Raw genomic sequence first — 72,089 nt, forward strand, 5'->3', positions numbered from 1 at the left:
CCTCTGGAGCTTGATGTCCAGTAGCCAAGAAGCCAATCCATCCTGCACGCAGGTGAGTTGACTCCTTCTCCCCTCAGTCCCTCGCTGCAGTGATCCTGTTGCCAGCAGGAATCACTGTAACATAAAAAAACCTAGCTAAACTTTCTCTAAGCAGCTCTTTAGGAGAGCCACCTAGATTGCACCCTTCTCGGCCGGGCACAAAAATCTAACTGGAGTCTGGAGGAGGGTCATAGGGGGAGGAGCCAGTGCACACCACCTGATCGGAAAAGCTTTACTTTTTGTGCCCTGTCTCCTGCGGAGCCGCTATTCCCCATGGTCCTTTCAGGAACCCCAGCATCCACTAGGACGATAGAGAAATAAACGGTTTAATACAGTTATATATGGTATGTATGCAGCGATATATACGTTGTAATACACAGTGATATGTGTTATTTGGTGTAAATCTTTTTTTCGTTCATATACAGGTCTGGACATGTCACGATGTAATATACAGTAATATATGGTGTGCAGCTATATAAAAGGTTTAATACACAGTAATATGTTGTATGCATGCAGTGATATATACACGTTGTAATACACAGCAATATGTGGTCTGTATGCAGCGATATACACTGTTTAATACACAGTAACATATGGCATGTATGCAGCGATATATACGGTGTAATATACAATAATCTATGTTATGCAGCGGTATAAACGGTTTAATACACAGTTATATATGGTATGTATACAGCGATATATACGTTGTAATACACAGTAATACGTGTTATTTTGTGTAAATCTTTTTTTCGTTAATATACAGGTCTGGACATGTCACAATGTAATATACAGTAATATATGGTGCGCAGCTATATAAACGGTTTAATACACAGTAATATGTGGTATGTATGCAGCGATATACACGTTGTAATACACAGTAATATGTGGTATGTATACAGTGCTATACACGCTGTAATACACAGTAATATATGTTCTGTATGCAGCGATATACACTGTTTAATACACAGTTATATATGGTATGTATGCAGCGATATATACGTTGTAATACACAGTAATATGTGGTATTTGGTGTAAATCTTTTTTCGTTAATATACAGGTCTGGACATGTCACAATGTAATATACAGTAATATATGGTGTGCAGCTATATAAATGGTTTAATACACAGTAATATGTGGTATGCCATTTTACATCCAACAACACGTCAATTACAAATTGTATTCTCATAGCACTCTTGATAGACCTTAATTAATGAACCGAACAAGTCTGGTCATGTCTGCTTGCAATCAAAGTTCAACGATCGGTCATAATAAAGTAAAAAAAAAATTTAAGTGCTATTTCTTAATTAATGACCCAGACGTATCTGTTTGCGTTGTCTGTAAAAATACACAAATCATAATAAAGATACACTATACTATAGAACACTCTTAATTAAAACAAACGGACTGTTTGTTTGCGTGGAGCACCAAGATCTATCTTATCTGTAATAATGATAACTGTTCTCAATGTCAAATTTTTATTAAAGCAAAAATGTTTTGTCTGTGTGTACTGATCAATAATATATTACTTCTCTGTAATTAAAACAAATTACACGTCTATGTGTACTGGTCATTAGTTAACCAATCTGTAACAACGTAAACATCGTAAGGAACAACTAGATCTCTATGTCAACTACTAATTGAAACAAATTACACGTCTATGTGTACTGGTCATTAGTTTACTAATCGGTCACAAACACCATAGCTTAAAATACACATATAGTGAACTCTTAATGCACACATCCGTCTGTGTGCCCGGCCATTAATAGTTCATCTATCTGTAACAAATCTCAAGGATCGAGTTCAACTATCGGTCACAGAAGGTGAACTAAAGCTATAAGGTTTATACAATTTTATAGATAGCACTCTGAAACCTATAAACAGCAGTCGTAGCGCATACGCTTATTTTATAAATCAAGCGGATATATTATTTACTGGTGCAACTAAGAGTTAATACGCAGTAGGCTTTTCAATGGTTAAACGACGCTTATATCTCATTCTGTAAGCTTATTTAATATAAAACAACATCAGAAGGGGAGGAAAAGTGGGAGTGTCGGAGGTGTGACTAGGGGCGTGTTTAGAGGCGTGGTCTGCATAATTAGAGGCGTGTCGACCTGTCAGATTGAGTTTGACGGAAAGTGGTGCTCTCTCTACTAACCCCAATGGGACAAGTCCCGCAGAAAATGCATAGACACTCACTGGCTCACGCAGGGGGGGTTTCTGAGTACCCAGAACCCCCCCTGACAAGCTGATTTTCCTGCCCGTAGGTCCCGATTGAAGCCCCGCCCCTTGCGGCATAATGCCGTGAGTTGTGGGTCTACGGTGATGAGGAGGGCTGAGTTGAAACGAATCTTTAAAAATCGTGTCATTTTTGGCCCCGTCCCCTCACAGATCCGCGAATCACGGGATTGTGAGTGGGCAGATCCAAATAAGATAGTGTGCCTGGTCCCAGTTCTTATCAGCTCATGTGCTGCATCTGCCTGCAGTAAAGCAAAAGTAAGTTTATATACTGTACGCTTACAGGATGGTGGCACACAAGGGACTTAGTAATGTATAAAAAAAATGAGTAGATGGATGCAGATCTTGCTGCGGAAGCAAGATCTGCATCCATCTCTGAATAACCCCCTATATACATACAGGATATGAAACACTGGAGTACAAGCATGGTGCAAGTAGTATTTTTTGTACAATAACAAGTTCTGTGAGTGCTGCTAGCCTGTTTCTGTATATAATTTTTTATATGGAGGGCTCCTGTGTATCATATTACTGTATGGAGTTCCACAATATATATATAGTATACTGTATGTATATATGGGTTGGGGCTGATATGCTGGTGTTTGGGATGCCGGCGGTCAGAATACCGACCGCGGCATCCCGATGGTTAGAATCCCGACAGGGGTAGAGTATGTTAACCTCCCCCCTTATCCAGAGCCGGATTAACAATGGGGCGGGTGGAGCTGCAGCTCCAGGCCGTCCATCAAAATAGGCCCACTGTTTCTCCTATACTGCTGCAGCCAGGAAAATGTTTTTTTTTTTCATGCTATAGCAGCCTGGCAGTGTCCGTGTGAAGCCCCGCCCCCTCCTGCATGCAGTGACCTGATCCCTACCCTCCCGCGGCCGCCAGGGGATCAAATACCGGCATCTGTAATGGCTGCAGTCAGTGTCTTGGCGCCGCATAAGGTACCAGCCTATCACCAGTCAGCGTCCAGGAGCTGCAGCCGCCCTTGTTTGATGCAAGTGTATCGTGTCAGTGAGCGGAGCTGCTGTACACGAAGGCCGGGTCCTCGGTGAGTGACTGATCCTTTAGAGGGGTGTCAGCTCAGTCCAGGCTGCTGCTTCTGAGCGGCACAGAGTTGATCCTGCTTTCTGATCATTCACACTGGTATGCAGGCATTGAAAAGATAAAAAAATATATGTATGTGTATAATTATGTGTTTGTGGGTTTATATGTAGTATATATATATATATATATATATATATATATATATATATATATACTGTATAAAATCTGTATTTATATAAGTGTTCATTTTACTCTGAAATTGGGATTGAGTACTTATATAGAGCAAGATGTACTAATGGGTAATTGCGACCAAAAGCCCATTTTCGGGCTTTGGACACATTTCCCATACATACGCTGGGGGTTCAGTGTGGAGGATAATGCCAGCAAAAGCTGGCAGTACCTCGCATCTGTGCTGTAGAGTGATCCAATCGGATCCCTCCTTGCATTCCCTGCAGCAGCCGCAGCCCTCTCCACATGTGTAGAGCGACTTTCGTGGCCGAAACCTGGAATTGCAGCTTCGTAAAAGACAGTTCTTATCGGGAAAGCTGTCCTTTGTGATACTAACTGCATATGTAAGTACTTATGCAATTAGTATCGATGTGGTAAGTGGCGGGATGTACCGCAAAGTCTTGCTACATATAAAATGAGTGGGTCTCGGGATATGCGCTCTGCATACAGCCAATCACCTGCCTGTGACTGCGGCTAATCTCTATCTCCCCGTGACACACTGCGGCTTAATTGGCACCACTGGCAACGCATGGCTGCCTGGACCTCAGTACCCTACAGAACACTTAAGGGCTGGATATATAAAACTGATGTGTATAGAAAATACTGTTTTTATTTTTATTTTTTCTATTTATTTTTTTGGTGGGGGGGGGGGGGGTCGGCGGGGAAGCAAACCATGTGAGTTTTATACACTGTTTGTGGGCCCTTTTTTTGTTTATTGCCAACTCCCTCAATAAAAACCAAAGCCCACCCTCCTCCCCCCAAAAAAAAGGTTTTCTGTGTATAGCCCCAGAAAATAATATACAGAAAGTCCTTTCAATTTCCTTTACACATTTTAGCACCATTAAAAAATATATATAACCGACAAATTGGGCCTGATTCTGAGTTGGACTCAGGCACGTCCATGTGTATGACTTCATGTTAATATTGGTATGAGCTCTTCCCTGGTGTACAGCTATGTGTCTGAATATGCAAGTCCACTTTGAGCTTCTATAGACATTATAAAACCACTTGGTATGTCTTACAACGCAGTGGCCCTCATTCCGAGTTGATCGCTCGCTAGCTGCTTTTAGCAGCAGTGCAAACGCTAGGCCGCCGCCCTCTGGGAGTGTATATAAGCTTAGCAGAAGTGCGAATGAAAGGTTAGCAGAACAGTGTTGAAATTTTTTCAAGCAGTTTCAGAGTGGCTGCAGACCTACTCCTTCCTTGCGATGACTTCAGTCTGTATAGTTCCTGCTTTGACGTCACAAACACGCCCTGCGTTCGGCCAGCCACTCCCCCGTTTCCCCAGGCACGCCTGCGTTTTATCCTGACACGCCTGCATTTTTTAGCACACTCCCGGAAAATGGTCAGTTACCACCCAGAAACACCCACCTCCTGTCAATCACTCACCGATCAACAGAGCGACGGAAAAGAGTCGCTAGACCTTGTGTAAAACTGCATAGTTTTGTGTGAAAGTACGTCGTGCGTGCGCTCTGCGGCCCGTACGCATGCGCAGTTTTGCCATTTTTTAACCTGATTGCTGCGCTGCGAAAATCGGCAGCGAGTGATCAACTCGGAATGAGGGCCAGTCATCAAAACCTGCACCAGCCCATGCTAGGTGCAGAATCTCTGGCAGACTATGGCCTCCAATATTAGTAATGAAGCATCTAAGTAATTTCCCAAACACTTCAGCAACACTCATAACATGTGCATAAGGAATTGCTTATCCATGATTGTATTAGAGATAAGCAATTCGGTTTTGACTCGGTTTCTCTCCAGAATCAGATCTGAAAACGAAGCAAAACATAATATTTCCAAAGATAAAAAAAAATCTGGAAATCCAAAATGTCCATGAAATATGATATTTTGACTAGTTTTCAGATCCGAATATGACATGAAAAATTATGTCACAATAGAACCTCTCATCTCTTGTATATATAAACGTTGCTATAAGGATGGGATGATGACCCATTTATTTAACTGATTAGTCCTAGTGCTGTTAATGCTGCTTGCTGACTTAAGAGTATATTCAATTGAAGTCGGATCCATTCTGACATTCATTTGTCGAAATGGATCCGACCTGGGCTATTCAATGCAATCTCAATTCGACTTTTTAAAAAGTCGAATTGAGATGTGGGAGCAGAGACGGGGGAGAGCCGCAGGCAGACAGGGTAGAGCAGCGCTACAGCAGCGTAGCCGGAGGATGTGTCACAGCCACCGCTCATGACAGCGTCCACCCGGCTCCAGCGTCCACCCGGCTCCAGCAAGCGAGACCTCGCTTGCTGGAGCCGGGTGAACGCTTCTGTGAGCGGCGGCTGTGACACATCCTCCGGCTACGCTGCCGCTGCTGTAGCGCTGCTCTACCCTGTCTGCCTGCGGCTCTCCCCCGTCTCTGCTCCCACATCACAGCCACCGCTCACGGCAGCGTCCATCCGGCTCCAGCAAGCGAAGTCTCGCTTGCTGGAGCCGGGTGGACGCTGCTGTGAGCGGTGGCTGTGATACATCCTTCGGCACTGCTGTCCCCCGTCTGCCCGCAGCTCTCCCCTGTCTCTGCTCCTGCATCTCAATTTGTCTTTTTTTTTTAAGTCGAATTGAGATGGTCGAAAAGGGGGCCGAAACCTGTTCGACACAAGCACGCGGATCGGCAACTATTCTGCCGATCCACGTGCTTTTCGACAAGACGAATTCCTAGTATTAAAAATAATGAGTGCAGGGTGTGCAATGTGGCCCCTCCTGGACACCCTCAAAAAATCAACCACATCCACCACATCACTAGTCACACCCCCACATCGTTTTTACCCTGCGGCAAAAAATAGGCCCTTTTTAAATTTCAGCTCCAGGCCCATGTGGACCTTAATCTGGCACTGCCCTTAACCCTGCCTTCCCACAGCCTAAATCTAACCCTCCCCCTTCCCCCCTGCAGCATAACACTAACCCTCCCCAGTGGTGCCTGGCTAAACCTAACCCCGCAGCCTAACCCTAACCCTCCTCCCACAGTCTAAACCTAACCCCCCCCCCCTCTCCCTATATATGGAAACCCCCCCTCAACAAGTCCTGCATTTGCCCCTGACACTTGCTGATGCTGGGTCTAATGGGGGGAGCCACGTGACATGCTTCATGGACCAACGGGAGATGTCACTAATGACCCGCAGAAGTGCGTATATCATGGGGACACACTAGACAATGGTGGTCATTCCGAGTTGTTCGCTAGCTGCTTTCGTTCGCTGTGCAGCGATGAGGAAAAAAAAGGCACTTCTGCGCATGTGTATGCGGCGCAATGCGCACGCGCGACGTACTATTACAACGGCCGATGTAGTTTCACACAAGGTCTAGCGAAGCTTTTCAGTCGCACTGCTGGCCGCAGAGTGATTGACAAGAAGTGGGTGTTTCTGGGTGTCAACTGACCGTTTTCAGGGAGTGTTCAAAAAAACGCAGGCATGGCTGGGCGAACGCAGGGCGTGTTTGTGACGTCAAAACAGGAACTGAACAGTCTGAAGTCATCGCAAGCGCTGAGTAGGTATTCAGCTACTCTAAAACTGCACAAAAAAAACTTTGCGGCTGCTCTGTGATCCTTTCGTTCGCACTTCTGCTAAGCTAACATACACTCCCAGTGGGAGGCGGCATAGCGTTTGCACGGCTGCTAAAAACAGCTAGTAAGCGAACAACATGGAATGACCACCAATGTACCCCAATCTGTGGGATTGGGGGACATATTGTCTAGTGCGTAGCCACTTTAACACTGCACACATGCATGGTCTCAGATATTATGGAGTCTTCTGAAACTCCTTTAATTTGCGGCAACTAAATTCAAAGGTACAGTGTGTTTTCGTAAGTGTTCCATGTAGAATTTTTGGATACAGAGCGGGGATAGTCATGTTGGAAACAAATTATTATTGTGCCTGCGACCAGGATGGTTAATTATCACAGCACTGCTGCAATTATTAATACATATGTCCCAAATTGCTGTAACATACAGTAAATTAAAATGCTGCTTATGTGTACTAATTAATAGGTGTTTTTTTTTTTTACTTTTTCATTTTATGGGCTAATTGCCTAAAAAAGGAACTGCACTAAATTTAGGGTCATACTAAATTTATGTAGTAAAAACATTACATTAAGAAAATAAAAAATACCTAACTAACCATTAGGATAGGCAAGTATTCTCATAGCATTCTTATAATCTGTATCTTCTAAATTGACAAAATAACACAGCTTTACAAAATGTTACTAGAAATATTTTACAGTAATAACAAACACAATGCATAGTCTGAGGAAACAATGTATTTCACATAACCAAAATCCCAATTACCCTGAAAGAAACGTAACAATTAAAAAAAAAAAAAAAAACACATAAAAAAAAAAAAATGCAGTTGGAGAATGCGGGCATCGATCCCGCTACCTCTCGCATGCTAAGCGAGCGCTCTACCATTTGAGCTAATTCCCCTCTCCTGCCTGTAACTGTTCAGCGATACTCTCTCCAGCACTCGCTGCGTGTCATCAGGATCCATAGGTAAATGATGCGTGGAACATGATACTACTATACTGTACTGTACTATATACATTGCGCGTGTTTATATATATATATATATATATATATATATATAGAGATATATATAGATATATATACACACACACTATATGATTCTATGCAGTGTATATATGTGTCACACTCGTGTCAGAGGGCAGTGGCCGAGCACAATCCCTGACTGATCCCGCCACAGAGAGGCGCGCCTGCCCTCACCAGCACCGCACGCATAGCGCCCGGGGGGAAGCAGAGCAGCAGACTCAGGACTGTCACTCAGCAGCTGTGCGCCGGCTCCGGGTGACGGAAGTGACGCCGGGCAGCCGGAGGCGCTGAGCGTGCTGACATCAGGCTGCTGCGTGGGCTCCGGTCCTGGGCGGCGGAGAAGATGGCGGTTAGCGCAGGTTGGTCATGAGGGCCGGCGGGCGGGGAGGGACGCGGCGGCTGTGATCCACATGAACCCCCTACATCACCCTGTGCGCTGCCGGCGAAACTGCCCACTCCCCGGCATCTCCTCTGCCCCCATCCTCGCCCCGGACACTCCGGGATCGGCCACCAGAGCCCCGTCATGTCCGCAGACCCCTCTGTATTCCCCCAGCACCCTCACTGCGTGCCCGGCTCTTCCCCAGGCCCCGCTATACCTCCCGTATGTGTGTCTGTGGGTGTGAGTGGTAACATCATGGGTGTCCTCCTGCAGCCTCCTGATGCCGGCCAGCCTGGCCAGACACATGTCCTGCTCCATACACTGTATGTGTGACCTTCTCCTGCAGCCCCCTCATGCCTGGCCATACATACACACATCCCAGTTACATTGTCTTGCTGCCCATCTCTTCATTGTGCATGATGTCCTGTTTCCTCCAGTAGCTGTATGCAGAGTAGACTATTGAGGCTTAGCTGTAGCCGACACATTTACATGCTGTAGAGATGAAGAGGGAGATTTATCAAATCTTGGAGCGATAAAGTGAGTATACAGTAAAAGGCGTGATACAGAGGTGCATGCAATGGCTTGCACCACTGCAGTTGTGTTTGCAGTGTAATGCTGGGTACACACTAATAGATATATCCGGAAATCAGTTGATATGCAGATATTTCTATGGACGGACCAGGCAGTGTGTTGAGAATACACACTGCCCAATCTGACTGGACTGACGTCATGAACTGGGCGGGCATTTACACACGCCGCCCAGCTCAGCCGTCTATCACCGCTAGCCGCTGCAGCTTGTGTATGGGTGGTCGGCTGACCTCCCGTACACACACAACGATAAGCCAGTATATCGTTAGATATATTGGCTATCGGCTCTGCTGCAGGGCCGACGCAATATCTCTGTGAACAACGGCGTTCACAGACATATCGGTCGTACACACTGGCCAACAAACCCGCAATATACAGTATATGTGCCATTCAATAGAACGGCTGATATATCGGTCAGTGTGTACGCACCATAAGTGAGAAAATATGCTAATGACTCAGTCGTTGTCCTGGCGGTGTCTCACACCACTTATGTGTAATAGTGGAAACTTCGGTCTCTCATCGGATCTCTGAGCAAGTCAGTGCAGTCTCAGGCTGTGCATCTCACCTAAAACGTCTGACCCTCTCCTGCTGCAAACAAAAAAACAGCAGAAATCGGTCATGACACACCTGCGTTTTTCTAGTGACACCTCTGGTAACTCTCCTAAACGCTGACTGTTACTCACTGCGTATGAAATCAACGTTGCGTGCTCCTCTGAATCAGGCCCAAAATGTTTGTCATTTTATTAGCACAGCTTTTCTCCAAGATTTGATAAATCGCCTCCTGATAGATACTTTACACCATCTTAGCCTTTATTCCTTGCATAGTAATGTTATACAGATGTGTCCTTGTAAATCTTTGCTGCAGTTACGCCAAACAGCCCCTCTTGGCATGCTAGGTCGTGTAAGAATCTTCTAGCATTGAATGTCTTTTTTTTTCTTCACGAAAATGCATCTTAGTTGCAATAGAATGTGACTGCTGAATCATTTTTGTTATATGACTCTTGTATATCTGTGTGCGACTGAGTCTCTGAATCTGTATACGAAGTGCTACAGTGTAGCAGCCACAGCATTTTTCCAATACAAGTTCTGTTCTGCTCCGTATACAGACTCAGTCACACTCAGATATACAAGTATCCTATATTAAATTAATCAGCACCTTCTCCTCGTGCGTGCCAGTCGCTTTGCATTGCGAATAACGCACATTTTTGTTACAAAAAGACGCTCAGCGTTAGCAGAGTTGCATGGGACCTGGTGACTCACTCCCGCCAGGCATCTCCCACTGTGTGGTGTTTTAAGGCTATATGTATGAGGACACATCTGTATATAATGTAAATGCATTTAATAGGCTGCTATGATTGTCACATACTTTATGTGGTTTCTAAAATGTTTTTGCTCTTCAAGTTTCATTTTGGTAAATTGTAGAGCCTCAACTATTTTTATGCCCATGTTGCACATTTATGCTTCATATATTCCCAGGATTTGCAATACACTTGATTAGATTTTAGCACATTTTTGCTACAATGATTGCTTTGCTGTCTGTAGCTTGTATTAAGAAGGGAGAGAAGAATGATGGTATAAATGTAACATTTTACTGTAAAATAAATAAAAAAAAATTGAAATATATAATGAGCATAGGGAAACAATCATGGGATTTGTAACAACTAAAGACTAAATAGTAAAAGTGTTCCTAGCTATCCACATTTATAGCTCACAGGCTCAGTAATACACCTATGCATTGAGAAATTGGTTTATTAGCACCACTTAGTTCACTAGAAGCATTTACAATCAGTAGTAGTTGCAATGAGAGATCCTTTTTATGTGTCCATACTTGCAGTGACTTTAAGTACAATAGTTATCAGTGTTAAACCCTCAGTGGTCAGTTCAAGTTTGCAGAAACATCAGTAAACTTGCATACATTGTGGCAGTGTGCGAGATTCAGTTTGAAATGGAGATGTTCACGCCTTGCGGTGAGGTCAGGCAACTTTACTACTATTAGTGACCTGGCGGAAGTACATAAAATAGTGGGGAAACCATCCTGGACTCCACAAAAAGTGGCAACTATGGGATTAATTCAGACCTGATCGCTACTCTGTGTTTTTGCACAGTGGGCGATCAAGTCTGAACTGCGCAAGCACAGGCGCCAGCGCATGCAAGAGATGCTATCGGCATCTCAGCCCAGCGATCACCTCTGCCTGACTGACATGCAGAGGCGTTTGGTGAGCGGGAGGGGGTGGGCCGGCGGTGTTGGTCCGCTGTTTTGGGGGCACGGTCCGGGCAACGCAGGAGTGGTTTGTGGCGGCTGCGTGACATCACACGCAGCCGCTGCGACCCGGAGAGCGACGGGGAGCTCCCTGCCAGCGTGCAGGAGCTGCGCTGGTAGGGAGTTACTCTTCAGGTACAAAAGCACCACCGCCGTGCGATGCTTTTGTACCTGTGCAGAGGAGGGGGGGACAGCCAGACATGCAGGGCGGACTAGCCCTGTGCTGGGCGTCATCCCGCATGACTGTGAAAGTGATCGTAGATGTGCTAAGTTTAGTACATCTACGATCAAGTCTGAATTACCGCCTATGATAAAAGGACCATATAGAAGGCTATTAGTGACAATAAGGAAAGTACTGGAGGGTCTGTTTTTGCATTTTTTTTAATTAATGGTGGAAAAGTGATTTTCAGCAAATTATAGCCTTTGCAGACATTTTTGTACCCCAAAATACTGTAAAGTGGTTTTTATACAGATTTCTAAAAAGGTTTGGGAAAAACCACATTCAGCCCTTTCCCACCAATTCCTCTACATACGTGTCCCACATCATGCAACCTATTATTGAGCTTTTTTGAGAAATTCACCTGAAAACTGATTTCTTTTTTGGCCAACTGATATTATTTAAACACCTTCAAGTGCATGGTCATTCATTGAGAGAGGTGTACCAGAGATTCTGCACATATTCCCTACCTTTTCACCTGCTCAGTCGGGTGTGCACCAAAAAATAAATTTGCTGGGAAATGTAATGCAATGTAATGGATTTGGAATTGAATTTCAAATCCAGTACACTGAGTAATTCACATAAAATGGCTTGCAGGACCCAACTCTTTCCTAATAGAATTGACCCCTAAGTATCAACAATCCTATATGTAGTCAAACAAAACAGCAAAGAGAATATATGCAACGGATATTAACGGTTAAATCCTTATTAGTGCAATAAAATACTCTTTAATCACAGATGGATGTATCTACAAGTACTCTTGTAAATACTTTTCTCTGACGTCCTAGTGGATGCTGGGTACTCCGTAAGGACCATGGGGAATAGACGGGCTCCGCAGGAGACTGGGCACTCTAAAGAAAGATTAGGTACTATATCTGGTGTGCACTGGCTCCTCCCTCTATGCCCCTCCTCCAGACCTCAGTTAGAATCTGTGCCCGGCTCGAGCTGGTTGCACACTAGGGGCTCTCCTGAGCTTCTAGTAAAGAATGTATTTGTTAGGTTTTTTATTTTCAGTGAGATCTGCTGGCAACAGACTCACTGCTACGAGGGACTTAGGGGAGAGAAGCGAACCAACCTGCTTGCAGCTAGCTTGGGCTTCTAGGCTACTGGACACCATTAGCTCCAGAGGGATCGAACACAGGCCCAGCCTCGGTCGTCCGGTCCCGGAGCCGCGCCGCCGTCCCCCTTGCAGAGCCAGAAGCAAGAAGAACATCCTGGAAATCGGCGGCTGAAGACTCCGGTCTTCATTAAGGTAGCGCACAGCACTGCAGCTGTGCGCCATTGCTCCCTATGCACACCACATACTCCGGTCACTGATGGGTGCAGGGCGCTGGGGGGGGCGCCCTGGGCTGCAATTAGAGTACCTTACTTGGCGAACAGTACATAATATAGTCTGATAAACTATATATGTGCAAAAATCCCCCGCCATAATAGAAATATAAGAGCGGGAGAAGTCAGCCGAGAAAGGGGCGGGGCTATCTCCCTCAGCACACTGGCGCCATTTCCTCTTCACAGCTCCGCTGGAAGACAGCTCCCCAGGCTCTCCCCTGCAGTTTCCAGGCTCAAAGGGTAAAAAAGAGAGGGGGGGCACTAAATTTAGGCGCAAAACTGTATTGTAAGGCAGCTATAGGGAAAAATCACTTTGTGTTAGTGTAAATCCCTGATTATATAGCGCTGTGGTGTGTGCTGGCATACTCTCTCTCTGTCTCCCCAAAGGACTTAGTGGGGTCCTGTCCTCAGTCAGGGCATTCCCTGTGTGTGTGCGGTGTGTCGGTACGGCTGTGTCGACATGTTTGATGAGGCGTATGTGGAGGCGGAGCAGGTGCCGATAAATGTGATGTCACCCCCTGCGGGGTCGACACCAGAGTGGATGGATATGTGGAAGGTTTTACACGACAGGGTCAGCTCCTTGCATAAAAGGTTCGATGACATAACAGCTGTGGGACAGCCGGCTTCTCAGCCAGTGCCTGCCCAGGCGTCTCAAAGGCCATCAGGGGCTCAAAAACGCCCGCTACCTCAGATGGCAGACACAGATGTCGACACAGAGTCTGACTCCAGTGTCGACGAGGACGAGACTAATGTACATTCCACTAGGGCCATCCGTTGCATGATTACGGCAATGAAAAATGTGTTGCACATTTCTGACATTAACCCAGGTACCACTAAAAAGGGTATTATGTTTGGGGAGAAAAAGCAACCAGTGGTTTTTCCCCCATCAGATGAGTTGAATGAAGTGTGTGAAGAAGCGTGGGCTTCCCCCGATAAGAAACTAGTGATTTCTAAAAAGTTACTGATGGCGTACCCTTTCCCGCCAGAGGACAGGTTACGTTGGGAGACATCCCCGAGGGTGGATAAGGTGCTCACACGCTTATCAAAAAAGGTGGCACTGCCGTTTCAGGATACGGCCGCCTTAAAGGAGCCTGCGGATAGAAAGCAGGAGGCTATCCTGAAGTCTGTACATACACACTCAGGTACTATACTGAGACCTGCAATTGCTTCAGCTTTGATGTGTAGTGCTGCAGCAGCTTGGTCCGATACCCTGTCAGAAAATATTGATACCCGCGACAGGGATACGATTATGCTAACCATAGAGCATATTGAAGACGTCGTCTTATATATGAGAGATGCACAGAGGGATATTTGCCGGCTGGCATCTAGAATTAATGCAATGTCCATTTCTGCCAGGAGAGTATTATGGACTCGGCAGTGGACAGGTGATGCGGATTCTAAAAGGCACATGGAAGTTTTGCCTTACAAAGGTGAGGAATTGTTTGGGGATGGTCTCTCGGACCTCGTTTCCACAGCAACAGCTGGGAAGTCGACATTTTTACCTCAGGTTCTCTCACAGCCTAAGAAAGCACCGTATTATCAGGTACAGTCCTTTCGGCCCCAGAAAGGCAAGCGGGTTAAAGGCGCGTCCTTTCTGCCCAGAGGCAGGGGTAGAGGGAAAAAGCTGCACCATACAGCCAGTTCCCAAGAACAAAAATCCTCCCCTGCTTCCACTAAATCCACCGCATGACGCTGGGGCTCCACTGGTGGAGCCAGGTGCGGTGGGGGCCCGTCTCCGGAACTTCAGCGACCGGTGGGTTCGCTCACAGGTGGATCCCTGGGTTCTACAAGTGGTATCTCAGGGTTACAAGCTGGAATTCGAGACGTCTCCCCCTCGCCGTTACCTCAAATCAGCCTTGCCAGCTACTCCCCAGGACAGGGAGGTAGTGCTGGCGGCAATTCACAAGCTGTACCTCCAGCAGGTGATAATAAAAGTTCCCCTCCTTCAACAGGGACGGGGTTACTATTCCACAATGTTTGTGGTACCGAAACCAGACGGTTCGGTGAGACCCATTCTAAATTTGAAATCCTTGAACACTTATATAAGGAAGTTCAAGTTCAAAATGGAATCGCTCAGGGCGGTTATTGCAAGCCTGGAAGAGGGGGATTACATGGTATCACTGGACATCAAGGATGCTTACCTACATGTCCCCATTTACCCACCTCACCAGGTGTACCTCCGTTTTGTGGTACAGGACTGCCATTACCAATTCCAGACGTTGCCGTTTGGTCTGTCCACGGCACCGAGGGTATTTACCAAAGTAATGGCCGAAATGATGATACTCCTTCGAAAGAAGGGAGTTATAATTATCCCGTACTTGGACGATCTCCTTATAAAGGCGAGGTCCAGGGAGCAGTTGTTGGTCGGAGTAGCACTATCTCAGGAAGTGCTACAACAGCACGGCTGGATTCTGAATATTCCAAAGTCGCAGCTGGTTCCTACGACGCGTCTGCTGTTCCTGGGTATGATTCTGGACACAGAACAGAAGAAGGTGTTTCTCCCAGAGGAGAAGGCCAAGGAGTTGTCATCTCTGGTCAGAGACCTCCTGAAACCAAAACAGGTGTCGGTGCATCTCTGCACGCGAGTCCTGGGAAAGATGGTAGCTTCTTATGAGGCAATTCCATTCGGCAGGTTCCATGCAAGCATCTTTCAGTGGGATCTGTTGGACAAGTGGTCCGGATCGCATCTTCAGATGCATCGGCTGATCACCCTGTCCCCGAGGGCCAGGGTGTCTCTGCTGTGGTGGCTGCAGAGTGCTCATCTTCTCGAGGGCCGCAGATTCGGTATACAGGATTGGGTCCTGGTGACCACGGATGCAAGCCTCCGAGGTTGGGGGGCAGTCACTCAGGGAAGAAACTTCCAAGGACAATGGTCAAGTCAGGAGGCTTCCCTACACATAAATATTCTGGAACTAAGGGCCATTTACAATGCCCTAAGTCAGGCAAAACCCCTGCTTCAAAACCAGCCGGTGCTGATTCAGTCAGACAACATCACGGCGGTCGCCCATGTAAACCGACAGGGCGGCACAAGAAGCAGGATGGCGATGGCAGAAGCCATAAGGATTCTCCAATGGGCGGAAAATCACGTGATAGCACTGTCAGCAGTGTTCATTCCGGGAGTGGACAACTGGGAAGCAGACTTCCTCAGCAGGCACGACCTCCACCCGGGAGAGTGGGGACTTCATCCAGAAGTCTTCCAGCTGATTGTAAATCGTTGGGAAAGGCCACAGGTGGACATGATGGCGTCCCGCCTCAACAAAAAGCTAAAAAGATATTGCGCCAGGTCAAGGGACCCTCAGGCGATGGCTGTGGACGCTCTTGTGACACCGTGGGTGTACCAGTCTGTTTGTGTTCCCTCCTCTTCCTCTCATACCAAAGGTATTGAGGATAATAAGAAAGAGAGGAGTAAGAACTATACTCATCGTTCCGGATTGGCCAAGAAGGACTTGGTACCCGGAACTACAAGAAATGATCTCAGAGGACCCTTGGCCTCTGCCTCTCAGACAGGACCTGCTACAGCAGGGGCCCTGTCTGTTCCAAGACTTACCGCGGCTGCGTTTGACGGCATGGCGGTTGAACGCCGGATCCTGATGGAGAAGGGCATTCCGGTTGAAGTCATTCCTACGCTGATAAAAGCTAGGAAAGATGTGACAGCAAAACATTATCACCGCATATGGTGAAAATATGTTGCTTGGTGTGAGGCTATGAAGGCCCCAACAGAAGAATTTCAGCTGGGTCGATTTCTGCACTTCCTACAGTCAGGAGTGACTATGGGCCTAAAATTGGGATCCATTAAAGTCCAGATTTCGGCCCTGTCTATTTTCTTTCAAAAAGAACTGGCTTCACTGCCTGAAGTTCAGACGTTTGTTAAGGGAGTGCTGCATATTCAGCCCCCTTTTGTGCCCCCAGTGGCACCTTGGGATCTCAACGTTGTGTTGGATTTCCTAAAATCACATTGGTTTGAGCCACTTCAGACCGTGGAGTTGAAATATCTCACGTGGAAAGTGGTCATGCTTTTGGCCTTGGCTTCGGCTAGGCGGGTGTCAGAATTGGCGGCTTTGTCCTGTAAAAGCCCCTATCTGATCTTCCATATGGACAGGGCAGAATTGAGGACTCGTCCCCAATTTCTCCCTAAGGTGGTATCAGCGTTTCATTTGAACCAACCTATTGTGGTGCCTGCGGCTACTCGGGACTTGGAGGCTTCCAAGTTGCTGGACGTAGTCCGGGCCCTGAAAATCTATGTTTCCAGGACGGCTAGGGTCAGAAAGACTGACTCGCTGTTTATCCTGCATGCACCCAACAAGCTGGGTGCTCCTGTTTCTAAGCAGACTATTGCTCGCTGGATCTGTTGCACAATTCAACTTGCACATTCTGCGGCTGGACTGCCGCATCCTAAATCAGTAAAAGCCCATTCCACGAGGAAGGTGGGCTCTTCTTGGGCGGCTGCCCGAGGGGTCTTGGCTTTACAACTTTGCCGAGCTGCTACCTGGTCGGGATCAAACACGTTTGCAAAATTCTACAAGTTTGATACCCTGGCTGAGGAGGACCTTGAGTTTGCTCATTCGGTGCTGCAGAGTCATCCGCACTCTCCCGCCCGTTTGGGAGCTTTGGTATAATCCCCATGGTCCTTACGGAGTACCCAGCATCCACTAGGACGTCAGAGAAAATAAGATTTTACTCACCGGTAAATCTATTTCTCGTAGTCCGTAGTGGATGCTGGGAGCCCGTCCCAAGTGCGGATTGTCTGCAATACTTGTATATAGTTATTGCTTAACTAAAGGGTTATTGTTATGAGCCATCTGTTCAGTGAGGCTCAGTTGTTATTCATACTGTTGACTGGGTATAGTTATCACGAGTTGTACGGTGTGATTGGTGTGGCTGGTATGAGTCTTACCCTGGATTCCAAATCCTTTCCTTGTAGTGTCCGCTCTTCCGGGCACAGTTTCCCTAACTGAGGTCTGGAGGAGGGGCATAGAGGGAGGAGCCAGTGCACACCAGATATAGTACCTAATCTTTCTTTAGAGTGCCCAGTCTCCTGCGGAGCCCGTCTATTCCACATGGTCCTTACGGAGTACCCAGCATCCACTACGGACTACGAGAAATAGATTTACCGGTGAGTAAAATCTTATTATTTACCTAAGTTATGGCTTTTGGATACATACAGTGCATCTGGATAGTATTCACAGCGCTTCACTTTTTCCACATTTTGTTATGTTACAGCCTTATTCCAAAATGGAACAAATTAATTTTTTCCCCTCAACTCTACACACAATACTCCATAATGACAGAGTGGAAAAAGTTTTTTTAAAGATTTTTGCAAATTTATTAAAAATAAAAAACTAAGAAATCACATGTACATAAGTATTCTCAGTCTTTGCCATGAAGCTCGGGCGCATCCTGTTTCCACTGATCATTCTTGAGATGTTCCTCCAGCCTTAATTGGAGTCCACCTGTGGTAAATTCAGTTGATTGGACATGATTTTGAAAGGCACACACCTGTCTATATAAGGTCCCACACTTGACAGTGCATGTCTGAGCACAAACCAAGCATGAAGTCAAAGGAATTGTCTGTAGACCTCCGAGACAGGATTGTCTCGAGGCACAAATCTGGGGAAGGGTACAGAAAAATGTCTGCTGCTTTGAAGGTCCCAATGAGCACAGTGGCCTCCATCATCCGTAAATGGGAAGAAGTTCGGAACCACCAGGACTCTTCCTAGAGGTGGCTGGCCGTCTAAACTGAGCAATCGGGAGAAGGGCTCTAGTCAGGGAGGTGACCAAGAACCTGATGGTCACTCTGTCAGAGCTACAGCATTCCTCTGTGGAGAGAGTAGAACCTTCCATAAGGACAACCATCTCTGCAGCAATCCACCAATCAGGCCTGTATGGTAGAGTGGCCAGACGGAAGTCAATCCTTAGTTAAAAGCACATGGCAGCCCGCCTGGAGTTTGCGAAAATGCAGCTGAAGGATTCTCAGACCATGAGAAACCAAATTCTATGGTCTGATGAGACAAAGATTGAACTCATTGGCGTGAATGCCAGTCGTCATGTTTGGAGGAAACCAGGCACCGCTCATCGCCAGGCCAATACCATCCCTACAGTGAAGCATGGTGGTGGCAGCATCATGATGTGGGGATGTTTTTCAGTGGCAGGAACTGGGAGACTAGTCAGTATAGAGGGAAAGATGAATGCAACAATGTACAGAGACATCCTGGATGAAAACCTGCTCCAGAGCGCTCTTGACCTCAGACTGGGGTGTCTGTTCATCTCCCAGCAGGACAATGACCCTAAGCACACAGCCAAGATATCAAAGGAGTGGCTTCAGGACAACTCTCTTAATGTCCTTGAGTGGCCCAGTCAGAGCCCAGACTTGAATCCGATTGAACATCTCTGGAGGTATCTGAAAAGGGCTGAGCACCGACGCTTCCCATCCAACCTGATGGAGCTTGAGAGGTGCTGCAAAGAGGAATGGGCGAAACTGCCCAAAGATAGGTGTGCCAAGCTTGTGGCATCATATTCAAAAAGACTTGAGGCTGTAATTGTTGCCAAAGTTGCATCAACAAAGTATTGAGCAAAGGCTTTGAATTCTTACGTACATGTAATTTCTTAGTTTTTTATTTTCAAATAAATTTGCAAAAATCTCAAAAACTTTTCACGTTGTCATGATGTATTGTGTGTAGAATTTGGAGGGAAATAATGAATTTATTTCCATTTTTGAATAATGCTGTAACATAACAAAATGTAGAAAAAGTGAAGCGCTGTGAATACTTTCCGGATGCACTGTATAACTGTTGCAGAAGAAAAGGTATGGAGTTGGATTATACCAATGTTAAAACTTCTGTTTGAACAGGAAAAAAATGAACGGAAAATATGGAACCACTTTGTCGCTTAAAGTGTCATTATTCTGTGGGTTGGGTATGTTATGACTGCAGCCGGGATGCCGGCAGTCAGAACACCGACCGTGGCATCCCGATGGTGAGAGTCCCAACAGGGGCTAGGTAAGTATACTTACCTTCCCCTAATGCCCCCCTAAACCTAATTCTCCCCGTTAGTGCCTAAACCTAACCCTCACTCCCCAGCAGCCTAACCCTAAATGTACCTGGGGTGCTTAAACCTAACCCCCCTCCCTTACCTGGAGCCTAACACTAAACCTCCCCCCGCAGCCTAAACCTAACCTTGCCTGCTCCGCAGCTTACCTGTCTGCAGCCCCGGCAAACGCTCGTTCGGGATCCCGGCGGTCAGGATTACGGCGCCAGGCTTGTTATCCTTGACGGGATTCCGGCGTTGGTATTTCGACCTCCGGGATCCTGATCAGATCCCGTATTCTTTATTACTTGATAATATATATAGGCAGGGTTAAGTATTTGTGTTAAATACACCCAGGGATAAGAATTGTTTAATATAAATTTTGACCCATCTTTGTTTCATTACCAGTTACAGTTCCTCGTAACTTTCAATTACTGGAAGAACTTGAAGAAGGGCAAAAAGGAGTTGGAGATGGTACCGTTAGTTGGGGCCTTGAAAATGATGAAGATATGACACTTGCTAGATGGACAGGAATGATAATTGGGCCTCCCCGAGTAAGTCGCCAGCTGTTTCTTTTCTAGATGTCCATTTTTTCTCCTTTATACACATACTTTAATATGCACAAAAAGGTCTATATGTTCTCTGAAAGTAATTATAGATGGTCATTTAGCACTCGTGAATAGTAACAATGTTCTCTAGACTATCTTTTGCAAAGCTGCATAATCCAGAGCATAGGAAGTCCTCTCTTTAGGAAATTCCTTTTCCAAACAAAATAGACCGTTAATAAACTCCCTAACCTCCTTAATTGATCTGCGGTTTCCCCTTTTGTCTGACACTTTTTTTTTGAGAAAAGCAGTGTTGAATATCAATATATGTGTTTAAACCATGTTATGTGTTATAACAGTAAAGATGCACATTTGTTTGCATAACAGATTTTAAATTTTTCAGACAAATTATGAAAATAGAATATACAGTTTGAAAATAGAATGTGGACCCAAATACCCAGAAGCCCCTCCCACGGTTAGATTTGAAACAAAAGTAAACATGAATGGGATAAATAGCTCCAATGGCATGGTAAGTAGGATTACATTATATTTTCATGTGTTATTATTGTGTTTTCATTAGGGTTTAGGGGTTTTCTTTTCTTTTTTTTTAAGAAGTTTATTTCTCTTACATCCTAGAGGATACTGGGGTTCCATTTAGTACCATGGGGTATAGACAGGTCCACTAGGAGCCATGCGCACTTTAAGAATTTGATAGTGTGGGCTGGCTCATCCCTCTGTGCCCCTCCTACCAGACTCAGTTTAGAAAATGTGCCTGGAGGAGCCGGTCACGCTTAAGGAAGCTCCTGAAGAGTTTCTGCATTTATTTTATATGTTTGTTATTTTCAGGCAGGGCTGGTTGGCACCAGCCTGTCTGCTTCGTGGGACGGCCCAACCTCTAGAAGGGTTAATGGTCCTGTTCCCCGCTGACAGGACACTGAGCTCCTGAGGGAACTATTCGCAAGCCCCACCACGACGGGCATACATTCACGCAGCACGCCGCCACCCCTAACAGAGCCAGAAGAATGAAGAGAGGTGAGTACTAAGTCGGCATCCCGGCGAGCGGCTCGCCGACCATCATGGTGGCATGAGGGTATGGAGACGCACAGCTTCTGACCGGAGCGGAATGCGTCTCCAGACACATCATCATGCATAGGACACCACAAATAGGTTGAACTCGATGGACAATTGTCTTTTTTCAACCTCAAATACTATGTTACACAGTACACAGCTTCGTCTCTGTACACTGTACGCTGTACCCACGCTGGCAAAAACAGTCTTAGAACGGTTTTCTCTCCATTTTAAGCAACGGATTATAGCCAGTATAGTATAAAAAAAGTGGGAAGACCGCGCGCCACTGAAGGGGCAGGGCTTCACTATGAGAGGATCCAGAAGCTCACCAGCGCCATTTTCCCTCTGTAGTGGACACAGACACTGACTGACAGGAAAGTACAGCTCCTCCGGAGTGACTCCAGATTACCTCAGCTGTACCAGGGGGTCATAGCAGGGGGGGAGCGATTATTAGTGTACTAAGTCCCCTATCAGGGTACTTGGTCTACGACCCGGCTAAGCTAGGCATTAGCGATAAGGGGGCTGGCTCCAAATAACTCTGTCTCCCTGAAGGGCTCTTTGTGGGTTAATTGTGCTTAACCTTTTCCTGTGTATGTGTGTGTGTGTGTGTGTGTGTGTGTGTGTGCGTGTGTGTGCAGTCACATTTACATTATGTCAGGCAAAGAGTGTGTTTCTTGTACAGCGGATTGTTCCTCTTCACCAAGGGGCTTACTACTGGGTACTCAGGGCAGTGTACCTTCCCTGAATAGCGGGGCTGAACCGGAATGGGATAATTCCATTAAGGGAATGATCTCAAATATTTCTACAAAACTATCCCGCAATGAGAAAGAGATGCAATACTTAAGACAGACTGCGAATGAGTTTATGAATAAAGACTCAGTCCACAAACCAGCGACCCGATCCCCTCTCATTTGTCCGCAAAAACGTTCTCTGGCCCATATCCTGCAGTCTGACTCTGACGGGTCAGACGTGGAGGAGGGTGGTTATGGAGGGGGGGGGGGGGGGGGGATGCTACGGTCACAGGGAATAGAGGCTCTTATAGAGGCTATCGGAGATGTTCTGCAGATTCCTGATAAAGTGTGAGGAATCCCTTTTTTTTTTTTTTTTTTTATTGTAAAAAAGAAGTTTTCTGTCACTTTTCCTGCGTCAAAGGAATTGAATACCCTGTTTCAAGAACCGTGGGTTAATCCTGATAAGAAATCTCAAATCCCTAAAAGGTTGCTCTCACCTTTTTCTCTGGAGGATAGGAAAAAATGGTAAAATCCACTGATAGTGGACGCATCAGTCTTTAGGCTATCAAGAAAAATTGTATTGCCTGTCCCTGGTGCAGCCTCCCTAAAATTGAGACTACACTAAAATAATTGTACACAGCTGCTGGGGTGGCCCAGAGACCCACTATTGCATGTGCGTGGATCACAAAAGCCATTGCTAAAGGGTCAGGTAACCTAATTGAGGGGTTAGATTTCTTGTCTAGGGGGGATGTTGTTTTACTCCTGCTTGTGGCTATGCCAGTGAACTGCTGATGCGGACTCCAGGAAAGGCGTGGAAGGCCTACCATTCACAGGAGATGCCTTGCTTGGTGACTAACTAGACAAATGGATCTCCAAAGCTAATGCGGATAAGTCTACGTATCTTCTTTCCCCAGCTCCCCCAGCCAGGAAAGCTTATTCAGCTTCAAATTTACAGTCCTTTCGGACAGCCAAGTTTGAGGGCAAATCCAGAGGTGCTTCTACGGCCTCCAGAGGCGCAAGAGGTAAACCACGCAAACCAGCAACTGCAGGTGTTCAGGAACAGAGCTCAGGCTCTGCTTCCTCAAAGCCTTCAGCATGATGGTGGACCGCGAGGCCTGGAGGTCTGTCAGGTGGGAGCCCGACTACAATTCTTCAGTCACATCTGGACAAGTTCGTGCCGGGATCCCTGAGTAATAGATCTTATTTCCCCGGGCTACAGACTGGAGTTCTAAGAGCTCCCACCTCACAGATTCTTCAAATCAGGCTTTCCAGCTTCACAAGAGGCAAGTATAACTTCACAGCAGGCCATCCAAAAACTGGTACAGACTCAAGTCATTGTTCCAGTTCCACCTCATCTACACAACAAGGGGTACTATTACAACTTTTCTCTGACGTCCTAGTGGATGCTGGGGACTCCGTAAGGACCATGGGGAATAGACGGCTCCGCAGGAGACTGGGCACATCTAAGAAAGATTTAGGACTATCTGGTGTGCACTGGCTCCTCCCCCTATGACCCTCCTCCAAGCCTCAGTTAGATTTCTGTGCCCGGCTGAGCTGGATGCACACTAGGGGCTCTCCTGAGCTCCTAGAAGAAAGTATAGTTTAGGTTTTTTATTTTCAGTGAGACCTGCTGGCAACAGGCTCACTGCAACGAGGGACTAAGGGGAGAAGAAGCGAACCTACCTAAGTGGTGGTAGCTTGGGCTTCTTAGGCTACTGGACACCATTAGCTCCAGAGGGATCGAACACAGGACCCGACCTCGTCGTCCGTTCCCGGAGCCGCGCCGCCGTCCCCCTTACAGAGCCAGAAACAAGAAGGTGGTCCGGAAAATCGGCGGCTGAAGACTTCTGTCTTCTCCAAGGTAGCGCACAGCACTGCAGCTGTGCGCCATTGCTCCTCATGCACACCACACACTGCGGTCACTGATGGGTGCAGGGCGCTGGGGGGGGGCGCCCTGAGCAGCAATAATAACACCTTGGCTGGCAAAACTAACACCATATATAGCCCCAGGGCTATATAGGTGTATATTAACCCCTGCCAGAAACGATAAAATAGCGGGAGAAAGCCCGCCGAAAAAGGGACACTGGCGCCATTATTCCCTCACAGCTTCGCTGGAAGGAAGCTCCCTGGCTCTCCCCTGCAGTCCTGCACTACAGAAAGGGTAAAAAAGAGAGGGGGGGCACAATTTAGGCGCAATATATATATATATTATAGGCAGCTATAGGGGAAAACACTCTGTATAGTGATATCCCTGTGTTATATAGCGCCCTGGTGTGTGCTGGCATACTCTCCCTCTGTCTCCCCAAAGGGCTTTGTGGGGTCCTGTCCTCTAAGAGCATTCCCTGTGTGTCTGCTGGGTGTCGGTACTGCTGTGTCGACATGTATGATGAGGATAATGATGTGGAGGCGGAGCAAATGCCTGTGAATGTGGTGTCACCCCCTGCGGGGTCGACACCAGTGTGGATGGACTTATGGAAGGAATTACGTGACAGTGTCAGCTCCTTACATAAAAGGTTTGACGACATAGGACAGCCGGCTACTCAGCTTGTGCCTGTCCAAGCGTCTCAAATGTCATCATAGGCTATAAAACGCCCGTTACCTCAGATGACAGATACAGATGTCGACACGGATACCGACTCCAGTGTCGACGATGATGAGACGAGTGTACCCTCCAATAGATCCACCCGTTATATGATTGAGGCTATGAAAAATGTTTTACACATTTCTGATGATACCCCAGGTAGCACAAAAAAGGGTATTATGTTTGGTGAGAAAAAACTACCAGTAGTTTCTCTAACGTCCTAGTGGATGCTGGGGACTCCGAAAGGACCATGGGGAATAGCGGCTCCGCAGGAGACTGGGCACAAAAGTAAAAAGCTTTAGGACTACCTGGTGTGCACTGGCTCCTCCCCCTATGACCCTCCTCCAAGCCTCAGTTAGATTTTTGTGCCCGAACGAGACGGGTGCAGGCTAAGGGGCTCTCCTGAGCTGCTTAGTGGAAAAGTTTAAAGTAGGTTTTTTATTTTCAGTGAGACCTGCTGGCAACAGGCTCACTGCACCGAAGGTCCGGATCGCATCTTCAAATGCATCAGCGGATAACCCTGTCTCCAAGGACAAGGGTGTCTCTCCTGTGGTGGTTACAGAGTGCTCATCTCCTAGAGGGCCGCAGATTCGGCATTCAGGATTGGGTCCTGGTGACCACGGATGCCAGCCTGAGAGGCTGGGGAGCAGTCACACAGGGAAAAAATTTCCAGGGCTTGTGGTCAAGCATGGAAACGTCACTTCACATAAATATCCTGGAACTAAGGGCCATTTACAATGCCCTAAGTCAGGCAAGGCCTCTGCTTCAGGGTCAGCCAGTATTGATCCAGTCGGACAACATCACGGCAGTCGCCCACGTAAACAGACAGGGCGGCACAAGAAGCAGGAGGGCAATGACGGAAGTGGCAAGGATTCTTCGCTGGGCGGAAAATCATGTGATAGCACTGTCAGCAGTGTTCATTCCGGGAGTGGACAACTGGGAAGCAGACTTCCTCAGCAGACACGATCTCCACCCGGGGGAGTGGGGACTTCACCCAGAAGTCTTCCACATGATTGTAAACCGTTGGGAAAAACCAAAGGTGGACATGATGGCGTCTCGCCTCCACAAGAAACTGGACAGATATTGCTCCAGGTCAAGGGACCCTCAGGCAATAGCTGTGGACGCTCTGGTAACACCGTGGGTGTACCGGTCAGTGTATGTGTTCCCTCCTCTTCCTCTCATACCAAAAGTACTGAGAATCATAAGAAGGAGAGGAGTAAAGACTATACTCGTGGCTCCGGATTGGCCAAGAAGGACTTGGTACCCGGAAATTCAAGAGATGCTCACGGAAGAACCGTGGCCTCTACCTCTAAGACGGGACCTGCTCCAGCAGGGACCATGTCTGTTCCAAGACTTACCGCGGCTGCGTTTGACGGCATGGCTGTTGAACGCCGGATCCTGAAGGAAAAAGGCATTCCGGATGAAGTCATCCCTACCCTGATCAAAGCCAGGAAGGATGTAACCGTTCAACATTATCACCGTATTTGGCGTAAATATGTTGCGTGGTGCGAGGCCAGGAAGGCCCCTACAGAGGAATTTCAACTGGGTCGATTCCTGCATTTCCTGCAAACAGGACTGTCTATGGGCCTCAAATTAGGGTCCATTAAGGTTCAAATTTCGGCCCTGTCGATATTCTTCCAAAAAGAACTAGCTTCTGTTCCTGAAGTTCAGACGTTTGTCAAGGGAGTACTGCATATACAGCCTCCTTTTGTGCCTCCAGTGGCACCTTGGGATCTCAATGTAGTTTTGGGATTCCTAAAATCACATTGGTTTGAACCACTCACCACTGTGGACTTGAAATATCTCACATGGAAAGTGGTGATGCTGTTAGCCCTGGCTTCAGCCAGGCGTGTATCAGAATTGGCGGCTTTATCCTATAAAAGCCCGTACCTAATTTTTCATACGGACAGGGCAGAATTGAGGACTCGTCCTCAATTTCTCCCTAAGGTGGTTTCAGCATTTCATTTAAACCAACCTATTGTGGTGCCTGCGGCTACTAGGGACTTGGAGGATTCCAAGTTGCTGGACGTAGTTAGGGCCCTGAAAATATATGTTTCCAGGACGGCTGGAGTCAGAAAATCTGACTCGCTGTTTATCCTGTATGCACCCAACAAGCTGGGTGCTCCTGCTTCTAAGCAGACGATTGCTCGTTGGATTTGTAGTACAATTCAGCTTGCACATTCTGTGGCAGGCTTGCCACAGCCAAAATCTGTAAAAGCCCATTCCACACGGAAAGTGGGCTCATCTTGGGCGGCTGCCCGAGGGGTCTCGGCTTTACAACTTTGCCGAGCAGCTACTTGGTCAGGGGCAAACACGTTTGCTAAATTCTACAAATTTGATACCCTGGCTGAGGAGGACCTGGAGTTCTCTCATTCGGTGCTGCAGAGTCATCCGCACTCTCCCGCCCGTTTGGGAGCTTTGGTATAATCCCCATGGTCCTTTCGGAGTCCCCAGCATCCACTACGGACTATGAGAAATAGAATTATCGGTAAGTAAATTCTTATTTTTTCCTGCATCTGACGAATTAAATGAGGTGTGTGAGGAAGCGTGGACTTCCCCAGATAAGAAATTGATCATTTCTAAACGGTTAATGGTTGCGTACCCTTTCCCGCCAGAGGATAGGTCACGCTGGGAAACACCCCCTAGGGTAGATAAAGCATTGACACGCTTATCAAAGAAGGTGGCACTACCGTCTCCGGATACGGCCGCCCTAAAAGAACCTGCTGATAGAAAGCTGGAAAGTACCCTAAAAGCTATATACACACACACTGGCATTATATTGAGACCCGCTATTGCATCAGCTTGGATGTGCAGTGCTGCTGCTGCGTGGTCAGACTCCGTCGGAAAACATTGATACCATGGATAGGGACAATATTTTGCTAACGATTGACCATATAAAAGACGCGGTCTTATACATGCGTGATGCACAGAGGGATATTTGCCGGCTGGCATCAAAAATAAGCGCTATGTCCATTGCCGCCAGATGGGGGTTATGGACTAGGCAATGGTCAGGTGATGCCGACTCCAAGCGGCACATGGAAGTTTTACCCTATAAAGGGGCGGAACTTTTTGGGGAAGGTCTTTCAGACCTCGTTTCCACAGCTACTGCTGGGAAATCGACCTTTTTGCCACAAGCTACCCCACAGCAAAAGAAAGCACCGTATTATCAGGTACAGTCCTTTCGGCCCCAGAAAAATAAGCGGGCTAGAGGCTCATCCTTTCTGCCGAGGGGCAGAGGAAGGGGGAAAAAGCTGCAGCACACAGCTAGTTCCCAGGAGCAGAAGTCCTCCCCTGCGTCCGGTAAGTCCACAGCATGACGCTGGTGCTGCTCAGGCGGATTCGGGAACGGTGGGGGCACGTCTCAGGTTTTTCAGCACACAGTGGGCTCTCTCACAAGTGGATCCCTGGGTCCTTCAAGTAGTATCTCAGGGGTACAGGCTGGAATTCGAGACGTCTCCCCCCCGCCGTTTCCTAAAATCTGCCTTGCCGGCAACTCCCTCTGCCAGGGAGGCAGTGTTGGTGGCTATTCAAAAACTGTATTCACAGAAAGTGATCGTCAAGGTACCCCTCCTTCAGCAAAGAAAGGGGTACTACTCCACAATGTTTGTGGTACCGAAACCGGACGGTTCGGTGAGACCCATCTTAAATTTAAAAACCTTGAACACTTATATCAAAAGGTTCAAGTTCAAGATGGAATCGCTCAGGGCGGTTATTGCGAGCCTGGAGGAGGGGGATTACATGGTATCCCTGGACATCAAGGATGCGTACCTGCATGTCCCCATTTACCCTCCGCACCAGGAGTACCTCAGATTTGTGGTACAGGACTGTCACTATCAGTTCCAGACGCTGCCGTTCGGGTTATCCACGGCACCGAGGGTCTTTACCAAGGTAATGGCCGAAATGATGATACTCCTTCGCAAGAATGGAGTTTTAATTATCCCGTACTTGGACGATCTTCTGATTAAGGCGAGGTCCAAAGAACAGTTAATAGTGGGGGTGGCACTTTCTCAGGAAGTGCTACAACAGCACGGCTGGATTCTAAACATTCCAAAGTCACAGCTGGTCCCGACGACACGTCTTCTGTTCCTGGGAATGATTCTGGACACAGACCAGAAAAGAGTGTTTCTTCCACTGGAAAAAGCCGAGGAATTGTCATCTCTGGTCAGAGACATTCTAAAACCAGGAAAAGTGTCGGTACATCAATGCACACGAGTCCTGGGAAAAATGGTAGCTTTGTACGAAGCAATTCCATTCGGAAGGTTCCACGCAAGGACGTTCCAGTGGGACCTGTTGGACAAATGGTCCGGGTCCCATCTCCAGATGCAACAGCGGATAACCCTATCGGCCAGAACCAGGGTGTCGCTGCTGTGGTGGCTGCAGAGGGCTCATCTACTAGAGGGCCGCAGATTCGGAATACAGGACTGGGTCCTGGTGACCACGGATGCCAGCCTTCGGGGCTGGGGGCAGTCACAAAGGGAAGAAATTTCCAAGGACTGTGGTCAAATCAGGAGATTTCTCTTCACATAAATATCCTGGAGCTAAGGGCCATTTACAATGCCCTAAGCCAGGCAAGACCCCTGCTTCAAAACCAGCCGGTACTGATCCAGTCAGACAACATCACGGCGGTCGCCCATGTAAACAGACAGGGCGGCACGAGAAGCAGGATGGCGATGGCAGAAGCCACAAGGATTCTCAGATGGGCAGAGAATCATGTGTTAGCACTGACGGCAGTGTTCATTCCGGGAGTGGACAACTGGGAAGCAGACTTCCTCAGCAGGCACGACCTCCACCCGGGAGAATGGGGACTTCATCCAGAAGTCTTCCAAATGCTGGTCAACTGGTGGGAAAAACCACAGGTAGACATGATGGCGTCCCGCCTCAACAAGAAGTTGAAAAGATATTGCGCCCGGTCAAGAGACCCTCAGGCGATAGCGGTGGACGCTCTAGTGACACCATGGGTGTACCAGTCGGTTTATGTGTTTCCTCCTCTACCTCTCATACCCAAGGTACTGAGAATAATAAGAAGGCGAGGAGTGAAAACCATACTCGTGGTTCCGGATTGGCCAAGAAGAGCTTGGTACCCGGAACTTCAAGAGATGCTTTCAGAGGACCCTTGGCCTGTGCCGCTCAGACAAGACCTGCTGCAGCAGGGACCCTGTCTGTTCCAAGACTTACCGCGGCTGCGTTTGACGGCATGGCGGTTGAACACCGGATCCTGAAGGAAAAGGGTATTCCGGTTGAAGTCATCCCTACCCTGATCAAAGCCAGGAAGGATGTCACCGCAAGACATTATCACCGCATTTGGCGAAAATATGTTGCTTGGTGTGAGGCCATGAAGGCCCCGACGGAGGAATTTCAACTGGGTCGATTCCTGTACTTCCTGCAAGCAGGGGTGAAGTTGGGCCTCAAATTGGGGTCCATAAAGGTCCAGATTTCGGCTCTGTCGATTTTCTTCCAAAAAGAACTGGCTTCACTGCCCGAAGTTCAGACTTTTGTCAAAGAAGTACTGCATATTCAGCCTCCTTTTGTGCCCCCAGTGGCACCTTGGGATCTCAATGTGGTTTTGGCATTCCTGAAATCACATTGGTTCGAACCACTTAAGACTGTGGATTTAAAATATCTCACGTGGAAAGTGGTCATGCTGTTGGCCTTGGCGTCGGCCAGGCGGGTTTCAGAATTGGCGGCTTTGTCGTGTAAAAGCCCTTATCTGATTTTCCATATGGATAGGGCAGAATTGAGGACTCGTCCTCCGTTTCTCCCAAAGGTGGTCTCAGCTTTTCACTTGAACCAACCTATTGTGGTGCCTGCGGCTACTAGGGACTTGGAGGATTCCAAGTTGCTGGACGTAGTCAGGGCCCTAAAAATTTATATTTCCAGGACGGCTGGAGTCAGAAAGACTGACTCGCTGTTTATCCTGTATGCACCCACCAAGCTGGGTGCTCCTGCTTCTAAGCAGTCTATTGCGCGCTGGATTTGTAGCACTATTCAGCTGGCGCATTCTGCGGTAGGCTTACCGCAGCCTAAATCTGTAAAAGCCCATTCCACACGGAAGGTGGGCTCATCTTGGGCGGCTGCCCGAGGGGTCTCGGCTTTACAACTTTGCCGAGCAACTACTTGGTCGGGGGCAAACACGTTTGCAAAATTCTACAAATTTGATACCCTGGCTGAGGAGGACCTGGAATTCTCTCATTCGGTGCTGCAGAGTCATCCGCACTCTCCCGCCCGTTTGGGAGCTTTGGTATAATCCCCATGGTCCTTACGGAGTCCCCAGCATCCACTAGGACGTCAGAGAAAATAAGATTTTACTCACCGGTAAATCTATTTCTCATAGTCCGTAGTGGATGCTGGGCGCCCATCCCAAGTGCGGATTGTCTGCAATACCTGTACATAGTTATTGTTACAAAAATCGGGTTTTGTTGTGAGCCATCTCTTCAGAGGCTCCATTTGTTATCATACTGTTAACCGGGGTTCCTATCACGTGTTATATGGTGTGATTGGTGTGGCTGGTATGAGTCTTACCCGGGATTCAAAAATCCTTCCTTATTGTGTCAGCTCTTCCGGGCACAGTTCCTAACTGAGGCTTGGAGGAGGGTCATAGGGGGAGGAGCCAGTGCACACCAGATAGTCCTAAATCTTTCTTAGATGTGCCCAGTCTCCTGCGGAGCCGTCTATTCCCCATGGTCCTTACGGAGTCCCCAGCATCCACTACGGACTACGAGAAATAGATTTACCGGTGAGTAAAATCTTATTATTTGTAGTACCGAAACCGGACGGTTCGGTACGACCAATTCTGAACCTCAAGTCCTTGAACCGGTTCTTAAGAGTGTTCAAGTTCAAGATGGAGTCTCAGAGCGGTGATCTCTGCACTGGAGGAAGGAGAATTCCTAGTGTCTCTGGATATCAAAGTTGCGTACTTTCACATTCCGATCTGGCCGCCTCATCAGGCTTATCTACGGTTTGCATTACAGGACTGTCACTACCAGTTCTAGGCCCTTCCATTTGGTCTCCATGGCACCAAGGGTGTTCACCAAAGTGATGGCAGAGATTATGTTTATACTTCGCAAGCAGGGAGTGAACATAATTCCGTACCTGGACGATCTTCTGAAAAAGGTGCCGTCCAGGGAGAGGTTGCTGGACAGCATTGGCCTCTCAACCAAACTTCTCCAGGATCACGGGTGGATTCTGAACCTTCCGAAATCTCACCTAGAGCCAACACTGAGGCTCCCATTCCTGGGAATGATACTGGACACGGAGTCGCAGAAAGTGTTCCTTCCATTGGAAAGGCATTGGTAATCCAGTCGATGGTTCAGGATGTCCTGAAGCCAACCCGGATATCTGTGCATGTATGCATTCACCTTGTGGAGAAAATGGTGGCCTCTTACCAGGCGCTTCAATACGGAAGCAGCTTGATCTGTTGGACAGATGGTCCGGATCACATCTTCACATGCACCAGAAGATTAGTCTGTCGCCAAAAGCCAGGATCTCCCGTCTGTGGTGGCTACAGACCTCTCACCTGGTCGAGGGTCGGCGGTTGAAAATTCAGGACTGGATCCTGATAACCACGGACTACGGACGCAAGCCTCTGAGGTTGGGGAGCAGTCACCCAGGGGGTGCAGTTTCATAGAAGATGGTCAAGTCAGGAAGTCATCCTTCCAATCAACATTCTAGAACTCAGGGCCATATACAACGCCTTTCTGCAGGCCTCTTATCTTCTTCAGGATCGGGCCATACAAGTCCAGTCGGACAGTGTGATGGCAGTGATGTACATAAACCGACAGGGCGGAACGAAAAGCAGAGCAGCGATTGTCAGAGGTGTCAAGAATTCTCCTCTGGGCAGAAAAAAACGCTGCGACGTTGTCAGCGGTCATCATTCCGGGAGTAGACAACTGGGAAGCAGACTTTCTCAGCAGACACAACCTGCACCCGGGGGAGTGGGGCCTTCACCCGGAAGTGTTCAGTGCTTGGCACGTCAGGGGATATCCACAAATCGACATGATGGCCTCTCCTCTCAACAAGAAGCTCAAGCGGTATTGTTCCAGGTCGAGAGACCCACAGGCAGTGGCGGTAGACGCTCTGACGACTCCGTGGGTCTATCAGATGGTGTACGTGTTTCCCACACTTCCTCTGATCCCAAGAATTCTCAAAATAATAAAAAGAGAAAAGGTTCAAGCAATACTCATTGCTCCGGACTGGCCAAGAAGGGCCTGGTACGCGGACCTTCTAGAGATGCTCCTCGAGGATCCGTGGCCTCTGCCTCTTCGCAAGGATCCTCTGCAACAGGGCCCATTTGTTTATCAGGACTTACCGTGACTATGTTTGATGGCATGGAAGTTGAACAGCTGATTCTAGCCCGAAGAGGAATCCCTAGTAAAGTTATCCCGACTGTGATCCAAACCAGAAAGGGGGTAATGTCTAAACATTACCACCGTATTTGGAAGAAATACATCTCTTGGTGTGAAAACAGAAAATATTCTGCTGTGAAATTTCACCGGGGACTTTTTCTGCTTTTTCTGCAGGCAGGTGTGGATGTGGGCCTACGTCTGGGTTCCATAAAAGTCCAGATTTCGGCCTTGTCCATTTTCTTTCAAACACAATTGGCTTCTCTCCCTAAGGTCCAGACATTTTTGAAAAGTGTTCTGCGCATCCAACCTCCCTTTGTGCCTCCCACAGCACCTTGGGATCTCAATTTGGTACTGCAATTCCTCCAATTGGACTGGTTTGAACCATTACAGGAGGTGGACGTAAAATATCTTACGTGGAAGACCGTCACACTGTTGGCCTTGGCTTCAGTAAGACGTGTGTCGGAGCTGGGGGCTTTGTGTCACAAGAGCCCATATTTAATTTTCCATGAGGACAGAGCTGAACTCAGAACTCGTCAGCAATTTCTTCCGAAAGTGATGTCTGCATTTCATATCAACCAACCTATTGTGGTTCTGGTTATCACCGACGCTTCCACTACTTCAAAGTCTTTGGATGTTGTGAGGGCATTGAAGGTATACATAGGGGTATATTCGATAACTGTCGGAAGCTGCCGTCTTGTCGGAAAGATGGCAGCTTCCGACCGTTATAGGTAGGAAGGGGTTCCAACCTATTAATTACGGCCCTATTTTTTCCGACAAGTCGGGAAACCCGACTTGTCGGAATGCACGCTTTGTCGGAAACTGGGCCTAACCCCGTTTCCGACAATCTCAATCCGACTTTAAAAAAAAAAAGTCTGATTGAGATATGTGATCTGAGAGGAGGAGACGGGGGAGAGCAGGGACCCAGCGGCAGCGTCCACCCGGCTCCAGCAAGCGGGACGTCGCTTGCTGGAGCCGGGTGGACGCTGCCATGAGCCTCCACTGCTGCAGCCGCTGCTCCCCCGTCTCCTCCGCCCTCCCCCGGCGCAACAGACATCACCTTACCTCCGGCGCCGCATCCTGCTTCCCCCTCAGCTCCGGAGCCCGCTCACCCCCGGCGCCGCAGACCGCTCCCCTCTACCCCTGGCGCCGCTGACAGCTCCCTCTGCCGCTGCTGTCAGCGCACCCGCAGCGCTGACAGCAGCAGGAGGACACGGGAGCGGCCAAATCCGACAGTCTGATTTGGCCGCTCTTTTATATAGGGGTTGTCGGGTCCATTCCGACAACTACATGTCGGAATGGACCCGACTTTTATTGAATATACCCCATAAAGAGAAAATCCGACTTGCTCTTCGTCCTATATGATCCCAATAAAATTGGGTGTCCTGCTTCAAAACATACAATTGCACGCTGGATCAGGCTCACTATCCAGCATGCTTATTCCACAGCAGGCTTGCTGGTTCCAAAATCTGTACAGGCCCACTCTACTAGGTCATTGGGTTCTTCCTGGGTGGCTGCCCAGGGTGTGTCTGCTTTATGGCTCTGCCAAGCAGCTACTTGGTCAGGTTCGAACACGTTTGCTAAGTTGTACAAGTTCGATACTTTGGCCTCTGAGGAACTTCAGTTTGGTCATTCAGTTCTGCAGGAACCTCAGCACTCTCCCACCCGGTTTGGGCGCTTTGGTACATCCACATGGTACTCAATGGAACCCCAGTATCCTCAAGGACATAAGAGAAAATAGGATTTTAATTACCTACCGGTAAATCCTTTTCTCGTAGTCCATAGAGGATACTGGGCGCCCGCCCGGTGCTTTGTTCTTCCTGCACTGTTACTTGGTTAAGTATTGTTGGTTCAGCTGTTGCTGTTCCTGTTCCTGTTTAAAGTTGGGTTAGCATGGCTTTCCTCTGTTTGTTTGTGTGTGCTGGTTCAGAATCTCGCCACTATCTTTACCCTTCTCTCAAAGTTTGTCAGTCTCCCTGGGTACAGTTTCCTAGACTGAGTCTGGTAGGAGGGGCATAGATAGAGGAGCCAGCCCACACTATCAAATTCTTAAAGTGCCCATGGTTCATAGTGGACCCGTCTATACCCCATGGTACTAAATGGAACCCCAGTATCCTCTACGAGCTACGAGAAAAGGATTTGCCGGTAGGTAGTAAAAATCCTATTTTTTTTTTTTTTTTTTTATTTCATCTTCAAAATATTAAGATCTTATATCAGTTTACTGGCATTATGCAAACTCCGTGCTAGCACATCTTTACCAATCGCGTTATAATAGTTTAGTTGCTTAAAGGGCTATGTAAATAAATGTAAAAAAAAAACCCCCAAAAAACAGGTGAGGTGAGTTGGAAGAGTAAGCGTGTGAGCAAAAGGACCAATCACAAATTGTAATCATCCCTCAGCCTGCAAACTCAATTCACTTGGCAGTTTTGTATTGCATGCTGCCTTTTTTTCTAGGGGCTCTGACTACTAAGGTGAGGTGTAAATCTTTATAGGTATAATGCAGCATAAATAGTATAATTCATCAATATTTAATTTTTCAGATGTTTTATTTCTTTTCGATACAGTAATTTCAACCTTTTTCTAGGTGTCCAAGAGTATGGACAACGGAGCATAGTCATTTTCCATACGTGCCTGGCATATACTGATATATAGAAAATGCTGAGTAACATTTTTTGTGTGCATTCAAGTGAATGTACATGCCTATGTGTTGCACATCAAAGAGCTTCAGATACTTTATAAAATAAAAAAAGGTTCATTGTGTCCATAAAACATTTTCTTGGCAAGTTCTGTTAGACAGGTGTTCCATTAGTATACCCCCTGTATAAAAGACAACTGTTAGAATAATTGCTGAGTGTCAGACAAAGGAAAAACTACCTTTTCTCATGCTTGATAGAATCGCAATGTCTGCTACCCTCTGGTAGATGCAGTTTGACATTTTGAACTGATCTTATAGTTTCCCATCGTTGCACATCATGACACATAAACTTGTCACTGCTCCTACTGTAACAAATCTTCTGTCTCAATGTCATCTGTGGTACAATGGTTGGGTTGGTGGGCCATCGATTCTCTCCAGGCTTTGTTCCCATGATCTCAGATAACGTAAATTCCCACAGGATTTATGTTATAGGACAAATTACTCTTCTGGTGAACCTGGTTCTAATCCAAGTTACTAAGGTTTTTTTCTCCCCATGGATTTTATCTTTGCTTTGGTTTATAAATTATCGTTTGATGTGTTGGAGAGGGCAGATGCCCCTTCAGGAACTATAATCGCTATTTCACCTAGAATCTATATTTGCACATACTTCACTACCATCTGCAAAGAAATCCGGATTTGTCTAAGTATGCTGAGAACAAGGCAATGCAAAAGTAATAAGCCAGGTACACACTGGACGATGTGTGTACCTGGCGATATTGGCAGCAACGGAACTCGGCTGGGTGCCGATATCGGTAAGTGCATACACACTTGCCGATGCCGGCTGCGATGGAGTAGCGGGAAGAGAAGATGAGCCACCCTGTGTTCGGAAGCATTGCATTGCTTGCGACATCACCAGATTGAGCTGCATGTACAGCGAACAGGCGATGTCGCAAGTGGCCTGCGGGAGCGTGCATCGTTGACGATGTAGTGGGTACTCGCTGATGATTTGAACAATGTTGTTCAGAAATGTCGGAATCGGCCATATTGTTCAAAAAGTCGTCCAGTGTGTATCCAGCTTTAGCCTTTAGATATTTGCAGAGTATAACCATAGACCTGGACAGGCAAGGTCCGTGTTTACCAACCTAAAGCTGACTACACATCTAAAGATTAATATTCCATCCAGCCAATGAGATGGCTGGTTGGAACAAAAATCTGTTAATGTATGGGAGCAAACTATAATCTGCTGTTTGCTCTCAGGCACTGGAAAACAGTCATTCAGACAAATTTGTTTAACCAGATTGATTCAAGAAACACGTCTGAGGACCATTGTGGTCAATTTTTTGTAGCTTTTGGGAAAAAACCACCAATTGTTGTTTGCTCCCATACATTACCAGATTTTTCGTTACAATGAAAAGCCAGCGTTACAGTCCCGGTTTTAAGGATATCCATGCTAGAACACAGTTGGTTTAATTTGTACCGCAGTCATTTAACCATCTGTGCTCAGACACTGATATCATTAAAACCTGCACTGTTAGGAGGACATGAGGATCATGTTTGCATAAAAACTAGGCAAGGTGCAGTTGGTGTCATGAGGATGGGGCCACACATTGAATCAAACTAAAATATAGGGTTGGTTGATTAAACTATAATAGGCACACTCATCTTTGTTTTCTATACTCTGCTGTATGTTGATTGACTTGTGCTTTTCAGTGATATGGATATATCGTTTAAGAAGAACCAAATACTGGACAAATTTGTAAAGGAGAAGTTTTTTTTATTTTTATTAAATCTTGTTTATAATTATTCAAGGTTACATTCACAGTAGACAGTATATCAGGGAGAAAAGACCAAGGCATAATAATAGAAATATTGGCACATAGCTTATTAAAACAAAGGAAAATAAATGGAGCACATATGTAAAGACCCAGCCATGGAGCAGAAAGAGAACGAAAAGAGAAATAGACAGTGGGAATAATGTCCAGGAAATGTAAAACAGAGAAGCTGGAACACACAATAGAGAATGTCCACATTGTAAAACCCCCAACTGAAATAATGGTAGTGAAGCAGGTACCTGAAGGCACCATCCAGGCCCATGATCCGCAGGAATGAAGAGTTTATTTTTATTTTGATATTTACATGACAGTATGAATTACCTTCTGTTCATAAATGTCTGTATAGTATTTTTATAGTATGTGTAATTGTACTAAAGCTAAAGTGTTGTTACTCTCTGCTGTGTAATAATGATAATAAAATACTTCTTTTTGGTTCTGCTTTTCTTTCCTTAGGTGGACTCACGATGCATACCTTGTTTAGCGAAGTGGCAAAATTCCTATAGCATTAAATTTCTTCTTCAAGAACTTAGACGCATGATGATGTCCAAAGAAAATATGAAGCTTCCACAGCCTCCAGAAGGACAAACCTACAATATTTAATTGATGTGGGGAATATTTCCATACTTCCTCCCTGCCCCCACCACAATTTTTTTTTAAAGGGCCTGCAATGTCTAATATTGCATGTCTCTGCCTCTCCAGCTCTGGGCACAATTTGCACATGACTCCTCATTGTTGGCCTAGATTTCTCCCAGTTTGACTCCTATTGGTCAAGGACTTATTATGCAACATGTATGTTGTAGTCCAACCCACATACACCTGCACCGAAAGACATAGGGGTGTAGCGTAGGAGCTGCAAATAAGTCATTTTATTTTTTCATGTTAGTAGTGTTGCTTGATCATTGGGATTTACACAATCTGGGCATTTTTTGTTTCTTGAAGAGCAGCAGTTCATGTTGTAGAATCAATTCATTTTTGTTCTACATGTATTTTACAGTGTCAAGGTAAACATAGGTGTATAGTAATGACTCCTACATGATATTTGAATGTACTAATAAAATAAAGTCCTGTTGGCTAGCTTCTGATAACTAGAATGTTTCATTGATAGAGACCTGTGCTAGCAGATGTGTATCTCAGAAGACTGAGCTGTCAGCCATGAAGCACTCTGAATTTTTTCATTTTTTATTTCTTTAATGCCTTTTACAAAATGGCCTTTAATTGTTTTACAACCTGGATAGCACCTGTTTAAACAAAGCATTCATGTTTTAAACTGGTACTCTTCATTTTGTTTCTGAAACAGTTTGGGAATACTGCACATACAGAAAACTGCTGGTTTTACCGAACCTGGATACTTCCCGGTGTATGGGACTGGTCTAGGCTCCAATTTTACATTTCTAGGTTATTTATTGGTTACGTTTTGGCTGTATTATACTGGGGAAAAGACCAACATTATTTGCTAACCAGTTGAGTTATTACCCTCCAAAGTGCAGTAATCCTGACGAATCAGACAGGTATTTGCTGCCTTGTCTAATTGCAGTAGCCCAATTGAAGCAAATTGCTGATTGGTTGCTACGGGATACTGCATGTTAAATTAACCACACTGAGTTGTATTCATTTGCAGGGACGTATCAATGAACATAGCATGAACTGCTTCTCCATTGTTTTACTTGTAAGGGGATCATTTTGTCACACACGCATTTTTAGCACAGTATAAACAGGGCCGCACGTGTTGGTATTCCTCTTCTTAGGGCAGTGTTAGGAAGTCTTAATTTGCCTCAAACTGTCATACAGATTTCACAAGGTAAAGTGCATGAGGTTAAGCTATAGTTGCTTGGAGGTTAATGTATGTGTCGCCTAGATAGTCTAAGATCTGAAAATTAAAAACCGAATGCTATTTACCCTGCTTGGTAAAGGATAAGCTGTGTAAACAATATTGTTTAAAGTAGCAAATGCAATGGGTGTCGATGCTGATGTCATTTTCTTTCACAAGAGACTTGGAAGCAGACTAGTAGGCTTATTTGTGTTAAAGCCTGATCTTGCTCATTGTATTTCTGACATGGTAGTGACTGTAATGCAGCTCCTGTTTGTTGGGCGTAACAAGCAGCAAACATTTGTTTACAGCCTTTATTCCAATAAAATGCATTCTAATTATAGTGCCGCAGACGTATACAGTATGAAGAGAAAATGGATAATGTGATCTGAGGTCGCAGCTAGTCTTACAATGTAAATAAAATGTTGAAAGTGTTCGAAGAGATTATTGTTGTGTTTTTGTTCCAAGATCAGAATTGTTACTTTGGCACCACATAGGCTTTTGACAACTTATGCGAGGAGGTTTTCCATGTTAGACATGTTTTCGTTTCACTGTAGTTACATCGAGGCCGGTGTTCTATATGGTTCTAAAGCCTAGAAGAAGGGTTCCCCGTTTGGAAGTGTTCTACATAGACTTGTGTATATAATTCAGACTTTCACATATGTTGCTACTGTCCTAGCTGCCTATGCGCATCACGTGGGATAGCATGATTCATTCTCTTAGCGCTGCTTCATGCATATTGTTCAACTAGATCACATGGTGGAAAAATTCCCTTCACCCTTAAATGTGAGAAGAAATAGAATTTAGATTCTTCTCGAATATGAGCTTTAAGCTTTGGAAATGTCATAAAATTAGCATTTCAATATTTTCTGAGTATACTTTTTTTAAAGCCTTACTATACCCCCAAATTGTCACCTGTATTAAAAATAGTCAAATGCTTTTACCACTGCAAAGTGGTACTTATTTTTTTATTTTATTTTTTTAATTAACTTAAATACCTTGAGGAGAGGTGCCTTTTTATAACCACTGCTATTTGAATTAGTGAGTGGTCCATTACCCTATACAATTAGAGATGGTGCTTATATTAAGGGGCCAGCAGCGGGAGAGGTGGTGGGTAATATTGTGCTTATATGAAGATGACCTGTTTCTTACAGATGTGTGCTATTCATTGAGAACTATAAATTGAAGGCATTATTGTCTAATTGTCAAGAAAAAAAAAGTATTAGTTTCTTGCACCTATTGATGCAGCCAAGTATAAAACAGGGTTTCCCAAATCACTACTCAAAATATCCCTTGAATCCAGGAGACCTGCAGTATCATTTACACAGGTTCTGTGACTGATTAAAACCAGCTGAAATGTAGGTCTGAATTTAGCCAGCTACATTAACAGTTGTAATTCATGTGTGTCCTGGATTAAAGTGATATGCCAAGCCTAACTCAAAAGGCATATAGGATGAGAGATTTCTTCTCCACTGCTCACAGAAGGATTCCACAGTTGTATGAAGGGTCAATAACACCCATTATTTAAATACTGCTAAATATCCAAAGGTGCACTCTACTTTACTCAATTATCTACATACTATACATATATAAGACCATGTCCCTATGGTTTAAACTTTGTTCAGAATATTACTGGTTTATTATGTATATACGTACAGTGGATGTAAGATTGACAAGGATGTTGTCAGGTCACTGTTTGTGCGTCCCATTCGCATTGTTTTCTGAATAAGACGCATTTTTAATGGAAAGAGTCGCACATAAAGACACTCAGCGCTACCGAGGCATGGCGTGACTAGAAGAGCTGTTTAACGTGCAGGGAGGACACATCTGTATATAGGCAAGTGTATCTGGAATCTAGCTGGTATATTAAAGGAATAATGGGAGATAAGAAAAATCTATGGAGTATTGATAGGAAAAAAAGGCAGAATAAAAGAATGTACTGAAGAGGAAAGTAGACTGATAAGTATGCATAAATGGAAGAATATAGAGTTACATAGTGCGACATCAAAGGTCAGCGAAGAGGACAGACGAAAGTGTGAGTTAGTGGCGCCTGTACATTATTACAAAGCCACCAATCGTGAATGCATGTGTGTGGTATTGAAAGTCGACAGTAACTAGGTCGACCACTATTGGTCGACAGTAACTAGGTCGACGGTCTTTAGGTCGACATGTTCTAGGTCGACAGGTCAAAAGGTCGACATGAGTTTTTAATGTTATTTTGGTGTCGTTTTCTTCGTAGAGTGACCGGGAACCCCAATTAGTGCACCGCGTCCCCTCGCATGGCTCGCTTCGCTCGCCATGCTTCGGGCATGGTACCTTCGCTCCGCTATCGCTTCGCTCGGCACAGATTACCGTTCCAATCGTAGTCCACGTGGATCGTTAAGTATGAAAAGGTTCAAAAAAAGAAAAAAATTGGGAAAAACTCATGTCGACCTTTTGACGTGTCAAAGACAGACACCCTGTCGACCTAGTTACTGTCGACCAATAGTGGTCGACCTAGACATTGTCGACCTAGTTACTGTCGACTTTCAGTCCGGATCCCGTAAAGGCACAGGTGTAGTGGTGAGAGAATATCTGGACAAATGTGTTGTGTATAAAGTTAATCAAGTGATGAGTGACGAGGGTATGTTAATGTAAAACCAAGACAGAAAGAGAAGTTCTACATTGACTAATACAGATATAAACGGTGACAGAAGTTTTGATACTAGGTTGGCATATGAAGTGTAGCTGTAAGAAGATACAACGGCATAGGTATACATAGTGTTCCCACAGCATTAGGGCAGGGCACGGTGGTGTGGGAGGGCATCTGAGGTGCGCCCTAAAATGGGGCGTGGCTGGCCGGGGAGTGTGTATGGCCCTTCATCACTTTTGGTGGCATGCCCAGCACTTACAGACATTCTGGGCTGCCCCTAATCCTTCTCACTGCATGCATTTACTCTCCCGGCGGTGATCTGCAACTTTTCCCATCTGCGGGACACTGCGGCTCACAAGAGTGGAAGGCACAGGGCAGGCTGTTTCAGGACGGTGGTGCTAAAAGTGCAGGGCATATTTTGTCATTTTTAAATCTGGCATGGCACTCTGCTAAAACAGCTTAGCATTAACACTAATACAAAAGAAAAAAAAAATTAAATAGACTATGGCAGTGGTTGCCAACATTTTTTTAATCACGGCGCCCTAGAGTGTCAGAATATTTTTTCACGGCACCCCCAGGCCAAAAGTTTCTTATTGAGAAATTCATAAAAGAATGTTTGTTCACATATTTTATTACTGGAAGCCACCAGCACTGGTTTTGCCTATTTCTCTGACGTCCTAGTGGATGCTGGGGACTCCGTAAGGACCATGGGGATATAGCGGCTCCGCAGGAGACAGGGCACAATAATAAAAGCTTTAGGATCAGGTGGTGTGCACTGGCTCCTCCCCCTATGACCCTCCTCCAAGCCTCAGTTAGATTTTTGTGCCCGGCCGAGAAGGGTGCAATCTAGGTGGCTCTCCTGAGCTGCTTAGAATAAAAGTTTAAGTTAGGTTTTTTTCTTTCAGTGAGACCTGCTGGCAACAGGCTCACTGCTACGAGGGACTTAGGGGAGAGAAGTAAACTCACCTGCGTGCAGGATGGATTTGCTTCTTAGGCTACTGGACACCATTAGCTCCAGAGGGAGTCGGAACACAGGTCTCACCCTGGGGTTCGTCCCGGAGCCGTGCCGCCGACCCCCCTTGCAGATGCCGAAGTTGAAGAGGTCCAGAAACAGGCGGCAGAAGACTTTCAGTCTTCATAAGGTAGCGCACAGCACTGCAGCTGTGCGCCATTGTTGTCAGCACACTTCACCAACAGTCACCAACTGTCACTGAGGGTGCAGGGCGCTGGGGGGGGGCGCCCTGGGCAGCAATGTATAATACCTTTTTATGGCTAAAATACATCACATATAGCCCTTGAGGCTATATGGATGTATTTAACTCCTGCCAGATCTCACAAACTCCGGGAGAAGAGCCCACCAAAAAGGGGGCGGGGCCTATTCTCCTCAGCACACGGCGCCATTTTCCTGCTCAGCTCTGCTGTGAGGAAGGCTCCCAGGCTCTCCCCTGCACTGCACTACAGAAACAGGGTTAAAACAGAGAGGGGGGGCACTTATTTGGCGATATGATTACATATATAAAAATGCTATAAGGGAAAACACTTGTATAAGGGGTTGTCCCTGTATAATTATAGCGTTTTTGGTGTGTGCTGGCAAACTCTCCCTCTGTCTCCCCAAAGGGCTAGTGGGGTCCTGTCCTCTATCAGAGCATTCCCTGTGTGTGTGCTGTGTGTCGACATGTAGGAGGACTATGTTGGTGAGGAGGCGGAGCAAATTGCCTGTATTGGTGATGTCACTCTCTAGGGAGTCGACACTGGAATGGATGGCTTATTTAGGAATTACGTGATAATGTCAACACGCTGCAAGGTCGGTTGACGACATGAGACGGCCGGCAAACAAATTAGTACCTGTCCAGGCGTCTCAGACACCGTCAGGGGCTTGTAAAAACGCCCATTTACCTCAGTCGGTTGACACAGACACGGACACTGACTCCAGTGTCGACGGTGAATAAACAAACGTATTTTCCTTTAGGGCCACACGTTTCATGTTAAGGGCAATGAAGGAGGTGTTACATATTTCTGATACTACAAGTACCACAAATAAGTGTATTATGTAGGGTGTGAATAAACTACTTGTAGTTTTTCCTGAATCAGATAAATTAAATGAAGTGTGTGATGATACGTGGGTTTCCTCCGATAGAAAATTATTGGCGGTATACCCTTTCCCGCCAGAAGTTAGGGCGAGTTGGGAAACACACCTTAGGGTGGATAAGGCGCTCACACGCTTATAAAAACAAGGGGCGTTACCGTCTCCAGATACGGCAGCCCTCAAGGAGCCAGCTGATAGGAAGCTGAAAAATATCCTAAAAGTATATACACACATACTGGTGTTATACTACGACCAGCAATCGCCTCAGCCTGGATGTGCAGCGCTGAGGGGGCTTGGTCGGATTTCCTGACTGAAAATATTGATACCCTTGACAGGGACAAGATTTTATTGACTATAGATGCATTTCTATATATGCGAGATGCGCAGAGGGATATTTGCATTCTGGCATCAAGAGTAAATGTGATGTCCATATCTGCCAGACGAAGACACGACAGTGGGTCAGGTGATGCAGATTCCAGACGGCACATGGAAGTATTGCCGTATAAAGGGGCGGTCCATCGGACCTGGTGGCCATGGCAACAGCTGAAAAATCCACCTTTTGTTACCCCAAGTCACATCTCAGCAGAAAAGGACACAGTCTTTTCAGTCTCAGTCCTTTCGTCCCCATAAGGGCAGGCGGGCAAAAGGGCCAGTCATATCTGCCCAGGGGTAGAGGAAAGGGAAGAAGACTGCAGCAGGCAGCCCATTCCCAGGAACAGAAGCCCTCCACAGCTTCTGCCAAGTCCGCAGCATGACGCTGGGGCAGTACAAGCGGACTCAGGTGCGGTAGGGGGTCATCTCAAGAGTTTCAGCACGCAGGGGGCTCACTCACAAGTGGACTCCTGGATCCTACACGTAGTATCCCAGGTGTACATTGGAAATTCGAGACGTCTCCCCCTCACAAGTTCCTGAAGTCTGCTTTACCAAAGTCTCCCTCCGACAGGGAGGCAGTATTGGGAACAATTCACAGGCTGTATTCCCAGCAGGTGATAATCAAAGTACCCCTTCTACAACAAGGGAAGGGGTATTATTCCACACTATATTGTGGTACTGAAGCCAGACGGCTCGGTGAGATCTGAAATATTTGAACACTTACATACAAGCGTTCAAATCAAGATGGAGTCACTCAGAGTAGTGATAGCGAACCAGGAAGAAGGGGACGATATGGTGTTACTGGATATCAGGGACGCTTACCTACATGTCCAAATTTGCCTTCTCACCAAGGGTACCTCAGGTTCGTGGTACAGAACTGTCACTATCAGTTCAGACGCTGCCGTTTGGATTGTCCACGGCACCCCGGGTCTTTACCAAGGTAATGGCCGAAATGATGATTCTTCTTAAAAGAAATATGGACGCTTTCCTGATAAAGGCAAGGTCCAGAGAACAGTTGGAGGTCGGAGTAGCACTATCTTAAGTAGTTCTACGACAGTACGAGTGGATTCTAAATATTCCAAAATCGCAGTTTTTTCCGACGACACGTCTACTGTTCCTAGGGATGATTCTGGACACAGTCCAGAAAAGGATGTTTTCTCCCGGAGAAGAAAGCCAGGGAGTTATCCGAGCTAGTCAGGAACCTCCTAAAACCAGGAAAAGTATCAGTGCATCATTGCACAAGGATCCTGTGAAAAATGGTGGTTTCTTACAAAGCGATCCCATTCGGTAGATTTCACGCAAGAACCTTTCCGTGGGATCTGCTGGAAAAATGGTCCGGATCGCATCTTCAGATGCATCAGCGGATAACCCTGTCTCCAAGGACAAGGGTGTTTCTTCTGCGGTGGCTGCAGAGTGCTCATCTATGAAAGGGCCGCAGATTCGGCATTCAGGACTGGGTCCTGGTGACCACGGATGCCAGCCTGAGTGGCTGGGGAGCAGTCACACAAGGAAAAAATTTCCAGAGAGTGTGATCAAGTCTGGAGACTTCTCTCCACATAAATATACTGGAGCTAAGGGCAATTTACAATGCTCTAAGCTTAGCAAGACCTCTGCTTCAAGGTCAGCCGGTATTGATCCAGTGGGACAACATCACGGCAGTCGCCCACGTAAACAGGGCGGCACAAGAAGCAGGAGGGAAATGGCAGAAACTACAAGGATTCTTCGCTGGGCGAAAAATCATGTGATAACACTCTCAGCAGTGTTCATTCCGGGAGTGGAAAACTGGGAAGCAGACTTCCTCAGCAGGCATGACCTCTACCCGGGAGAGTGGGGACTTCATCGGGAAGTCTTCCACATGATTGTAAACCGTTGGGAAAAACCAAAGGTGGACATGATGGCGTCCCGCCTGAACAAAAAACTAGACAGATATTGCGCCAGGTCAAGGGACCCTCAGGCAATAGCGGTGGACGCTCTGGTAACACTGTGGGTGTACCAGTCAGAGTATGTGTTCCCTCCTATGCCTCTCATACCAAAAGTACTGAGAATCATAAGAGGGAGATGAGTAAGAACGATACTCGTGGTTCCGGATTGGCCAAGAAGGACTTGGTACCCGAAACTTCAAGAGATGTTCACGGAAGACCCGTGGCCTCTACCTTTAAGAAAGGACCTGCTCCAGCAGGGGCCTTGTCTGTTCCAAGACTTACCGCGGCCGCGTTTGACGGCATGGAGGTTGAACGCCGGATCCTGAAAGGGCATTCCAGATGAAGTCATCCCTACCCTGGTCGAAGACAGGAAGGATGTAACCGCAAAACATTTTCACCGCATTTGGTGAAGATATGTTGCGTGGTGTGAGGCCAAGAAGGCCCCTACAGAGGAATTCCAACTGGGTCGTTTCCTACATTTCCTGAAAACAGGACTGTCTATGGGCCTAAAATTAGGGTCCATTAAGGTTCAAATTTCGGCCCTGTCGAATTTCTTCCAGAAAGAACTGGCTTTAGTGCCTGACGTTCAGATGTTTGTAAAAGGGGTACTGCATATACAGCCTCATTTTGTGCCCCAGTGGCACCTTGGGATCTCAATGTTGTTTTGAGTTTCCTAAAGTCACATTGGTTTGAACCACTCACCACTGTGGACTTAAAATATCTCACATGGAAGGTGACGATGCTATTAGCCCTGGCTTCAGCCAGGCGTGTGTCAGAATTGGCGGCTTTATCATATATAAAGCCCTTACTTAATTTTTCATTCTGACAGGGCAGAATTGAGGACTCGTCCTCAATTTCTCCTTAAGGTGTTTTCTGTTTTTCACATGAACCAACCTATTGTGGTACCTGCGGCGGGTACTAGGGACTTGGAGGACTCCAAGTTACTTGACGTTGTCAGGGCCCTGAAAAATATGTTTCCAGGATGGCTGGAGTCAGAAAATCTGACTCGCTGTTTAGCCTGTATGCACCCAACAAGATGGGTGCTCCTGCTTCTAAGCAGACGATTGCTCGCTGGATTTGTAATACAATTCAGTTTACACATTCTGTGGCAGGCCTGCCACAGCCAAAATCTGTAAAAGCCCATTCCAAAAGGAAGGGGGCTCATCTTGGGCGACTGCCCGAGGGGTCTCGGCTTTACAACTTTGCCGAGCAGTTACTTGGTCAGGGGCAAACACGTTTGCTAAATTCTACAAATTTGATACCCTGGCTGAGGAGGACATGGAGTCTCTCATTCGGTGCTGCAGGGTCATCCGCACTCTCCCGCCCGTTTGGGAGCTTTGGTATAATCCCCATGGTCCTTACGGAGTCCCCAGCATCCACTAGGACGTCAGAGAAAATAAGATTTTACTTACCGATAAATCTATTTCTCGTAGTCCGTAGTGGATGCTGGGCGCCCATCCCAAGTGCGGATTGTCTGCAATACTTGTACATAGTTATTGTTACAAAAATCGGGTTATTCTTGTTGTGAGCCATCTTGTCAGAGGCTCCTTCGTTGTTATCATACTGTTAACTGGGTTCAGATCACAGGTTGTACGGTGTAATTGGTGTGGCTGGTATGAGTCTTACCCGGGATTCAATATCCTTCCTTATTATGCACGCTCGTCCGGGCACAGTATCCTAACTGAGGCTTGGAGGAGGGTCATAGGGGGAGGAGCCAGTGCACACCACCTGATCCTAAAGCTTTTATTATTGTGCCCTGTCTCCTGCGGAGCCGCTATATCCCCATGGTCCTTACGGAGTCCCCAGCATCCACTACGGACTACGAGAAATAGATTTATCGGTAAGTAAAATCTTATTTACATTGACCATAAATATTTGGATATGGGTCATTAGGTCGACCAATATTGGTCGACACCTAAAATCTCCATTGTCTGTGGTCTTGTAGAATTGTTCACTCATTTTAGACTGATGTCTAATCTTATATAAATAATGTGTTATGTATCCCATTCACGGTGTCAATGCCTTGGGCCCTATGGAACCATAATTCTCCATCTACAGCTTATAAACCTTCTATAGGAGTTTGTCTATTACTGGCAAAGATAGCGGCTGTGGCCAAGAAAACTATTTTATCTAAATGGATCCAGACCGAACCTGTCAAAGTGGTGTCGACCTGATGACTGTATCCCAAATATTTTGAGTTGGTACTGGACCACTAACCCGAGGCACCCCTGCAAGTGCATCGAGGCATCCAGTTTGGGAACCACTGGATTACGGGATTGGAAGAACTAATGAAACAGTATAAAGTGACAATTTGATTATGAAAAACTTGTAGTGTGAAATTATGGAATCCATGATAAAGGAGTGAAATAAAAAAAATAGGATTGTGGCGAATTATGAAAAAGCAAATTATATGTACATAAAATAAATAATAAATAACAATAACCTATATAAAATACTTTCTCATACGTCCTAGAGGATGCTGGGAACTCCAAAAGGACCATGGGGTATAGACGGATCCGCAGGAGCCTGGGCACACTATAAAGACTTAAACTGGGTGTGAACTGGCTCCTCCCTCTATGCCCCTCCTCCAGACCTCAGTTAGACTTTGTGCCCAGGAGTGATGGGTCACACACTAGGGGAGCTCTTCTGAGTTTCTCTGAAAGACTTTGTTAGGTTTTTTATTTTCAGGCAGACCTGCTGGCTACAGGCTCCCTGCAGCGTGGGAGTGAGGGGAGAGAAGCAGGACCCACTTCTTCTTAGTTTAAAGGCTCTGCTTCTCGGCTACTGGACACCATTAGCTCCAGAGGGTTCGATCACTTGGTGCGCCTAGCTGTTTGTTCCCGAAGCCGCGCCGTCACCCCCCTCACAGAAGCCAGAAGAAAGAAGCCGGGTGAGTATTGGAAGAAAAGAAGACTTCAGTAACGGAGGTAACAGCAGCAGGTAACGCTGCGCTCCATGCTCCCACACACCAACGTCTCTGGCAGGGTGCAGGGCGCTGGGGGGGAGCGCCCTGGGGGCATGTTACTGACGGTCTATAATGCTGGCGGGGGACATATTACGGTGCCTGGGCACAGCATATGTTCACCCCGCCAGCGTGTCGCAGGGGGGAGAGAAAGCGGTAGCGCTGCGCTCCCGGCTCCCGCGCTTTCCATCACCTGCAGGGCGCTGGGGGGGGCAGCATATATATTAAAATCAGTAATATCACTGGCGGGGGGACATACTTCGGTGCCCACCCCGCCAGTGCGCCGTGAACGGGAGGGAACAGCAGCGGTAGCGCTGCGCTCCCGGCTCCCGCACTCCAACGGGCCTGCAGGGCGCTGGGGGGGAGGGTCCTGGGTAACATTTATTAACTGTAATCACTGGCAGGGGGGGGGAAATGCTTCGGCGCCCGCCACGCCAGTGCGCCGTGTACGGGAGGGAAAGGCAGTGTTAGCGCTGCGCTCTCTGCTCCCGCTCCCCGTCGGCCTCCAGGGTGCAGGGCGCTCGGGGGGAGCGCTCTGACCGGCATTGAGAAAAGGATCCCGGGCGGGGGAACATACCTGGACACCGGGTGTCTTCACCCCGCCAGGAGACCGCAGCGTGCACGCTGCGGTCCATAGCTCCCACACACCAACGGCTTCCGTGGGTGCAGGGCGCAGGAGGGGCGCCCTGGGCTGCGTTGGGACAAAAAGTAAGTATACAGGCGGTTACCCCCTGTATATAGGGTCCCCAGCTAGTTTTAGGGGGTTATATATTTATATATTTAATTGAGCGGGCTTAAGCGCGCCGGGAGGGGGCGGCGCTTAGCCCTCACAGAGGAGTCGGCGCCATTTTCCTCAGGTCCCCACCAGGATAAACTGAATAGTAAGAAGGAGGGAGGCACAGAGTGTTTAATGCTATATGGGTGTCATATAGCATTATGTTTAATAATGGACGCTTGTTGTGATACATAAACTCACTGTTTCCCTGTGTTTGACCCACTATCTGTTAGTCGACATATGTCGACAGGTGTTAGGGCTTTGTCACAAGCTGCTGTGGGGTTAACTGTCGGCTTCGCCGACGCTTGGCGGTACTTGATTAAAAAAAAAATTAAGTATTAGCAGGTTGGTTTTGTGTGCTTGAAAACAAGTCAACGCGCTAGGGGAGACACAGTTGTTGGTGGATGCCCTGTCGGCATCAACGGTTTTTCCGGGGTAGAAAAATTAACAGGCTGTTATTGCCTTGTACCTGTATTGGTATGTATATATATATATATATATATATGTATATATTTATAGGTATATGTGGGGGGAGTGTTATTGAAATTGTATATGTATACTTCCCTCAGACCCCTCGGGGTTATAAGGTTATTATTATTTTTTGCCCGCTTACTACTCCTTGCTGTTGACATTTACTCAGTTTCTGACGACCATAACGTTCCTGGTAGATCCACATCGGGGGCACGTCAGTACATGGTCATACACATTCACAACACATTGCTGGGACCTGACGGGTCTGGACAATCCACTTGCGTATAGGTTATATCTATATGTATATATATATGTAGATATATATTTATATATGCATGGTTAGGATATGTGTGTTTTATTGTGTATTACATTATGTATATACATGAATGCTAAGATACTGGTATTCTCATGTGCTGATCGCTCTGTTGATTAAGCTCTAGATTGGCCGTGACGAGTTGGTTTTCGATCCTCTCAAGGAGTCCGAATATTATTCTCTCCACAACGCGGAGAGAACATTACGGCAGTCAACTCCTGGTCGGCGCAGAGCCCTGTCGCAAGGGATCATACACAGGAAGCTAAGTGATATTTTATGATTTACTCAGATTAAAAAAGAGAGAAGTTGAGCTACATCTACATGGCCTAACTCTCTCCCAATATTATAAAGAATCCCTCATCCCCAGAGGGTTTAGATTGCATAATCAACCAACACTGGGGAGACACAATAATGATTTTTGCACGAAGTGGTGCAACATTTTGAATAAATGTTCCCAGGATCTAATGCTGCTTGTAATCGAACAGGCTGGCTTAGATCTAACAGAAATCAGAAGAGACATCTCAGAACTAGAGGCTTCTGAACTATTTAGGACGATACAATCTCCTGACTGTGACCTTTTCACTAAACTAAATAAGGACATTGATAAATTTCGTGGTGACCTGTTAAGATTTAAGAAAAATAAATATAAACAGGTAAAACTGGACTATAAGGAGAATAGGGTATACCCCTGGGTCTCACGCAGTGAGCCACGTAAATATCGACCTCAACAGAGACGTGGAGGACGAAGACCTACCATACCCTTTACGGATATTGAAAGTAGATCTCAGACGTCAGCGAGCGACTCTGATGCACCATCCACATCTGCACAAGGGGCCACCTATCTTTCAAGATCTGAACGTAATAGGAGGGCTCCAAAAAACCCGCTTTACCCACCCGTAGAGGTGGGAGAAAAAGGAAGAAAAAAATAACAATGGAGAATAAGGTACAGACATCAGTGGTCTTTAATTTATCCAAACATGAACTGACGGATGAAGAACTCTCTGTCCTGAACAAGGGATTGACTTTTGTGCCAACCGTTGGACAAGATAGCTTCCATTGGCAGGTTGACCTCTACAAATTGGGAAGACAACTCCGTCTAAAAGACTATTACTCCAATTCCCCAGGTCCAGACTCCACCACAATGGATACATCTTCTACACCTCATTGCCCTTTCAAGAAACCCAGTCAGTTCGACCCACCGACCCTAAATCCCTCTATCCACACCTTCTTAAGGGTACTCAAAAGGGACACGATGCCTTATATAAAGGAACAAAAGCCTAGTTATTCGAACATTACTAAGGGAGAAAGAGCTGCCATCAAATCTTTACAGAATGACAATCACCTGGTCATCAGGTCTGCAGATAAGGGTGGAGGCATAGTCCTGCTTGATTATGACTATTATGTACAAGAGGCCTATGGGCAATTATCCAACCCAACCTGTTATCAAAAACTTACCTACGACCCTACATGGACATATAAAAAGGAAATTGACTCGATTATCAATTTGGGAGTCAACAACAGGTACATCAATCAAACTACTGCTGACTTTCTGACTACGCCTCATCCCAAAACCCCAAACTTATACACGTTACCCAAAATACATAAATCACTGACACAGCCCCCTGGGCGGCCGATCATTTCGGCACGTGGATCCCTATGTCAACCGCTATCACAGCTTGTAGACTTTTATCTACAGCCTCTTGCAAAAAGTGCAGCCAGCTACATTGAGGACACAACTGACTTCTTAAGGAAACTAGATTGTATAAAGCACATCCCTGATGATGCATTATTGGTTACACTCGATGTCTCGAGTCTATACACTAACATTCCTCATGCACTTGGCACTGAATTATGCAGACGGCTAATGACAGAAAGTGATGTGTATTTTAGACCTCCATCAGAATATATGGTGTTACTGATCAACTTAATTTTGAACAAAAAATATTTTTTGTTTGCGAATTGTTTTTTCCTACAAAAACAGGGCACCGCTATGGGGTCCAACATGTCCCCAGCCTATGCCAATATCTTCATGTCAGCATATGAACAAGAGCACATTACAGGTCACCCACTTTTTGGCCGGTTTTTGACAGCATATGTCCGATATATTGATGATCTGTTTTTCATCTGGCATGGGGGAGAGGAAACACTTCTGACTTTCATAGATCATCTGAATTCACTTCCCGGCACCATTAGATTCAGCCTCACGTTTAGCAAAACAGAAATCAATTTTTTGGACGTGTCCGTTCTTTTGTCCAACAACACACTGACCACCAGGATCCACTGTAAAGCATCTGATAGGAACACGCTTTTGCTTTCAACAAGTTTTCACCCGGCACCCCTCAAAAGAGGATTACCGTTCTCACAGCTCCTTAGGGTGATACGCATCACCTCTGACCCTTCAGTAATACCATCTGCTCTACAATCTATGAGTCAACGCTTCCTTGATCGTGGATATTCAAAGGAGGAGATTGATTTGGCACTCACAAAAATTGGCCAAATAAAGAGAGAGGAACTCCTATCTAGTAAAGACGCTTCAATCAACAAAGATAATGACAGGTTTAACTTTGTTAGCATGTACACCACTGCTTCCAGATTCATTCGCAACAAGATCCAGGAACATTGGCACCTCATTGGCACGGATCCAGGTTTGTCAAAAGCCATCCCGCAAACCACCTCGATTCGCATATAAACGAGGACCCAATCTGAAAGATTTGCTTGTTGTAACAGATTTCTCCAAGAGAAAAAAGATTACACCCTCTCACTGGTTGACCATCAAAACAGGGGTTCATAAATGCACGGGTTGTCCAAACTGTCCATTCTTGCTACTTGGCAATCGGTTTATTAACCCTCAGGACAACAAGACTTATACCATTAAACAGAGACTTGACTGCAACAGTAAATTTGTAGTCTATGTACTGAAATGTCCATGCAATTTGCTTTATGTTGGAAAGACCAGCAGGATGCTGAAGGAGCGCTTAAGCCAGCATCGTTCAACAATCAAAAAGAGCATTACCCAGGGTGAGACTTCAAGTGACTTTTCAAATTTACCTGTGGCAAGACATTTTATGGAGGCAAAACACACCATCAATCAACTCAAGTGTTGCATCTTGGATCAAATCCCACCACTACAAAGGGGTGGTGACCGCAACAAAATCTTACTACAAAGAGAACACCAATGGATTGATAGATTACAAACACTGGCCCCTAATGGGCTCAATGAAGAATTTCGTCTGGGATGCTTCCTTTGACTCTGCACAACATCCTACAGAGTCTGACTTTTTGGTTTACTTTTCTGAGACACTGCCGTGTGTCATGTTTATGTCTTCTGATTGGATATGTCTAATCATATGTCACCTGCTAATGCTTGATTGTTTTGTCCATCTGAGCAATATATGTTTCTCACGTACAGGGCCTGTTGGGCTCTTGTAGTTTGCATATTGGACATGTTTAACAGCTCATTGCTTTTGCACACCTTGGAGATTGATACTATCATACCACACTGGATCCCATCCGATCCCGTCTGATCTTGGCAATTAAGCAGTGATGGGCCTAGCTAGTACCACACTTGGAGACAATGTGGGAATACTGGGTGTTGTATCAAATGAGTCGGTGTGTGTTTCTCCTTTTCTTGCTATAGCCTAGTTGTTGGCATCAACAGTGGTGGCCTTCCTTGCACACCAATATACAGGACCATGATGTGATTTGGCTGTGAAACGAGAGATGATACAGACACTATGGGAGGTATATACATATGGACACATCTGTCTGATACAATCATACCACACTGGAAGCCATCCAATCCCATCTGATCTTGGCAATTAAGCAGTGTTGGGCCCGGCTAGTACCATGCTTGGAGACGACATGGGAATACCGGGTATTGTACCAAGGGACAAATTGGTCCTATAGGTGATGATTTGGCATCCTCGTTCTGTCCCTTACATCACATGGTGCTCGCATCTGCCTTCCACGTCCCTCCTGTTTGGTACCTATTATTCATGATGCTATTAACTATGGCTATATTACACCAATCTGATGGTGTGCTACATTTAGATATCAATTTTCCCTGAGTGGTAGGATACCCTTGCTGTGCATGATAGTACAGTTTGGTTCACTTGCATTATATGTTATATTTTGTTTCATGATTTATATATTTTGCTTCATGATTTATATGATTTTGGGCTGTCAGTGTCTCCATGCTGTCGGCGCACTGTGGGATCAACTACTCTACATGTGTGCCCCTGGCAGGGAACATAGACAGCAGCAACTTCACCTGTCTGCCGCTGCACGTCAATAAAGATCAGCCCGTACTACACGATTGTCACGCTGCCGGAGCGGGTTGCTAAGGAGAGAGCCGGGTTTGTGTACCACCGCAACACAGCCCACGTGCAGGAAGGAGCGAATCGGACAGCAGCTATGACGCGTTGCCTCCAGGCTTCCTGTTCAAAATTTCTGGCGCCTTCCTTGCTATTTAAAGCAACTCCGGACAGAGTGACAGCTGCCCCTGATGAAGACCATTGAGCGTTGAAACGGCTATCGGGCGAACTGTAGCAGTGGGGTACATCCAGATGGCTTATCAGGAATAAAACCCTTTTTTTTCTTTCACCAACTAAACGTGAGTGCTGGTCTAATTCTTTTTTCAACTGTGGAAAAAGTGAGTGTTTGTATCAATTACCAGGACCCTGCACCAGCAATTTTTGTTATAGGACATAGAGTGCTGTCACTTCATTATATTTTGTATATATATGTAGATATATATTTATATATGCATGGTTAGGATATGTGTGTTTTATTGTGTATTACATTATGTATATACATGAATGCTAAGATACTGGTATTCTCATGTGCTGATCGCTCTGTTGATTAAGCTCTAGATTGGCCGTGACGAGTTGGTTTTCGTTCCTCTCAAGGAGTCCGAATATTATTCTCTCCACAGCGCGGAGAGAACATTACGGCAGTCAACTCCTGGTCGGCGCAGAGCCCTGTCGCAAGGGATCATACACAGGAAGCTAAGTGATATTTTATTTCTATACTTTGGCCTTATTTGCATTGCATGCACATGAGGGAGTGTTGTATTCGGGTAGGCATCCGATAGAATTACCCTACCCAGAGTGGGTAAGCTTGCTTAAGTTGATTCTACTTATAACTTTGCAGCAGGCTGCTGCGTGACAGTAGGAGGTGTAGCCTGGAAAATGCTGAGGTTGTCTCCGAGAGATACTCGGGGGAGGTATACAGCTGTTTGGTGAGCCCTCTGTTCAGTCACTCTCGGCGGATACACCTGGTAAGTCTACCTTCGTGAGTTAGCCTCCTTCACAACGGTTGGTGACGCATTCTTTTGTGGGATGTAGTCGTTTTAACCGGTTCAATACCGTTCTTTTTTTTTTTTCCTTTTCTGTGCAGACAGTGGAAGGTTGGAAGGTAAGAGTTCTGCAGCCTTGGTAGTTTCGCAGAAGTGGATGTCGTTTTCTGTTTCCTACACATCCACCACTTGGCGCTGAGTCTATCTGGCTAGTTCCCACTCCGGTGAGCGTTAGTCTAAGAATTTCAGTTAGTCCAGGAATGGACTAAGACTTGTGAGTTATTTATAGAATCAAAAGGGGGAGCTTTCTGAGTTACGGTTGTTCCCCTTACTGGTTTTTCTAATGGATCTTGCCGTTCCTCTCTGGTTGGGGAGGTAGTACGCTACGTCATACAGAGGTGCGTCAGGTTCAGGACATTGTCCGGTTGACCCTGTATAAAGGTGCAAATCGTTGTTTCTCTCTGACTGTTCTTCGACACAGGGATTGGCTGTTGTTCCCACCGACACAGTTGTCGGAGGGGGGTTTCAGAGTAGATACTGCCCGGTTAATGTTCGGGGCTTTTTTCCTGTGGAAAGAGATCTGAGGATACATAGTTGGATCAGCTTTGCTGGGACACTCCATCAATATGTTCTGTTACTAAAACAGATGGGTGCGGCCTACGAGGCCTGTTTTGGTGAGCACGTCTACTGCCAGAGTGGCTTTCAAGGGGCCAGTTGAATTCGTGGTCCGCGTTTCACCTGCACATGCACCGGAATATAATCCTAAAGGCCAGGACATCACTCCTGTGGTGTCTGCTCGGTTCGCTCCTTCTAGAGGGATGAAGGATCGGGATCCAAGGTTGAATCCTGGTATCCGGGCATAACGATCTCTGAGACTGGAGAGCAGGCCTTGCAAGGGACGTATTTCCAGAGGTTAAGGTTAAGTTGGAAAGCTTGTCTGCAATAAGCTTTCTTGATTTAAAAGATATTTTCGACGAACATACTCTTCGTGTTCGGCCCATGTTAGTTCTGCCGGACCAATTATCAGCAATGGCGTGAGTAGCCGCTATGACGGAACAAGGCAAAGCGGCAATGGCAGAAGATGCACAGTTTTGCCGTGGGGCAAAAAGTCTGGTAGTATTCGTTCCGGTGGTTGCCGAAGGAGAAATAGATTTCCTCTGCTGACGCGATCTCCATCCGGGGAAAAATTCAGTCATCGTCGAGAAGTTTTCACAGACGTGACAACTTTTGTGGAGGGTCGCAATGGGTCATGTTGGTGTCTCGCTTCAATGAGAGGCCTCAGGCAAGGGACACCCTCGTGACACCGTGGGTGTTTTTAGTCGGTCTATGTGGCCTCTCCAATTTAAATTTTTCGAGAGGTGATAAACGTAAGAAGAACATATGTTCAGGCGATCCTCTCGGATCTGATTTAGCCAAGGAGGTTTTGCTATCCAGTTTTCATGATTTGCTCATGGGAGTTTCCTGCCCTCTTCCTTTACGTGAGGAACTGTTACAACTAGATCAGGGCGTGTATCAAGACTTGCCGCGACTGCGTCTGACGGCGTGGCGGTTGAATGCCATATTCTAAGCCGGAAAGATGTTCTCAGTGAAGCCGTTTCCTCAATGTTTCAGGCTAGGACAGAAGTAACGGAAAAGCCTTTCCGCCGTGGTTGGCGTATTTCAGTGTCTTGGTGTGAATCCAGGATAGTTCCTACGGAAGACTTTCTGCTAGGTCGTTGTTATCCATGCTTACAAGCCATTGTGGATGCAGGCCTACAGTTAGGCTCCATTTCGGGGCAGTATGGCATTATTATTTTCTAAAAAAAAAAATTCTCTTGGAAAGTGGTCATGCTATTGGCTTTGGCGTCCATAAGGTGGGTGTCGGACGTGGTGGGTTTGTCTCACAAGAGCCTTGTTTGATCTTCCAGGTAGACAGAGAGGACTTGTGAACTCGGATTGTAGTTCTACCAAAGTGTGGTTTCTGGGTTTCGCAGAAAACAGTCTGTTTTTATGCCGGTGGTTCCTTCGGCATTAGTTGATTCAAAGTTTTTTGGTGTTACCGGGGATTTGAATATTTAGGTTGCCAATTTGGCTCAGTTTGGAGAAATAGAGGATCTGTTTCTCCGGTATGCTCCCAACTGCCACAACTGAGGGCCTGAGCTGACGGAAGGCAGCCTCAGTTGTAGGGGCTGAGACGTACCGGAACCTGGGAGGTTGTATCAGACCCCTGGACATGTAAGTAACATGAAGAGAAACCGCCCGAAGGCGTGACCATGACAACTTGAGTAAAAGTCAATGATATTTATTTATGACAAACTCCATGCATCACAGTAGCAGTAAAAAGAAACATAAAAATCAGCAGAGAAATAATAATACAGTTCCTGGGTACTACAGGGTGGCAGGGGCCACAGAGCTCTGGTGGTATGAAACAGTTCTTATTATCTGCAAGTTGGAAAGTCCTTACCAGGCTCAACTGTAGCAATGAGGAAAGCCCAGGGTCGTACCAGCTGGTGTTCCAGGGAAAGCTGGACTGCTGTAGATAAAATGCTGCTGTGGGTACTGGTTAGAACCAGACAGGTGTTGGCACGGAGTGGATACTGGCTGGAACCAGTTAAATAATAAATAAAGCTTGAGAGCGATGCAATATAGATGAAATGTAGAATTTGAGAGCGGAGAAATAATAATACCGGTGGAGAGTGGTAAACTGCAGAAAGGACACCGGCCCTTTAAGAGAAGCTGTACACTGCTGGAAGCAGGTGATGTTGTAGCTGGAAACAGGTGAGTCCAGAATGGATCGGAGAGTCAGGCTACACCGCAGATGGAATGCTGGTGCGGGTCTCTATAGCAGAAGTCTGGAGACAGGAGCTGGAACCTGGAAAACAATCACAGGAGAGAGACAAACTGGAACTAGGTTTGACAACCAAAGCACTGACGCCTTCCTTGCTCAGGCACAACCTATTTATACCTGCAGCAAGGAAGGCATTGGCTAGGCAATTATGCAAATTAATAATACTGACAACGGATTGGTAGGAAAGATCAGCTGACAGAATCCAAGATGGCTGCGCCCATGCAGACACTTGGAGGGAAGTTTGGATTGTAATCCATGTGGTCTGGAAAACAGTAATGGCGGCGCCGGCCACCGGAGACAGGAGACGCCAGGCTGACAGATGCACATCCGACCACGCGGACACAGCGGAGGCTGCGGCTGACGTAATCGCCACTCTGAATGCAGAGGCTCAGGGACGGCGGAGGCCGCGGGAGACGTCATGCCAGATGTATAAGGCGTTACTGTGACTGCGTCCAGAGAGACAGGAGAGGATGCGGGAATGTGCACATCAGGATAACAGATGGGATCCGGTCCTGGAGCGCTGAGCCAGCCTTAGGAGGCATCTGATAGGTAAGAAATGGCGTCCAGATACCCGGATCGTGACAGCACCCCCCCCTTTAGGAGTGGCCCCAGGACACTTCTTTGGCTTTTGAGGAAACTTGGAATGGAATCTCCGGACCAAGGCAGGAGCATGGACATCAGAAGCATTGGTCCATGAACGTTCCTCAGGGCCATAACCCTTCCAGTCAATAAGATACTGAAGTTGACCGTAACGGTGACGTGAGTCCAGGATCTTGGCTACTTCATACTCAACGCCTCGTTGAGTTTGGACTTTCGGAGTTGGAGGAAGTGAGGAATGAAACCGATTCAAGATTAGCGGTTTCAACAGGGAAACATGGAATGTCCTGGGTATTTTTAAGAAGGGAGGCAACTGGAGTCTGTAAGCAACAGGATTGATGACTTGATCAATTTTAAAAGGACCGATGTAGCGAGGTGCAAACTTCATACTGGGAACTCTTAACCTCAAATTCTTCGTGGATAACCATACCCGATCACCCACCTTGAGAGCAGGAACTGCTCGACGCTTCTTATCCGCAAACTTCTTGTACCTGAACGATGCCTTGAGCAGAGCTGATCGTACGCTCTTCCAGATATTGGCAAACTGATGCAAGGTGATATCCACTGCGGGAACAGAAGTTGCTGGAAGCGGTTGGAACTCAGGGACTTTAGGGTGGAATCCAAAGTTGGTGAAGAATGGTGTTGAAGAAGATGAAGAATGATACTGGTTGTTATGACAGAACTCGGCCCAGGGAAGTAATTGAACCCAGTCATCTTGAGAGGAGGACACATAGATGCGGAGGAAGGACTCCAAGTCCTGATTCACCCTCTCAGTTTGACCATTGGTCTGAGGATGGTAAGCCGTGGAAAACTTTAGCTTGACTTGGAGGACTTGACATAAACTTCGCCAGAATTTGGCTGTGAATTGAACTCCTCGATCTGAGATAATTTCTTCTGGAAGACCGTGGAGTCGAAAGATCTCTTGTATGAATACTTGAGCCAACTTGGAAGCTGACGGAAGACCGGTAAGAGGAATGAAGTGTGCCATCTTGGTGAACCGGTCAACTACCACCCAGATGGTATTAAACTTGTTGCACATGGGCAAATCTGTAATAAAATCCATCGACAAATGGGTCCATGGTCGACGGGGAACAGATAGTGGAACCAGTTGCCCCGCAGGCGACTGGCGGGATACTTTATGTTGAGCACACTTTGGGCAAGATGCAATAAACTCCAAAACGTCCTTTTTCAGAGTTGGCCACCAATAGGACCTAGAGATAAACTCCAGGGTTTTTTGGATACCTGTATGTCCGGCAAAGCGGGAAGCATGGGCCCAATGCATGAGCTTCTTCCTTAGTGTCGGCTTCACAAAACTTTTCCCTGATGGGGGTGTAGAGTCCATCCCTACCGTGGAGAACGCCAACGGATTTATAATAGGATGCTTGTCTGAAGACTCTGACTCATTTTCTTGCTCCCATGAGCGGGAAAGGGCATCGGCCTTGCGATTCTGAGAGCCCGGACAGAACTGGAGTTTAAAGTCGAACCTGGAAAAGAAAAGTGCCCATCTGGCCTGACGAGGGTTGAGACATTGTGCGCCTTTCAGATATAGAAGGTTCTTGTGGTCTGTAAGGATGGTGATTGAATGAGAAGCTCCCTCCAACAGATATCTCCACTCCTCTAGAGCGAGCTTGATGGCTAGCAACTCCTGGTCGCCAATGGCATAGTTGTGCTCCGCTGGGGAGAACTTCCGTGAGAAGAAACTGCAAGGATGTAAATGGCCATCTTTAGCCCTCTGAGATAACACCGCTCCTACTCCAACGGAGGAGGCATCCACCTCTAAGATGAAAGGAGAGTCGATGTCAGGCTGTTTCAGGACAGGCGCAGAGATGAACCTCTGTTTTAAAAGATGAAAATCTTGCATGGCTTCTTCAGACCACTTGGACGGGTTAGCACCCTTCTTGGTGAAAGCAGTAATAGGCGCCACAATGGTGGAAAAGTCTCGTATAAACTTTCGGTAATAATTGGCGAACCCTAAGAACCTCTGGACCCCTTTGAGGGTTAAGGGTACCGGCCAATTCTGGATTGCTTGTAGTTTCTCAGGATCCATCTCTAGTCCGGAACCGGACACAATGTACCCTAGAAACGGAATGGACTTGACTTCAAAGACGCATTTCTCTAATTTGCAATAGAGATGATTGACACGGAGATGGGACAGAACCTCCTTTACCCAAAAACGATGTTCCTCTAAATTGTTGGCAAAAATGAGGATATCATCTAGATAGACCACGACATGACGGTATAGAATGTCTCTGAAAATCTCATTGACGAAATGCTGGAAGACAGCTGGAGCATTGCTCAATCCGAAGGGCATGACGAGGTACTCATAATGTCCGTCACGGGTGTTAAATGCGGTCTTCCACTCGTCACCCTCACGGATCCGGATGAGATTGTATGCACCTCTCAAGTCCAGCTTTGTAAAGATGGTAGCTCCGCTAACTCTGTCAAAGAGCTCAGTAATCAGGGGTAAAGGATAGCGGTTCTTGATGGTAATGTCGTTCAAACCTCTGTAGTCGATGCACGGCCGCAGACCACCATCTTTCTTTTTTACAAAAAAGAAGCCTGCGCCGGCTGGAGAAGAAGAAGGTCGAATGAACCCCTTTGCTAGGTTCTCTTTAATGTATTCCTCCATAGAATGCGTCTCAGGCAGAGACAACGGATAAGTTCGGCCTCGAGGTGGAACCTTCCCTGGAACGAGATCAATCGGGCAGTCCCATTCTCTATGAGGAGGAAGGATATCAGCAGAAGCTTTACTGAACACATCCGTGAAATCTTGATATGGAGGAGGTGGAACATCAGACGACCTGGGGGAGGAAGAACAGACAGGCAACACTTTAAACAAACATGTCTCAGCACAGGAGGGACCCCATGCCAGAATTTGCGTAGTCGTCCAATCAATTGTAGGATTGTGAAGACGGAGCCATGGAAGGCCCAGGACCACAGGATGTGTGGCTCTTGGAATCACTAAAAGTGAAATAAGTTCGGAATGAAGAACTCCCACTCTCAGACGAACTGGTAGAGTCCTTAGAGCAATAACTGTATCAAAAATTTTACTGCCATCCACGGCAGTTAAGGAAAAGGAGGAAGGAAGTCTCTCGGTGGGTAGGGACCACCGTTTAACATAGGCTTCGGTAATAAAGTTCCCAGCTGCTCCGGAATCCAGGAGGGCAGTGACGTTCTGATAACGTTGAGCAACTTGAAGCGAGACTGGGAGATTACAATCTTGAGGAGATGGAGAGGAGATCATTACTCCTAGCCGGCCCTCTCCTTGGCGAGCTAGGATTTGGAGTTTCCCGGACGTTTGGGACAGGCATTATTAGTGTGAGACGGAGCTGCACAATACAGACAGAGAGACTCAGAGAGACGTCTTCGGCGCTCAGCAGGAGTTAAACGGGAACGGCCAATTTGCATGGGTTCATCTTTAGTTGGTGACAGTTGGCGAGGAGGAGGAGCAGAAGATTTTGGAGCAGATGATCTTCCACGCTCAGTTGCTCTCTCTCTGAAACGTAAGTCAACTTTCGTACAAAGTGAGATTAGCTCATCTAACTTGGAGGGTAAGTCTCTGGTAGCTAACTCATCTTTAATACGCTCGGATAAACCATGCCAGAATGCAGCATACAGGGCCTCGTCGTTCCATGCCAGTTCAGATGCCAGAATCTGGAACTGTATAAGATATTGTCCTACAGTACGTGATCCCTGGCGTAAACGGAGAATCTCAGACGAAGCTGAAGTTACCCGGCCTGGCTCGTCGAAGATGCGCCTGAATGTTGACACGAATGCAGTGTAAGAAGATAGCAGGGTGTCGGACCTCTCCCATAACGGTGATGCCCAGTCGAGGGCTGAGCCACTGAGAAGAGAGATGATGTAGGCAATTTTTGTATGGTCACTGGGAAAATTGCCAGGTTGTAGCTCAAACTGAATCTCACACTGGTTGAGAAATCCCCTGCAGAATCTTGGAGATCCGTCAAATTTTGCTGGCGTTGGAAGATGAAGACGTGGAGCAGAAACGGGTAAGGTGGGTGGGGTTATAGTTGGAGTCACTGTGGTTGACGCCCCAGATGCGCCTGATCCACGGAGAGTTGTCTGAATCCCATTCAGCCGAGTAGAGAGATCCTGGAGACAGCGGATGATGTGGCCCTGTGCAGCCTCCTGATGTTCAAGTCGGGCTGCCAGTTCTTGCATCGGCCTGGCCGCTTGATCCTGGTCTCCGGCTGGATTCATTTGGTCAGTGCTTACTGTCACAACTGAGGGCCTGAGCTGACGGAAGGCAGCCTCAGTTGTAGGGGCTGAGACGTACCGGAACCTGGGAGGTTGTATCAGACCCCTGGACATGTAAGTAACATGAAGAGAAACCGCCCGAAGGCGTGACCACGACAACTTGAGTAAACGTCAATGATATTTATTTATGACAAACTCCATGCATCACAGTAGCAGTAAAAAGAAACATAAAAATCAGCAGAGAAATAATAATACAGTTCCTGGGTACTACAGGGTGGCAGGGGCCACAGAGCTCTGGTGGTATGAGACAGTTCTTATTATCTGCAAGTTGGAAAGTCCTTACCAGGCTCAACTGTAGCAATGAGGAAAGCCCAGGGTCGTACCAGCTGGTGTTCCAGGGAAAGCTGGACTGCTGTAGATAAAATGCTGCTGTGGGTACTGGTTAGAACCAGACAGGTTGTTGGCACGGAGTGGATACTGGCTGGAACCAGTTAAATAATAAATAAAGCTTGAGAGCGATGCAATATAGATGAAATGTAGAATTTGAGAGCGGAGAAATAATAATACCGGTGGAGAGTGGTAAACTGCAGAAAGGACACCGGCCCTTTAAGAGAAGCTGTACACTGCTGGAAGCTGAGCTGGAAGCAGGTGATGTTGTAGCTGGAAACAGGTGAGTCCAGAATGGATCGGAGAGTCAGGCTACACCGCAGATGGAATGCTGGTGCGGGTCTCTATAGCAGAAGTCTGGAGACAGGAGCTGGAACCTGGAAAACAATCACAGGAGAGAGACAAACTGGAACTAGGTTTGACAACCAAAGCACTGACGCCTTCCTTGCTCAGGCACAACCTATTTATACCTGCAGCAAGGAAGGCATTGGCTAGGCAATTATGCAAATTAATAATACTGACAACGGATTGGTAGTAAAGATCAGCTGACAGAATCCAAGATGGCTGCGCCCATGCAGACACTTGGAGGGAAGTTTGGATTGTAATCCATGTGGTCTGGAAAACAGTAATGGCGGCGCCGGCCACCGGAGACAGGAGACGCCAGGCTGACAGATGCACATCCGACCACGCGGACACAGCGGAGGCCGCGGCTGACGTAATCGCCACTCTGCAGAAGCTCAGGGACGGCGGCGGAGGCCGCGGGAGACGTCATGCCAGATGTATAAGGCGTTACTGTGACTGCGTCCAGAGAGACAGGAGAGGATGCGGGAATGTGCACATCAGGATAACAGATGGGATCCGGTCCTGGAGTGCTGAGCCAGCCTTAGGAGGCATCTGATAGGTAAGAAATGGCGTCCAGATACCCGGATCGTGACACCAACATGCTTGGGGCGACTGCAGTATGCTGTCTGTTACACGCTGAATCTGTGATATGATTTGGCATGTTGTTCGATGGTTGGATTGCCGGGACCGAAGTCGGTGGAAGCCCATTCTAATGGAATGATGGGCTCTTCTTGGGCGGATGCCTGAGGACTCTAGGCGGTTCAACTTTGCCGAGCGGATTATTGGTCGGGATCAAACGCTTTTGCTATGCTCTACGAGTTTGATACCATGACTGTTGGGGGGACCTTTTTTGTTTGCTCATTCGGTGCTGCAGAGTCGTCCGCACTCTCCCGCCCGTTTTGGAGCTTTGGTATAAACCCCATGGTCCTTTTGGAGTCCCCAGCATCCTCTAGGACGTATGAGAAAATAGGATTTTGGTACCTACCGGTAAATCCTTTTCTCTTAGTCCGTAGAGGATGCTGGGCGCCCGTCCCAGTGCGTACGGTGTCTGCAGTTAGTGTTTTGGTTACACCCTGGTGGTGTGTCTTTTCTGTCAGGCAGTTGCTACCGTTTTTTTCATTCCATGGCATGCAGGGTCTTATTTTTGCTTATGTGGACACACGGTTTGTGTTGCATATTTTCTCAGCATATGGCTGTGTTTTGTTCATGCTGTGGGCTGGTATTCTACTGAATGCCACGTTCTATGGTGTGTTTGAGGTGTGAGCTGGTAGGACACTCATCGTGTTTATAACAATAAATTCTTTCCTCGAACTGTCCATCTCTCCTGGGCACAGTTTTCTAACTGAGGTCTGGAGGAGGGGCGTAGAGGGAGGAGCCAGTTCACACCCAGTTTAAGTCTTTATAGTGTGCCCAGGCTCCTGCGGATCCGTCTATACCCCATGGTCCTTTTGGAGTCCCCAGCATCCTCTACGGACTAAGAGAAAAGGATTTACCGGTAGGTACCAAAATCCTATTTTTCTCACTATGAGATAGCAGCCAAGATGTAAGTCAATGTAGTAAGTTATGCAAGTTAATGAACAGTATAAAGACAATAAGCAAATCTATAATTTTAAAAATAAAGTTTACATGGTTTAAAACTGGAGCATCATAATAAATGGATATTTAACCCTAAAGTAAGATCACATCGTATCTTCTCAAAAGGCTTAATTTCATATATGCTAGAGAATCAACATAATAATTTGGATAATCATATGACAAAATAAAATCTGATAATTGCACAGGACCCTATGTACAGCATGTACTGCAGAACCAATGGTTGAAAGAGAAATGTGGAAGAAGGACGTAAGGGACAAAATTATGATTTTTTGTAAAGTTAGGCCCCTAAATCAATATCCGTATTTAGTCCTTTAGGATTATCTCTGGGTCAAATTATTTTGTCAATCTCCACTTTGATCCTTGTTAACCCATTAATTTCCTATGAACGTCCGGTCTATGTGATCTTTCTTCTTCAGGGTCCATAGGGGCCACAGGAAGGCTTACGGTCATTAGGTCGACAAGACTTAGGTCGACAGTCATTAGGTCGACCATTATTGGTCGACATGGTCATTAGGTCGACATGAACAAGGTCGATATGAGTTTTCACTTTTTTTCTTAATTTTTTCGAACTTTTTCATACTTTACGACCCATGTGGACTACAATTGGGAACGGGTCGAGCACAGCGGTAGCGGAGCGACCTTGCCCGAAGCATGGCAAGTGGACACGGTGCACTAATTGGGGTTCCCCGTCACTTTACGAAGAAAACGACATTAAAAAAATCAACATTTTTCCATGTCAACCTAATGACCCTGTTGACCTAGTGCTTGTCGACCTAAATCTTGTCAACCTAATGACCCATACCCCACAGGAAAGACACTGGGGTACAGGTGGTTGAAGAGGACCGGGCACCAAACAGTTAAAGCTTTTGTAGTCCCAGGATTCTACGGTCCCTACCCATCCTATACCCCGCGACATCCACACAGTGTTTTTAAAGATTATGGGCTACATTTACAAAGCGACATGTAAAGCAGCTCTATGTGCACACAGTCCTTTCTCTGTTTTCAGTAGATGGTTTCTGAGCCTCACTTTCAGTAGTTTAGAGGTCTTTCCTACATATTGGAGGCCACATGGGCACTCCAATAAATAGGTTACATAATGACGGTTGCATGTAATATTAGACTAAATGTTCTAATCTGTTGTGCAAATTAATCAGTCCCCCCCGTTGCAAACTTTGCAATTAGGACGGGGAAAGCAGCCATCCGAGTTCAAACTGAGTCAATTTGCAGGACTGTCATTCTTACCTTTTGGTACAGTGGGACCTTTTGTAAACTTATTTTCTCATTTGACAGGTAAAATGTTTTTTAAAAATTCATTCTGTTGTAAAATGTGCCAATGCTAATGAAAAATGTGTCATACTTGAGCTGCCTCATTACTATATTCTGTGACAAATGGAATGCTAGTTTTTTGTGGTGTTCAACTTTATAGCGAAGAAATTCTTGCTGTGGGGTCTTTTCATAATCTTTCAAGCAGGTTTCAAATAGTTTAGAAATTAATTGGACTACAGTGGTAAAACTTCCATTCATCAGTACAGTTTTTTCTGAGCCTCACTTGTTTTCTGGGGATGCTTTGAATCTAACTAGGATTGTGGCAACTGGATGTCATCCGATAATTGTTTGCATCTACTTTTTATTTATTTCTCTTACGTCCTAGAGGATACTGGGGTTCCATTTAGTACCATGGGGTATAGACTGGTCCACTAGGAGCCATGGGCACTTTAAGAATTTGATAGTGTGGGCTGGCTCCTCCCTCTATGGTCCCGTTCTGTCAGCGGGGAATTGGAAAAGTCACAAGTCATTGTCCCAGTTCTGCCTCATATGCAAACCAAGGGTTATTATTCAAACCTTTTCATGGTATCGAAACCGGATGGTTCGGTCAGACCGATTTTGAACTTGAAATCGTTAAACCCTTATCTGAGGGAGTTCAAATTCAAAATGGAGTCTCTGAGAGCGGTGATCTCAGGTCTTGATATCAAGGATGCGTACCTCCACATTCCGATTTGGCTGCCGCACCAGGCTTATCTCAGATTTGCACTGTTGGACTGTCGCTATCAGTTCCAGGCACTGCCATTCGGCCTCTCCACAGCACCAATGGTGTTCACCAAGGTGATGGCAGAGATGATGGTTCTCCTCCGCAGACGGGGTGAACATAATTCCATATCTGGACAATCTGCTGATCTGCTTCCACCAGCGAAAATATGTTGCGGTCTATTGCTCTCACGACTCGTCTGCTCAGGGACCATGGTTGGATCCTGAACCTTCCAAAGTCACATTTGGGGCTGACAAGGAGATTGTCTTTCCTGGGGATGATCCTCGACAAGGACGTGCAGAGGGTGTTTCTACCAGTGGAGAAAGCGTTGGTGATTCAAACAATGGTCTGGGAAGTCCTGAAGCCAGCCCGGGTATCGGTACATCAGTGCATTCGCCTTCTGGGGAAGATGGTTGCCTCCTACGAGGCTCTACAGTACGGAAGATTTCATGCTCGATCCTTCCAACTGGATATCCTGGACAAGTGGTCGGGGTCTCATCTGCATATGCACCTGAGGATTCGTCTGTCGCCAAAAGCAAGGATTTCACTCCTCTGGTGGCTGCAAATGTCTCGCCTTCTGGAGGGCCGCAGGTTCGGGATTCAGGACTGGATCCTTCTAACCACGGATGCAAGTCTCTGGGGATGGGCACAGTCACTCAAGGGGTAACCTTCCAAGGAAGGTGGTAAAGTCTGGAATCCGGTCTTCCCATAAACATTCTGGAACTAAGCCGCGTACAACGGTCTTCTCCAAGCGGCACATCTTCTGCGAGATCGTGCCATTCAAGTGCAGTCGGACAAAGTAACAACAGTGGCCTACATAAACTGACAGGGCAGAATGAAGAGCAGAGCTGCAATGTCAGAGGTAACAAGAATCATCCTCTGGGCAGACAAACATGCGTTGGCGCTGTCTGCAATTTTCATTCCGGGAGTGGACAACTGGGAAGCGGACTTCCTCAGCAGACACGATCTCCATCCAGGAGAGTGGGGCCTCAATCCAGAGGTGTTCACGGAGGTGACAAATCTTTGGGGGGTTCCTCAAATAGACATGATGGCCTCCCACCTCAACAAGAAGCTTCGGAGGTATTGTTCCAGGTCGGGAGACCCGCAAGCAGTGGCGGTTGACGCTCTGGTGTCTCCGTGGGTGTTCCAGTCGGTGTACGTGTTTCCTCCACTTCCACTCATCCCAAGGATTCTAAAGCTCATAAGGAGAACAAGAGTTCAGGCAATCCTCATTGCTCTGGACTGGCCAAGAAGGGCTTGGTACGTGGATCTTCTGGATCTACTGCTGGAAGATCCGAGGCATCTTCCTCTTCGGGAGGACCTGTTACAACAGGGGCCGTTCACTTATCAAGACTTACCACGGCTACGTTTGACGGCATGGAGGTTGAATGCCAGATATTAGCTCGGAAGGGCATTCTTACCAAAGTAATTTCTACCCTGATACAGGCTAGGAAAGGAGTAACGTCTAAACATTACCATCGCATTTGGAAAAAGTATGTATCTTGGTGTGAATCCAAGAAATTTCCTACGGTGGAGTTTCAACTGGGATGGTTTCTCCTCTTCCTGCAAGCAGGTGTGGATATGGGCCTGAGGTTGGGATCCGTAAAGGTCCAGATTTCGGCCTTATCCATTTTCTTCCAGAAACAGCTGGCTTTCCTCCTTGAGGTTCAGACTTTTTTGAAAGGGGTTCTGCAGATCCAGCCGCCTACGGCGCCTTTGGATCTTAACGTGGTGTTACAGTTCCTCCAATCGGATTTGTTTGAGCCTCTACAGGAGGTTGAGGTCAAGTTTCTCACGTGGAAGGCTGTCACTTTGTTGGCCTTAGCGTCTGCTAAACGTGTGTCGGAGTTGGGGGCTTTGTCTTGTAAAAGCCCCTACTTGATCTTCCATGAAGATAGAGCTGAACTCCGGACACGTCAGCAGTTCCTTCCGAAGGTTGTTTCGGCATTTCATATCAACCAACCTATTGTGGTGATAGTTGCTACTGACTCCTTAATTTCATCAAAGTCCTTGGATGATGTAAGGGCTCTGAAAATCTATGTGAAGAGGACTGCTCATCACAGAAAATCGGACTCTGTTTGTCCTGTATGATCCCAAGAAACTTGGGTGTCCTGCTTCTAAGCAGACGATCTCTTGCTGAATCAGGTTCACTATCCAGCATGCGTATTCTACGGCAGGATTGCTGTGTCCAAGATCGGTTAAGGCCCACTCTACTCGTAAGGTGGGTTCTTCCTGGACGGCTGCCCGGGATAACTCTGCTTCACAGCTTTGCCGAGCGGTTACTTGGTCTGGGTCGAACACGTTTGCTAAATTCTACAAGTTCGATACTTTGGCCTAAAGTTCGGTCAATCAGTTCTGCAGGAGCCTCCGCGCTCTCCCTCCCGTTCTGGGAGCTTTGCTACATCTCCATGTTACTAATGTGGACCCCAGCATCCCCTAGGACGTAAGCGAAAATAGGATTTGAATTACCTACCGGTAAATACTTTTATCGTAGTCCGCAGAGGATGCTGGGCGGCCACCCAGCGCTTCGTGATCATGCAGTGGTTACTTAGTTCAGTACTGCTTTGTTCTTGGTTAAGTACTGTTTTTTTTTCTTACTTGATTAAGTAATATTGTTTAGCCGTTGTTGAGTTTTCAAGCTGGTTAGCTTGGTTTGCCTTGTATTTGTGAGCTGGTGTGAATCTCGCCACTATCTGTGTAAAATCCTTCTCTCGAAGTTGTCCATCTCCTCGGGCACAGTTTCTAGACTGAGTCTGGTAGGAGGAGCATAGAATGAGGAGCCAGCCCATACTCTCAAACTCTTAAAGTGCCAATGGCTCCTAGTGGACCCGTCTATACCCCATGGTACTAATGTGGACCCCAGCATCCTCTACGGACTATGAGAAAAGGATTTACCGGTAGGTAATTAAAATCCTATTTTTTCCTGATCTGATCATAGAGTAGTGAAGAGGAAAATGACTCACCCCTATGGCTTCTTATCAAATAGCCAGAGAATTTGTTGAAAATAGGCAAATAAAGGAAGATGAACGCCAGGACATAAGTCTTTGAGCCTGGACAGGGTGAGAACAGAGTTACAGTCCTCTTCCAAAAACTTGTGCACTAAACTAAGCCCATGGAAATGCCAAGTTTTAAAAAAACACATCTGCGTTACCATTCTGAAAATCACGTTTATATACCAGCAGTAGAAACAATGGAGGTCATTCCGAGTCGTTCGCTCGGAAAATTTCTTCGCATCGCAGCGTTTTTCCGCTTAGTGCGCATGCGCAATGTCCGCACTGCGACTGCGCCAAGTAAATTTGCTATGAAGTTTGGATTTTTACTCACGGCTTTTTCTTCGCTCAAGCGATCGTAGTGTGATTGACAGGAAATGGGTGTTACTGGGCGGAAACAGGCCGTTTTATGGGCGTGTGGGAAAAAACGCTACAGTTTCCGGAAAAACCGCGGGAGTGGCTGGAGAAACGGAGGAGTGTCTGGGCGAACGCTGGGTGTGTTTGTGACGTCAAACCAGGAACGATAAGCACTGAACTGATCGCAGATGCCGAGTAAGTCTGAAGCTACTCTGAAACTGCTACGAGATGTGTAATCGCAATATTGCGAATCTTTCGTTCGCAATTTTAAGAAGCTAAGATTCACTCCCAGTAGGCGGCGGCTTAGCGTGTGCAATACTGCTAAAATCGCCTTGCGAGCGAACAACTCGGAATGAGGGCCAATGAGTGAGCATATGACAAGTGTAGACGTCTACGAGAAATAAGCCAGGATTATCCCTCACATCTAATGGGTGTGTGTAGTAAGGTAACCAAAGAACTGTCAGAAACAAATGCTTGGTGAAGGGCTAGATGGACA

At 46.6% G+C, this 72,089-nt stretch overlaps 1 protein-coding gene, 1 non-coding gene and 2 pseudogenes across 3 annotated transcripts; 3 read left to right on the forward strand and 1 right to left on the reverse strand.

Annotated features, from left to right (window-relative positions):
* Positions 1 to 7,897: 7,897 nt before the first annotated feature.
* TRNAA-AGC (transfer RNA alanine (anticodon AGC)) lies at positions 7,898 to 7,970 on the reverse strand. The gene has a single exon. It is a non-coding gene; the product is annotated as a tRNA-Ala (tRNA).
* Positions 7,971 to 8,229: 259 nt separating this feature from the next.
* On the forward strand, positions 8,230 to 39,867 carry UBE2V2 (ubiquitin conjugating enzyme E2 V2). Of its 2 annotated transcripts, none has more exons than XM_063923699.1 (4): positions 8,230 to 8,452; positions 20,298 to 20,443; positions 20,838 to 20,963; positions 38,074 to 39,867. In XM_063923699.1, exons 1-4 carry the CDS (start codon positions 8,437 to 8,439, stop codon positions 38,218 to 38,220), a joined length of 435 nt encoding a protein of 144 aa, XP_063779769.1. In that variant the 5' UTR covers positions 8,230 to 8,436; the 3' UTR covers positions 38,221 to 39,867. The 2 variants fall into 2 exon arrangements, with proteins under 2 accessions (XP_063779769.1, XP_063779770.1); XM_063923700.1 differs by lacking the exon at positions 8,230 to 8,452 and adding an exon at positions 8,487 to 9,009.
* Positions 39,868 to 54,441: 14,574 nt separating this feature from the next.
* Positions 54,442 to 54,561, forward strand: LOC134929938 (5S ribosomal RNA; annotated as a pseudogene).
* A 165-nt stretch (positions 54,562 to 54,726) lies between these two features.
* On the forward strand, positions 54,727 to 54,846 carry LOC134930772 (5S ribosomal RNA; annotated as a pseudogene).
* Positions 54,847 to 72,089: the final 17,243 nt, after the last annotated feature.

The sequence above is a fragment of the Pseudophryne corroboree genome, chromosome 5, assembly GCF_028390025.1.
Source record: "Pseudophryne corroboree isolate aPseCor3 chromosome 5, aPseCor3.hap2, whole genome shotgun sequence".
NCBI classification, from domain to species: Eukaryota; Metazoa; Chordata; class Amphibia; order Anura; family Myobatrachidae; genus Pseudophryne; species Pseudophryne corroboree.

Coding starts and splice junctions, on each gene's coding strand:
- UBE2V2 (XM_063923699.1), top strand. Junction 20,444..20,837: donor TGATAATTGGGCCTCCCCGA/GTAAGTCGCCAG, acceptor TAAATTTTTCAG/ACAAATTATGAAAATAGAAT. Junction 20,964..38,073: donor TAAATAGCTCCAATGGCATG/GTAAGTAGGATT, acceptor TTCTTTCCTTAG/GTGGACTCACGATGCATACC.